This window comes from Lepidochelys kempii, chromosome 2 (assembly GCF_965140265.1).
Source record: "Lepidochelys kempii isolate rLepKem1 chromosome 2, rLepKem1.hap2, whole genome shotgun sequence".
In the NCBI taxonomy this organism is placed as follows: Eukaryota; Metazoa; Chordata; order Testudines; family Cheloniidae; genus Lepidochelys; species Lepidochelys kempii.
This window is the reverse complement of record NC_133257.1, coordinates 244,562,462-244,634,550: the sequence shown is the minus strand read 5'-3', so window position 1 is coordinate 244,634,550 and position 72,089 is coordinate 244,562,462. Positions and strand designations below refer to the sequence as shown.

The 72,089-nt window shown below is 40.6% G+C and overlaps 1 long non-coding RNA gene across 1 annotated transcript; it reads right to left on the bottom strand.

Annotated features, from left to right (window-relative positions):
* Window positions 1-25,544: 25,544 nt before the first annotated feature.
* On the bottom strand, window positions 25,545-54,618 carry LOC140906080 (uncharacterized). The gene is made up of 3 exons (XR_012157037.1): window positions 54,561-54,618; window positions 54,139-54,200; window positions 25,545-25,776 (listed from the first exon to the last, which is right to left on the bottom strand). It is a non-coding gene; the product is annotated as an uncharacterized lncRNA (long non-coding RNA).
* Between the last annotated feature and the right edge of the window lie 17,471 nt (window positions 54,619-72,089).

Genomic DNA, 72,089 nt, shown 5'->3' with positions numbered 1-72,089 from the left:
AGTTCTTCCCCATAATCCTTACATTTATGTATCGACACCAAGATGTTGAGCAGATTCCCCAGATTTCCCCACTGATTACACTCTTGTTGCTTCTATGAATCTATTGTTATTTTCCCATATCCCCCTCAACATGTAGCTCTCTGCTAATGTCATCTTTTTTTGGGTTGCCCCCTTTGAACCTAGTATTACAATCTGGGGTGCAATCCAGGCTTGTAAGGGGTTGTGTCACCCCTGGCCCTGCATCCTTGGGTGCCTCTCAAAGCTTACCTTTGCTGTTGTAGCTCTCAACCTGTGTTCCTCACAAACAGCCGGACAGCATGCAAGTCACAGCCATAGTGTCTGTGTATAGCTGCAGCCTGCCAGCAACACTCCAGTCAACACTCTGGCTTCCACTAGCCTTGCAGGGTGACTCCAGCATACTCTAAATTCAGATTTCTCCCTAAAACATGTGTTTTTTTGGACAGTTCAGATGTTAGAGGTCTGCTGCCCCTGTCAGGGGCAGTTTGATACTTTAATTGGAGTTATCAAACAATTCAGTTTAAACACAACACTGGATTAATTTTGATTAAAATTATTTAACTACAAAGAGATAGATTTTAAGTGAGTACAAGTACAAGGTATTAAATTCAGAAATGGTTGCAAGAGAAATAGATATAAAAAATGCTTCCTAGTAGCTAAGACTCAAAAACTAGACTTGGTTCAAGGTTACATCCTTACATTTTCCCAGCAAAAAGGCAGAGGAAATTCTCAGATCAGGATCTGCCCCCAAAGGCTGATTCCTTTGTCTTCTTAGGTGAAAGAGCAAGAGAGAGAGAGAGACTGAGGTGTTTTTGCCCCTCACTTTTATAGTCCAGTCCCCGTTTGAAGTGGATTCCTCTGGGGATTACCTCTCAAAGCAAAGTTTATTCAAACAGTAAAGAAGGTGATGCATAGTTTGGGGGTGAAGGAATCCCTGTGCTCTTTCTTCTCCCCTGTGCATGCTGAAATGCAGATTTGCCTTGTCTCCCTCTTGCTGTCTCAAAGACTCTCTTTACTTCTTTTATGTATACTGAGGTAAGCACACATTCCTTTATTAGGATAGACCTGCTTAACCACTCCTGTCTAATTGGGGCTCTGTGGGTTTGAATATGAAGCTACCAACATCAAACAGGGAGAATTCATAACTTTACATATAATGTTGCTACATACATTTCACCATGATATTATTGACCAGCAAGTTATTAGTTTTCAGATGATACCTCACAAGGCATTTTTTCCACAAAGGTTATTACAGTAATGTGTAGGATATGAATATGGGGTTACATTCAGTCACATTTAGTTTAAAGCTCTCCTGACTATGTTGGAGTTAGTACACAAAGATGCTCTTCCTCTTCTTAATGAGGTGGACCCCATCTCTTCCCAGAAGATCTTGTTCCCAGAATAATATCCCAGGGTCAAGGAAGCCAAAGTCCTCCCATCGAGACCATCTGAGCAGCATGCCTTCCTCTCCATGATGTATTGTAATGCCTATAACCATCATGGATCTTTCACTTGCCTCCTAGGCATTTGCCAATTTGCCAATCTGGCAGAATCTCTAATTACACAGCACTTCCTACCCACTTCTCATGGAAGTCAGCTGATAACTATGGAGTCTGTTATTGAGTTGCAAATAACTTGGCAACCCAAGAGCCTATCAATGTGGTTGGAAATAATATATTTACTTCATGCAGACTGGGGCAGATCAAGTTAATTCAAATTTGGTACTCTTCACAGGCAACAATGAACAGAAATAGTTACCAGTTGCAAATATTTTTAAATATCTCACAAGGTGGGTGAGGCGTTATCTTTTACAGAACCAACCTCTGTTGGTGGAAGAGACAAGTTTTCACCAAACACACATGCACTCTTCACCACAGTCAAATTCATTTCAAAGGCTTTAATGATATTTGTTTTTTTCACCGGGGGAGTTGTAGCGTAGATCATCAGAGAAAGAGGAGCTCTTTTGTAGTATTATCTCTTAGTTTTCAGTCGAATACTTATATTTTGGATTATTATGTTTCATACACATTTAAAAAGGGACTGTCTGTGTGATCCTACTACATTTGAGAGCGTTCAGAATGAACACAGAGGAAACATCCTTGAGTAATCAAAAGTATTTTTCATGAATAATCTCATATTCTGAGTTATGGTTACAAGTGGACAACTGATGATGAATAGAGCAAAGAGGAATCTAACTGCAATATCAGATACCACTAAATGAAACACAGATCTAAAAATATGGATGTATTTATCAAATTACCTATGTAGAGAGGTATACTTATTATACAGCATACCTCCATATTTATGCTTACATATATAAGCATATAAATGCTTTTGTAGGAATAAATATTTTTATGTTCCATTCTATGCATCCAGTGAAGTGGGCTGTAGCCCATGAAAGCTTATGCTCTAATAAATGTGTTAGTCTCTAAGATGCTACAAGTCCTCCTTTTCTTTTTCCCTCCAATTTGTGAGCTCACTAAAATCACTCCTAAGATACACAGGGAGGAGCTAGCCTGAAATTGTACCAGCGAGAAGCTGAATCACCAAACATTTTCAAAGTGCTCCAAGCACAGGAGCCAACAGAGCTGACAGAAGCAGATGTTACCAAAAAAGATCGCTGCATTGACTCATTCTAAATCTCAGATGTATGTGATTCCTTTTGGCGTGGGACCAGAGAGACCGCAAAGTATAATAGATGAAAATGGGTGGTGGTGGTGATGTGGGGAGATGTTTGGGCTGAGCCTAAATGACCTTAGGCTTTTTTGTTTGTTTTGGTCCTGAAGTGAATACAATGCTTAAGAAAGGTGCTGATTATAGCATAGAAAACTGAACTGCTCTGTTCACAAAACAGATAAATGGTGAGCAGTGTCAGAGCAAGCTTCCATTCGATGCTGCCTGCTCTGGAAAAAACAAGTTTAGCAATTAGAAGGTGATAGAGTTGGTTGAACCGTGTGTGTGGAGCGGGGGCCTGTAAACATCTAGTAAAAAAAAAATTACAAAAGGGTTGGTCAAAATATTGATACATATTTTCCTGAAATTTTAAATTAGAATATCTGGTCCAGTTGTAAAATCCTCAGCTTTTCTATCAATACGGTAACAAGTATTTCAACAGCAATTTCCCAGGGTCTGGGGCGATTTAAAAGGGCCCGGGGAAAAGTTCCTGGTAAGCTGAGCGGCTGTGCAGCAGCCTATTTAGCGCTGCACAGGCACTTAGGGAACCCACCTGGGGCCCAGCCCCCAACCTGCTGCTGCCGGGGTGGTCCGGATCTGCCACTGCTGGGGCGACCGTCCCCCATCCCCAACTCTGCTGTGGCCTGGATCTGCTGTGGCCAGGGAGCCCGAACCCAGCCATGCCTGGAGCCGCCCAGCCTGGCCCCCGGCCCAGCCCAGCCCCAAGTGAACCAGAGTGCCCGGAACCAGGTGCGGATGGGGCAGCCCAGCCCACACCGGACCCAGGTGCGGCCTGGCCTGGACCAAGGTGTGGCCAGGGTGCTCCTCCCCCAGCCTGAACCCAGCCCCAGCCCGGACCTCCTGGGGCTTGGGGCAGGGACGCCTATCCTGCAGCCCCAGTCCCAGAGCAGCTGCAATGGGGAGAGGCGTCTCTCCCCCTCCCGGCCCAGATGCTGCTGTGGGGAGAGAGAGCTGGGGGGAGTCCTTTCTCCTCACCATAGCCCCAGAGCACTCGCCTGCACCCCAAACCTCTCAACCCCAGCCCCATCCCAGAGCTGCAGCCCCAGCCAGAGCCCTCAAACCCCTGCACCCCAACACTTTGCCCTAGCCCTGAGCCCCCTCCGACACGCTGAACTCCTCAGCCCCACCCCCACCACATGAATTTTGTTATGTACACCAATATGAAGGTGATGTGTCATACATCATCTCCATATTGGTGCACATAAAATTAATTCCTCACTGGGTGAGAAAAATTAGAGGGAACATGGCAGCGGCCGGGAGCCCCAGGTCTTTAAATTGCTCAGGTGGGCTGCAGGGCTCCTAGACGTGTGCAGGGTGGTACCAGCAGTGGTGGCAGCAGCAGCCGGGCGGTCATGTGGAAGCCCTGGCTGTGTTGGAAGAGCGTGCACACCAGTGCAGCCGGCAGCTCGCTGGGCACCAGCCAGTGCAGACGCAGCACCGCCCAAATGTCAGGCGGACCTTTCCAGGAGGCCCATTGACTGTTCTGCCCTGGGGCCCGGAATTGCTGCTGGCAGGCCTGAATCTCCCCAGCTATTATGAACAGAATTCTACTCGAGCCTCTACACAATTGAGTGATGATATTCCACACCTCCTAAAAGAGAGGGTTCCAAGTAACTAACATCTCACCTCCAAACACCATAACCCTTGGTACTGTTTGGACCCAGAACTGAATCTAAACTTTCTTGCCTGTCTGTCTACACTTTTCATGCCTATAAATTTCCACTGACGTCAACGAGAGATCTGTGCATGGGGGATGAGAGGGAGTGCGGAGATGGAACTCCCAGGATGGTCATGAAAAAAGGGTTGTTGTTGTTTTTCCTGCCTCTATGGAGTGCAGTGGAGTTGTGACAGGCTAATGGCATCTTTAACTCTTTCTGGCTTCAAGGATTATGTAAAAAGATGAGTCTTTTCATTTATAAACTCTTTTTTCGCCATTTCCTTTCTGGAATCCTTTTTTCCCTTGTCCATAGTGCTACAGGTTCTATAGATTTTGCTTGTTTGTCATGGTCTTTCTATTGTGCTCACTGGCCTTACTGCCTTACTTACATTAAACAGTGTTGCTGAGCATGGGGCGGGGGTGCAGGGGCCAGTTGCCTTAATGGTAGTGACTCACAGGGGGAAGTTAATATTTGCATTATCACAGAAACTTTATAGAGGACCACATGCAGAATCCAGCTGATACCATACTTCCTGATGGAGGGCACTGCACTTAAATAGCCCGAATGCTTAAAATGCATGAAGTGAATACATAAAGTATTTGAAGGGAGATTATATTTTATCATGGGTCATATGGTGAAGGTCACTTCAGAGAACACGGTTTAAAAAAAGAATAGGCTTAAAGAACAATATATTTTATCTTTTTTAATAAGCTGTTTTTGACAAAACCTATGCAGCATGTGAAGGGAGAACCTGTTATCATTGCTAAGAAATGAGCCACAAACCTTGATATTCACTAATAAGACAAACTTGTCAGGCTGTCACAGAAGAAGCACGAGACTTTGCATACAGCCAGTTAGCCTCCTGTAAGCTCCTTAACTACCTTCTCTACAGTGCTGCACACTCAAGATTAATAATAGGCACAGGAAATGTAAATGGAAAATTTACCAATTGATTACAGTGCTGAGTGAATTATGCCATAAACAAAATGAAATTCTCTAAAGCTCCAAATTCCTGGAAGGCCTAAACTAAACCAGGGGAAAAAGAATGAAAACAAGTAGCCAAGAAAATAATTGCCTTCTGTCAAAAGCATTTTCTCAATCAACAGCACATTTAACGTTTTTTTCATGCTAACTGGAAATGTTAAAGGTGTTTCAAATGTGGGAGGGGATAAGAAAGGCAATATTGTTATTCCCTAAAACTGAAATTTAGAGCCTGCATCACTGTGTTATTCCAGATTTCAATGGATTTACTCAGTGATTAATCTGGTCCAAAGGTTCTTAAAAAACCTGGGGAAATGGTTGTAACTGGGATTGTTAATCATCTGTATATTTCATGGCCAGCTGAGACTCTATCATCTTTAGAGTATCCATCAACAGAACAAAAAAATATGACAGCACATTTGTGCCATGCAGTGAAAAGATATTTATAAATTCTAGAATATATGTGTGACACTTTCTTTCCAGCAAGAAAGAAGCTGATTTGCTTTTATGACACCTTCTTTTTGGACAGTCAGACTTTGTGTAAGGTGAAATTTACCTCTCACATAGGGGCAGTACAAACATCCAACTTACATCTAACTTAATTGGTTTGTAGGCCTTGTGCTGGCCCTCTCTTTGGGGGAATTCCACCCTTAGGACTGGGTGAAGTCAATGGGATTACTGATCTGCTTAAACCTAGGGTTAAGGTCTTTGCTGAATTGGGTACTAGTGAATAAAGTTGAAAACTCTCCATAAATTAGAAGCATTTTTTTCCTTTTTACATTTTCCAAAGTAGTGGAATTACTGATAGGGTTCCATGAGAATGTCTCAAGATGGCAAGGAATTTTTGAAATTCAGGGGGATGAAATCTCATACATTTTTGGCAAGGTTTCATGAGGCAAACCCCAGAATAATTGCACAGTTCCTCGTATAATGAGAACAGCACATACAAATGGCACAAAGATTTTCATGTTGATGGGAATCATTTGGCAGATAAAAGGCTATGAGTAAGACAGCCTGAAGGAATCGTCTCATTACTTACAAACAGAAACATTGCTAAGAATCCTATGCAAAGTGGTGTTACCAGTTGCATCACAAACATTTACTATATTTGCTTGTCCCTGCTGCCCTAGAGTATACTGTAAATAATATCAAGAGATGATATGTCTTTTTATTCACTAATTTCATGAGCCATTTTTACACGCAATGTTAAATGTAATTTAAAACATGGAAACAAGTATTCATGGGAAAAAAAATCACAAAGGAAAAATGATAAAAGATGATGTGTGCATTTTGGGTTGGTAATTGTCCAGGATATACCATCTTCCTCCTTTACGATCCCTAAACATTGTGGGCCAACATTATAGGCCAGTGAAAGTGGGATCTGTCCAAACAGACAGATACCCTGGTTGGACTTGTAATGAAGTCCATGGAGCTCCAACCAGACTAGTCTCATGGGTTGATCCTTTTGCAAAATGGAAGGGCCACCTGTAAGAGTTCACCACCTCAGTGGCACTACTTAGGTAGGACTGAGCTTGACCATGTCTTTGTGATGCAAGATTTCAACATGATGATAATTTGCTGACTCTGAAAGTTATTTTAGGACCTGCAATATCTTTAGCCCCACTGAAATCAGGATGATTGTGGAAATGGTTAGAGAAGCCATCAAAGTGTCAGCATGGTGCAAACTTACTTTATGAGTCCATCCAGAGGTAAGGATGGATAGATACCATGTGGGCAACCATGGACAAGCTATTGAAGTAACAAAATATGTTCCTGCTGCAGTCTTTTCATTGTTCAAACTGGTACCTATATAGGTGGCAATGCAAAGGTCTTACACCTTATTAATCCTACAGCCTAGCTGAAGAACCAGGAAAGAAACTCAGGATCAAATTTTTTTATTCAGAGATCCGTCTCCCATATGGACGTTTGTTATCTTCCTATATACCTATATTCTATGTACCTCCATTGGCATCTGTGAAATTAGCCTTCATTTATCCTGCTGTAAGTGAGAAGAGATTCAAGCCTTCTATCTCTAAATAAGTGCATAGTCTGAGATGGTCACCCCACTGTCACATTTTATTAGTGTGTCAATGGCAAACCTGTATGTCTCACATTTTGTAGACTTTGTTTTTTTTAACCTAGATCAATACTTAACTCCAGATGTCTCATATCATTAGAGATATAAATAGAAAGACTCCTTTGTTGATTTAGTTGAAACTGGAAATCTAATTTTCAACTGCTTTGCATATTTTTTTAAAACCACTTTTCTATCCTAACCCATGATTAGTTCCTCTTCCACCTGGGTGATATATACTTTAATGAAATAAAATGAATATGAAAATCAATGTTCTATTTACTGCCTTTTTCCAAGGTAATCTACATTCCTTTAAATGGATACTCAATAAAACATTGAAACATCACTTTGTGTATACAAGTAGGCTTACAGTACTTACAAGTAAGCTTACTTACAAGTAAGCTTACAGCCTAGATACTGAAAATAGACTAGTACAGTGTGCTTATAACTAACATGTAATAGATGTACAGAAAGTAGAGTTTTCGTTTTCACTGGAGCTTTTCAGCATCTACTGTTTGTTATTATCTCTGAGTTCTCAAAGGTATACAATAGCACAGCTGCAGAGTTCTCAGATATGGAAAAAAAAATCCTCCAGTTCCACATCCCAAGATCCAAGTCAATAAATATTTTAAATGGGCTATTATTAGTTTCCTAAATCTTGCCTATCATGTGCTGCCTCACTATGGGACCTCAGAATAAATGTCAGGAATAATTAACCGACATTTGGTGAAAATCCCCAAAGAAAGAAATTTTTGTTCTTTAAATCTCCCAGCAGGAATTTCAGAAATCTTTCATTATATTTCCCTTTTATTGCTCAGTAACAAGAATCTGATATGAGTCTGCCTAGAGCTGAGCCCCGTCTTTCTTTACAAAACATCAGGGGTGTAGAAATATAATTTTTTTATCATTTTCATTTATTTTGCTCTGATAATGGTCCAATTCCTGTTCCCATTGAATTCAGTGGAAAAAGGGAGCAGGGGCTCCAAGGGAAGAAACATCAAGCTTTAGGATTATTAGGAAATGATCGTGTGTGTGTGTGTGTATGTGTGTCAAATATATATATATACATATATCTACGTTATCTATACACGTCTAAAAAGTGCATTGCACATTTTCCTTTCTCCAAGTATTTAAGTGTGCTATTCCTACATCTGACTTGTCCAGTGCAATTTTTTTTGTCTGAAACCTTTTTCAGTGAAAAATGCAGATTATACAGCTGCAAAATATTTCACAAATATGTGTCATTGTTGCCAAATTGTTCATGTTGAAAAAATAGCAAAAAATTCTAAAGAAGTCTAAATATTTCAATTTGATTTTTTTAATTAATTTAATTTAATTAATTAAAGTTTCAACTTTCTGGTTTGCCTAAAATTTTGATAAATTTTCATTTCAAGTCAACTTAAAACATTTTTTTCAGTTTTTTGGAACTGCCAGTAAATGACACAAAGACAAGGTGGATGAGGTAGTATCTTTTATTGGACCAGCTTCTGTTGGTGGGAGAGACAAGCTTTCAAGTTCTCTCTCACCAACAGAAGTTTGTCCACTAAAACATATTAGGTCATCCACCTTGTCTCTGTACTATCCTGAGACTGACACGGCTAGAACAACGCTGCACACAGTGAAATAATCAGTTACTCAGACATCTCTAGTCCATTGCATTTTGCTAATTTAAATTTGACAGTTTACCGCCATACTTGATAAATAAGGAAAAAAACTAAAGTCATGAAAATGAATTCAAATGAAGGAACGTTTCCCATAATTATATACATATTAGGCTTTCATTTGGGGAACCAACCAAAATTAGAACTACAATTGTTTAATAAATGTGAAATTTCCCTCCCTGCAAATGACGAGAACGAGATCTGGACATCACTTCAGCTCTGAGATTTAAGTGATGCCTATATTTTGTGTTGGCTCCTGCAGAGGGGTGAATTTAATCCACAGTGAATATAAAAACTTGAATCTCACAGAGAATGGTTCATAATCAGTAACTAGAGGTTAAAAACCATGTACATACATTCAGGAAAATTATTTTGAATAGTGAGTCCGTTCTAGGAGATGGTGATTTGGTTACAGAAAAAGATGCTAAATTTGTGTGATAAATTATCAGTCGCAAATTATTCACTTAGCTCTAATATTCATATTTTTACAATCAAAATTTAAAAAATTGAAACCCTGAGGGGCATATATATATATATAAACTACATAGTTGGGTCTTTAGCATATTTAGCAACTCTGAAATCTGCCTTGCTCATGACATTCAGTATATGTTACATTCATCTGTAAAATAATGACACCCCTTGGAAACATGCATGCCTTTATAATGAGCTATGAATTCTTACTGCAAGGATATGAAAACACCCATCATGCATAAGGCAGCCAAAAACCTCATTCCCATTTCCATTCTGGGCATTAATGACTATCCCAAAACTAACTCTGTAAGGTGACCGGTTAGGCCTGCAAGCCAGGGTACTATTTATGAATAATTTTCTGCCGACAATGTTTTTCCCTCTGTGCATTTCATGGCTTCTGAAACTGTGACTCTGGAGAAATTCCTTATTGGATAGTTATTTATTCACTTGTACAGCAGATAATGACCATCCTATGAAATAATTAAAAGGCGGCTAGGAAGAGAAACAATGCTGGCCATGCAGGGTCTACAAACACACAAGAGAAACTATTCCATAGAAGCACTACGCACAACCTAGAATGGGCAATTTTTGCAGTCTGTGTTTCTTGAGAAGAGATTAAAACATTAGTCTTGCATTTATTTTAATCTGCCTCAGAAAGCTGCAGTGACCACATTTAGGATGACTAAACAGGTTTGTAGTAAATCTCTGTTAGCTACAGGATATGCATAGCTTGTACCTGGGGTATATATAACAAACTGTGCATTTCTTTTTTACACCCAGCACGTGCAAAACAGTGAAAATTAATCTCAAATATTTTCTCTCACCCTTTAAAAAAAATCAAAGCATTGAGGATATTGATATTTAAGGTGTGATCTATTCAGCATTATCATACTGTTCAAGCTCCCCACATAATTGTAAAGGAAACAGTGTGTGAAAACACAGTTCTCTTTAAAGTTGCTGTTTTTGCTTCATGTTCTCTTTTTTCTCAAGGGAACTGTGTCCTTTGCCCTACATTTTTTACCACCAACCTAGAGTAGTCATCAAAATTCAAAATTCAGGCAAGACAAATATACCCAAACATAAGAAAGAGTGGGACAGGTTTAAAAAAAAAAAAGGAAATGGCTCTTTCTTTTCTTGGCTCCAAGCTGATATTTCAGGATATAGGACAACTGTGAGAAAATAAGGGTGGTAGCTCTCTGTCTGGGATCAAATTTCACGCCGGGTCACAAGGTCATCCTAATGTGGAAATTGTATTTCGGTGCTGGGAGGATGTGCTGTTGCGAATGTGTCAAGGACATGACTTACCTTTACTCCATGCTCCTTATGATCTTCTCTGCCTTGTGGATGATGCTGGTCACGATTGACCACTTAAGCTTCTCTGCTGCATTTTCTCTATCTTTCCTCATCTGCAGACTGGTGAGATGAACCAGAAAGTGACTCCTCTTCCCACTCCAAAACTTTAGGGAAGTTTGCATCTGCATACAGAACTGTATCTGACTGTCGTAGTTCAAGATTAGATGTATTACGATCCAACCCAAAGTCCCAAATCTAAGATCTTCTAAACCTCAGCTTTGGGAGCACTCAGATACAGTTGTGGCTGTGAACTTAACCCCTCAGGTCCATTTCTGTTTATTGTCACCCTTTCCTCTCTCAACTTTAATGCTTGGCCTCTCAGGGTCATATATGGCCCTCACACTCCTATTGTACAAGTTTCTTGTCTTTACTGACAGAAATATATTACACATCACAATCACAAATCCAAGAACAGGCAAGGTCTGCTGATGTGAAAATCATTCTCTGTTTTGATCCCCCTTGGGGAGGTGTGTGTGTGTGTGTGTGTGTGGAAATTTCCCTTCCAACTGGTGAGGCAACAGACCTGATTTTCAATCCATCCTGAACACAAACACTCATAAATGATTTGTCAGTAAATCATGCACATTTTATGCTCATCCTTTGATATTTTTATTAGCCTATGAATATGATTATTAGATAATATTCATCGTAAGCCACAGATAGTATTATGGCATCTCATTTCCCCTTTTATCATAACCATTGACCTACTGTAAAAGATTTATAGCACAAATTTTAAAATGCACTCTATTTTCTGTTCTCCTAAAATCTTTCTCTGCATAATTAACCCATAAACAATTTCAAAATCAAAGTCAAACATACATTGCAGTTATTTTTTAATTAAACACGTGAAATAAAATGAGTTAAACATTAATAGGTTTTGGATACTTTTTGCATTTAGTCATGTATGCTGAAAGTGCTTTGATTTCAAAGAGAAATTTTGCCAGGTAGTGATTCCATTTTAGGCCCTTTTAAGGAGGGACAGTAAAGGGGGGAGAGGGAGAAAAAACATAATGCTGAATCCTAAGAACCTATTTATCTTTAAGAGCAAATAGATTGGAGAGTGATAACTTGCGTATGGTACAACCTATCAGAGAAAGAGTCCATCATTCTTTCCCATGATGTTTAAAACAAGGGAAATACTCCTACTCTTGATTTTTATTCAGTGAAGGTCTATGTGTTCAGTAAATCAGTCTGGCAACTGCCTTCTCCACTCCACCTGAATTGCCCTGACCCAGATCACTAATTAGCAGAGCTACAAAAAGAGTATATGCAATGATTTGTTGGGAAAAAAAATAACAACAATTTGCTTTGAAAGCATTCACCTCCCTTTTTATCAGCATATGGTGATGCAGGTGATATTTTCTTCACAGAAAAGTACACAGAAACCCCAAATTCTGGCAAATGTAAAATGGCCATGTGTCAAACCTAAAATCCCTTTGATTTCTCTCCTTTTTATAAAAGTTTCAGTCAACTGATCAGGCAGCAGAAACAATACTATGTGACTTAGGTGATCTATCACAAGACTAATGGCAGCAAGTAGTCGAAGTCAGAGCTGAAATGGATGGTTTGTGAACAACCCATAGGCTGAAGCCCATTGGCATAAAGTGTTCAGATAATGAAAACGTTTTTAGTGAAGGAATATAGAAACCGCAGTGAACATAGCCATTTACAAAATGCATGTTTATGTGAAGAAGGACAAAGCTCAGCTGTGTCTCTTAGCCATTGTTTTACTGTGTGCAGCTTCACCACCTCAGAGGGGGTTCTAGGTGGGGATTGTGACAGGTTGGACCCCTTGGGAAGTCACCTGACGTGCTGAGACACCACTGAGTATACCTGTTCTGCCAGCATGGGCCCCCTTTAACCTGTCTTGCTGAGCCAGACTTTTAAAACCTCCTCTAACACACACAGGCAGGGCCACACCAAGCTACAGATCATCTCTGGGAAGTCTCAGTTTAAGGGACTTGCTCCAGCACTCAGTTTACCGGACTTGCTCCAGTGCTCCCTTGGAGTACATACCCAAAGATATGTTATATTGGCCTCTTCACTCAATGTGGAAGAGGGTATGCACAATTTTTCCCCCACCTCCACCACTCCTCAGTTAGAAATCACATAAACTGGGTTGTATTATAAAACAGAAATAAATTTATTAACTATAACAGGTGTATTTTAAGTAGTTAAGGAGGTAGCAGACAGAACAAGGCTGATTACTAAGAAAATAAAACAGAGCACGCAAACTAAGCTTAATACACTAAAGAATCTGGTTACATGCTGCATCCGGTGAAGTGAGCTGAAGCTCACAAAAGCTTATGCTCAAATAAATTTGTTAGTCTCTAAGGTGCCACAAGTACTCCTGTTCTTTTTGTGGTTACTTGTGAGTTCTTACCCTAAATGTGGTTCTAATAATCTTCTACACAAGCCAGACACCCTTCCAGCCTGGGTCCAGTTCTTTCCCCCTGTTCAGTCTAAGTTGTTTCCAGCAATCATCTTGGGTTGGGTAGCAGAGGAGAACTGATGACCTGGGTTAGCTCACTCCCCCTCCGTTGAAAAGTATTTGCATAAAGCGGGAGTCCTTTGTTTCCTAGTTTGACCCCCCGCTTCCCTTACAGTGGAAAGTTCCAGGTAATGTTTTAGTATCAGATGACAAGACTACCTGACTCTGTAGGGCTCCTGTAGCCATTCTTCACAGGCTGACCCCAGGTTCACAGGAAGATTAAGCTCTTTTATAAAAAGAAAAGGAGTACTTGTGGCACCTTAGAGACTAACCAATTTATTTGAGCATAAGCTTTCGTGAGCTACAGCTCACTTCATCGGATGCTGTAGCTCACGAAAGCTTATGCTCAAATAAATTGGTTAGTCTCTAAGGTGCCACAAGTACTCCTTTTCTTTTTGCAAATACAGACTAACACGGCTGTTACTCTGAAACCTGTAAGCTCTTTTACAGTCAATTGTCTCTTGCTGATGGGCCATCAGCACCGTTGGACTTTTTCATTGTTGTACCTGAAGTGTTAGCGGGCGGGGGGGGGGCGTCACTCAAAGTATCATAGTTGAAATACAGATACATAGTCAATATTCCTAGCTTCAGATACAGAAGTGGTACAGGCATACAAACTGGATAATCATATTCAGTAAATTATAACTTTTCCAATGATACTTTACAAGAGTTATCTTGCATAAAGCATATCTTAGTTATGTCATATTCCTACCACAAGCATATTTTCATAAAGAATATGGAGTATAATGTCACAGGGTTGTTCTTCAGGGAAATACATTCCTTCCTAGAGCTCCTAGAATAACAAGGAGAGCACAGCACCTATGGTGGTGAAGCATCCTCCTACTGCTCTATTCTACATAGGTTCTTATACTGATCACCATACCACAGTATCTCTTCCCACTACCCAATAGTTATGCTGCCTGGCATGTAGGTCCCAGGAAGACATTGTGTAGACTGGATTTGTGGAGGTTTCCCCCTCCTTTGCACACTCACCCAGTAGCCAGTCACATTCTGGACCAGCTCTCAGTTTGGAAAGACAAAAAAATCTGTGATGTTCCAGCTAAGATCTGAATTGAGGAGCAAGATGTGGGTTGTGTATGTGTGTGGGTTAGAAAGAGAGAGTGAAAGGGAGAGTACGTGTCTCTGTGTGTGTGTGCATGGAGGAAGGAATGATACCTTTAAAAAGGGGGGCAGTATTTGCTCCGATCAGGCAATTAATTCTACAGTTCTCTGTAACATATACAGCCATATTATGACCCTTTTATTCCCTACTTCAGTGGAACTCCTTGGGTGTGAGTAACTGCTGACTAGTGTGAATATTAGTGTCACAATCTGGCACTCAGGCTGGGATTGAGCCTAAGCAAATTAGGAGTCCTTTGAACCAAACTGACTCCCTCAGGCTCCCGTGGAAATCCCAGCCTTAATCTTTTGTTTTACTTACTATTTCATTCTTTAATCATCTCTATGCTATTTTAAACTTGGCTCATGAGTAACAGGGAGACTTGTGTCCCTTTTTGTATTCAGGAGAAGTGTCAATACCCAATTCCTGCTGGAATAAAAATTGTTCTGAAGCTCACCTTCTGGGAGCCCTGATCATTCTGAGCACTGTGTACACCAAAGTGACAGCTGTCACTGAGTGTCATTTGCATTGGAGAAATACTGATATTACATGTAAACACTTAACAGTCAAAGCTTAACAGGTACTTAGCTGTGGATCCTTTTTTGCTCTGGCAGAGCTGATGTGGTTAGTTTATGACTAACAACTACATTATTATGGTTATTGAACAAAACGGCTGCAAAAATTAATGTTCTCCTGCTTCCCATTGGCTTGCTGTAGATCAGATGGCATCAAATTACAAGTTCTATTGCTTCTATCTGAGGCTAAGAATGTTCTGAATTTTTAATCCCATAATTATTTTTAAGCCTTCCCCTTGTTCCATTATACAGTAGATGAAAGATGGGATCTGGGATACAGCAGATTGTTCACAGATATGCAAATTAAATCTCTACAGTATGTTGGTGCATTTTTTTGTATTTTGTACTACAAGCCTAAAAATGTGAGACTGGGTTTTGGCTTTTGGTTTTACAGAGGTGTACTGCAGAGACTGGTGGAACGGGAGAAGGCAAAGCTATAGTGTGAGAGCAGATGTTCTCTGACTCTGAGACGTACTGACTGCATGACCAGAAAGAATGGTTCAAAATTACCTGAAGCAGGGCATGGAGCAATTTTATTTATGGCTGGTCCAAAAGAGATCAGCATGCATTGTCTCCTGCTGCCCGCTTCTGAGCACCAGCGGGAGTGTAAGACTGATGAGATCCTAGCCATGCCCCTAAATCAGGGATCAACAACCTTTGGCACATGGCCCATCAGGGAAATACGTTGGCAGGCCCGAATAGTTTGTTTACCTCCAGTGTCTGCTGGTTTGGCTGATCGCAGCTCCCACTGGTCGCGGTTCGCCATTCCAGGCCAATGGGAGCTGCGGGAAGCAGCGGCCAGCACATCCCTCGGCCCGCGCCACTTCCCGCAGCCCCAATTGGCCTGGAACAGTGAACTGCAGTCAGTGGGAGCTGCGATCGGATGAACCTGTGGATGCTACAGGTACACAAACTGTCCTAGCTCCCCAGAAGATTTCCCTGGTGGGCCACATGCCAAAGGTTGCTGATACCTGCTCTAAATCATCTGACCACACTGACTTGTGGCCACACAATACAATTTGGTGTGTTAGCCAGGTTCCATCCACCAGCAGTCACTGGGGTGTAAGTCACCTCTCTGCCTTGATTCTGCATCAAATGTAAGTCCTATGGGGAAAGAACCATATTTTTGTTACATGAGGCCTCTGGGTCAAGTGCCAATAATTAATAAAAAATAATAATAAGGGTTTTATGGGTGGTGAAAGGATATTCCCTCTATGACCTCTCCCTGCATCTTTCATTCCCTCCCATATATCTTATGGACCCATACAAGTCAAGTTAGTGTTTAGCCCATGTTTTTCATTCAAGGATTTAGAGCTTGGTCATTTCATCCACTCACATTTTCTGCAAAGTTGTGCTAATGAGTTTGGCCATTCTTCGCATAGAGGGGTGTCAGAAAGATGTAGTTGTGATGGGTTTTCCCAGGATGTAATCTGAAAGGTGAGATCATTGAGCCCTCTGTCCCACCAACCTGGGGTATCCCTCTCACACTGATGCTGTTGGCAAGCTAGAAACCTCTGGCAGGTACTGCATTTACACAGACATCCAAAGGCACACCCAACTGAGTTATATGAATGCTTCTCCCAGCCACTCATGAACCAACAATACAGAGGTTCTAGCTAATTTCCTCCAGCTCCTGAGCCTTGTATCCCCAGAATATACTGTCTTGCCCTGGTCAGAAGCCTGACCAGTGTACGTTCATTACCCAGTCCACCCCTCTCTGGATGTGGAGAGGACATACGCTAGCCTTTGTAAACTGAGCTAAGATTTCCCAAGCACTTCAACCAAAACACACCGTCTGAGGTAATATATAAAACAGATTTATTAAGTATAGAAAGATAGATTTTAAGTGATTATAAGTAGAAAGTATAGAGATCATAGTTGGTTACCTAAGAAATAAAATAAATCCACAGTCTAAGGTGAATAAACTAAACTGGATTTGAATCAAGCAGTGTCTCACCCTGACAGAGGACATAGTTCAATACACAGCCGGGATCACCCTCTCCTGGTTCAAAGTCTTTGTCTTCCAGATATACTTCCAGATGTTGAGTTGTGGGGGGAGTGAGGCCAAGTCATGATGTCACTTCCCTGCTTTATAGTTTCTTCCAGCTTGCTGGAAAGATCTATGCTTGTGACTGCCCACATTGGTCAAGTATTCTCCATAGTCCATATGTGCTCTCTCTGAGAAGTCTCCACTGTATACAGTTCCTGGGATGGTGGATTCTCTTTAATGGGCCATCAGCTACTCCATGGTTGTACCTGAAAGGTTGGTTGTGCATGTTCCCAACCTCACAACATATTTCAGTAACACACACATAGCAAAACTTCATAACTTTGCACACAATGATAGCACATACAATTAATGTTCAACAGATCAAGACTTTTAAAATGGTATCTCACAAGGCATAAGTTGTACAAAACATTTAATAATTATGACAGTGGTGAATATGTGGGTTCTAGGGTGTTGCTTTGGGGTACAGAGTGCCAGAGTGGTTTGGAAGATTTACTGGCTTTTATGAGCCCCGCATGTTACAAACATCATATCACAGCTAAAATATTGAAGATAGTTAGCCATTTCTGTGCTATGGTGCCTTTTAAAATGTTGCTTTATGGAAATTTGACAATGATTGAAAACTTAACAAGCCCTACATAAATGATGGACAATTTTTTGGTTATCGTGTAGTCACGGGTAAAATCCCAATCCTGGGCCTCGGGCATGCTCCAGTGGAGCTAATTGCAGGCTTAGGCCCTAAAAAGTTATGGTGAAACCATCCTGGAAACACTGGGGAAAATCCTGACCCTATTGAAGTCAATAACAAAACTCTCATTATGGAGTTCTAAAGGCTCAGCATTTCCGCCCCAGTTTCTAAGATTCAGCGGAATAGGGATTCCATAGTTTAAATCATTTTGCTGCTAGCATCGTTGCACTCTTGTATTATGGAAAGGTCCTTATGGAAGGTTTCAAAACATCTTAATTTATTTTCATGAATAAAATCAGCTCTGTGGCTGCAATCTTGTCATTACCAGCTGTTGATTTCTTGTCTGTATCACAGTAGAAGTGGGGCTTCTTGGATTCATTCAGGGAAAGTGTTCACTGCATAAACTTTCACTTTTTCCTTTGGAAGTGTAGCATTTTATTCTGTTACTTTGGGATCCATTGGAGACTTGGAAAAAATGCTTACTATATTTAAACAGGCTAAGAGTAAATGACTAGCATGCTCCAGTGGTTTAGAGACCTTTATCATAACTCTGCCTGCTGCTGTGACCTTTAAGTCCTGAATAGTTCCTTTTCAATCACACACCCAATCTGAAACATTTTTATACTACTGCCATGCACACATACCCAGTGGATAATTATTATAATCACCTCACATTTGCAAATGCTCTTTTGGGACTTGAACCCAAGTCTCAATCTCCCACCGTAGTGAAGAGCAAATAGATGGAGCAACTCCCTTAGGTCACAGGGGCATCAGCAATGACTCAGGAGTCATTAACCTGAACCTTCAATTATGTGTAGAAAATCTGCAAATCCCCCCATTAAGATTTTTTCCCCTTGAGACTTTTTCTACATTTTTAATAGTTTTATTGAAATTCTAAAAACAGTAAGAGGGAAGATTATTTGTGTTAATAATTAGAAAGCTGAATGCTAGCATCTCCCCCCATGGGAGCTACCTCAAAGTAATTTCTCTCACAGTTAATAGGGGTTTAAGTCTGTGCATAAAGAACTATAAAAAACCCAGCCTACATGCACTTTGATCAGAATTTTGTTAGAAGTAATTGAAAAGTTATTAAGTTAAAAGTGAAGAGCTGAATTGTGTCTGCCTTTGTGCTTTTCACTATAGAAGGAAAGAATGTAGAGGCAATATAAAACTTCTATTCCCTTAAGTTCTAGAGTTTTTGAATAAATGCACCCAATTGCTCTCTTTAGGCCAGTGTTTCCCAAACTTGGGATGCCACTTGTTCAGGGAAAGCCCCTGGTGGCCCCGGATGGTTTGTTTACCTGCCGCGTCTGCAGGTTTGGCCAACTGCAGCTCTCACTGGCCGTGATTCACTGTGCCCGGCCAATGGGGGCTGCAGGAATTGGCGCGGGCCAAGGGACGTACTGGCCGCCACTACCTGCAGCCTCCATTGGTCAGGCACAGCGAACAGTGGCCAATGGGAGCCACAATCGGCCAAACCTGCAGATGTGGCAAAAAACAAACTGGCCGGGCTTGCCAGGGGTTTTCCCTGAACAAGCGGCGTCCCAAGTTTGGGAAACACTGCTTTAGGCCATAAAGAGCATAGCCCATTGTATTAGGATGACGGCCATGGCTATGACCCTTTCTTCCCCTGTGTGCCTAATGGCAACTGCAGGCAGAAGATGATCTGGTGATCCCTTCTGGCCATAAACTCCAGGGTATGTCTACACAGCAAAGAAAAACACACAGCTAGACCATGCCAGCCAACTTGGGCTTGCAGGATTGAGGCTGTAGGGTTGTTTCATTGCTGTGTAAGCTTCCAGGCTTGGGCCAGAGCCCGGGGTCTAGGACCCCATGGAGTGAGAGGGTCTACACAGCAATGAAACAGCCCTGCAGCCTGAGGCCTGCGAGCCTGAATCAGATGGCATGGGCCAGCCGCGGGATTTTCATTGCTGTGTAGATATATGCTATGACCCTATGTGACCCTACTGCTCAGCATGTGCCTCCCTTCCAGCAATCTCTGAGTTATTCTGCCTATGTCTGCCTATCACAGAGAAAATAATTCAGAGCACCTCAGATTGGATGATAATACAGACGAGGCCAGAGATCATCCTGATTTCTTCTGGTAAGGAGTTTCTCATCCAGCTTCCATTCACTAAGACCTTTGTCACTTCTCCTGTCAGCTTTAGCCTAAATGCTTTCAGCTTCACTGTCCCTGGTGACTCTCATGTTCTTATCAATCTAGAAGAAACCATGGCCAGGTCTGCATGTGAGAGGTCTGGGTGCGACCTTCTTACCATTTGGAGGTGAAAAAAGTTGCTTCTCACCACTACTGCAATGTGAGCCTGGTCATCTAGCCAATATGGGCAGAGAGCTTGGTGAGGTACGTCTCCACAATTGCACCTCCCTGACCACCGAGGAACAGACTCCTTCAATAGAGGAAACAGTCATGCTTTCCGCAGGTTTTTTTAAATTCACCCCCCCACCTCCCCCGACCCCACCCCCCCCCACACACACACACTCACACACTTACCAGCATCGTTTCCCTTGGTACTTGGGATTAAGCTTGAGATAGATGTTCAAATACAGATTCTTATTTCTTTCGGATATTGGAGTAGGTATGTGGTGGAGCTATCTTCTCTGGGGAGGAGATACTTACAACTCCATGTCATCCACATTTTGTTGACTCATGAGGCCATCTAACAAGCATGTTGAAAAGCAAAGCAGAAAGGATTAAGCCAACAGAAGTCCATAGTTGAGAGTTCACAGTGAGGAGAAACACCAGTCCATCAAAACTCTGTAAAAGCTGCCCAAGAGGAATGAACAGAGTCACCATTGTCTCCTGGTAAGTCGCACAGCTAGTCACACAGTACTTCACTGTAGACTGAAACTGATAAAGCAGCTGGAAAGAGGATGGAAGTCCTACAACAAGAATAAGGAGATCATCATCCAGTGTGACCTGTGGTGTCTCTGTACCACTGCCACGATGAATGTGGAAGGGGTTCAGTTGAAAAAATAGTGTCTTATCATGTAATTAAAGAATGTACCATTGTACATGTGTACAAAGGGGCAGAATTAAGTCTGCACAAGCAAGCTCAAGTCTGGCATGCTGTGACTTTTCAGTGCTTGACTTCACAAGCTAGATAACACTTTTTTACAGTAGGGTTGTTGTGTTCATTTGCTTGGCTTTTATTGTGTGCATGCATAATTCCAAGGAGCTTTTTAAAAGGGGAAAACAAATTCAGTTATGTGCAACCCCACCCAGACCCACAACATGCAACACCAATGGCATCTGAACCCTGGAACATGAGCATTGCACCAAAGACTTTTACTATTTAAGCTACAGTAGGACATAAGCTATAGCAAGAGAAGATTTGTATCCCAGAGGATGGATCCAGGTGGGATGACCAGGGTGCAGCCCAATCCAGCTCAATACTTAACTCTCTTCTGTCTCTTTCTGCTCTCCCAACCCACTGGAGTTGGGAAAGCTCCTTTCCCGTGTGGTATCTTAGGGACTGTGTGTTTAGGGATGGAACCAGATGCTGGGACTGGAAGGAGAGTTTAACTGGGAAGGAAGCTCAGTCCACCCAAACTCTGTCTCTCTTCCTGCCCCAAGTGGTTCCTCCAGAGTGGGGTATGGATCACTAGGACTGTCTACTAGGTTCAGGAGCAAGAGTTGCCCACATCGCCAGCTGTAGGTGCTCCAGAAGCTCCCACTTGCTCCCAGGACAGTGGGTGCTGCTGTGCTGCTTTGACGGTGACAGGAGTTGGGCCAAGGCCATCCTTAGACATATGCAGCATACGCAGCTGCATAGGGCACCTGAAAATTTGGGGCCCCCCTGTGTCTTAGTGTCCACACTCCCGCCTCTTCCTATCCCTGTTCTGACCCTTCCTGCAGGCTCCCATTGCTAGCTGCAGCCTGGTGAGTCTTCCTCTGGAGGGGAATCTAGTAACTTAAAAGTGAAAAAGCCTTCCAGACCTTTTAGCACAAGTCTGAAACTGATAAAGAGCCATTCAAGTGATAATGAAGCCATTTAACAGGTATTTGCCAACCCCCCGGGTATATACTGTCAGTTTCTGAATTTATTGACAAAAACAGTTGTGCATTACTGTAATATTTACTCAGAACATGTTCATCTACAGGACCTTAGTTTAAATTGCTTTAAAAATATTTCATTAGTGTGTTGCTGAAGATTATAAAATCACATCTCTAAAAAATCCTTGCATAGAATTTTAGATGCACAATCTGAGTATTCATCTTTAGTCTTAAATGCTTGGATCTTCAGACATATAGTTTTTTAAAATAAATCCTTCAAAAGACCACCCTTCTCTAAAATACACATTTTAGTTTTAATTACTCTAGTACAAAAAACTTGCTTTCAAAGTATTCCTGTCCTTTTTGTCCATCCTTTTCTCCCTTTGCCCTCCCCCTTCCCCCTTGAAGAGAGCCCTTCAAGAGGCAACACCCCTTTCCTTCTAGATAGCTGGACAAACCTTTAGTTCTATTTGATGAACTAATTTTAAGAGAGCCCTCCAGCAAAATCAGTACCTTAGTAAGATATAAAATCCTTTGTTATGTCTAAAATCTTTGGAAACATTTTTTTTTAAAGTTGGTGAAATTTCATAAACAAGTCTATTGTTATGACAGGTTTCAGAGTAACAGCCGTGTTAGTCTGTATTCACAAAAAGAAAAGGAGTACTTGTGGCACCTTAGAGACTAACCAATTTATTTGAGCATAAGCTTTCGTGAGCTACAGCTCACTTCATTGGATGCATCCGATGAAGTGAGCTGTAGCTCACGAAAGCTCATGCTCAAATAAATTGGTTAGTCTCTAAGGTGCCACAAGTACTCCTTTTCTATTGTTATGGAGCTCACACAAAGTACATTAGTGTTCCCTTTTTCTAAAAGCAATGCACATTGTTATGAACACACTAAACCTCTGTGACTGATTAATTTAAAATAATGTCTTTGTTTCAGTGAATTAAATATGTAGTAATCTGGAATGACTACTTCATGAAGGCTTAAGAGTACATTTAAAATATAAAATCAGCTTAGAAATACTAAGAAAATGTAAAACAGAGAAGTGCTGCATCATGTATTCCATAATATTTAACCTTGTGTTCAGCAGGACAGCTGACTTGCCCTGACTACAAAGTTTTTGCAAATAAATCTCTGATAAACTTCAGGGTATATAAAAAAACCCACGACTGACATTTTTTATTCCCAAATTTAGTGCTTTTAATTAGCTACCTTCTACATGTCCAATCTTCACCTTCTGGCATGCAGTGGAAAACATGCTCCGTTTTCTTTAGAAAGAAATTGCAGAAGAGTGTTTTTTCAAATGTTATTTGCTTCAGTTGGGTTCAGGGATTTGGCCGGAAGAGGGTGAGCAGGGGGAGCAGGAGGGGAGAGGGCAGAGCAGGGGTGGCCTGTGGCAGAGCAGGGGTGGAATATGGGCTGGGCCACAGGCAGAAGAGGTGGGCGGGCGAGCTAGCCTCACCAAGCGGCAGGTTCACCCACCATCCGTGACAGCAGGTAAGAGCGGGTCAACTCCCGCACAGCCAGTGAACGCTGCAGTCTCCTTAGGTAGTGGCCATATTCACAGAGTTGAACGCATCGGCGCCGCAAATTCTGCGTGAGGGAGAGGGTACGGAGGTCTCTGCAGGGAACTGTGACTCTCTGCTGCTGTGAGGTGGGCCAGGCAGCTCAGTATCCTTTGCTGCCTTGTCCCTCCTGCCTGGGCTGCAAGCCCACGCTGCCATCAGGCATAGGGGCACCAGTTTAATTATACTGTGTAGGGCCCCGTGAATGCTAAGGATGGCCCTGAGTTGGGCCTTACAATGTTCATACATTTAGTAAGGCTGAGTAAAGTGAAATGGTGATTTTATCAATTTTATAGCTCAGCAAAAGCTGAACAGAATTTATCTGGACAAAGAAAAGGCACTTCTGTAGCCTGAGGACATTTCCCTCTGCTGAATAGCAAAGTCCAGCTGCAAACAACGGTGGTGTGAATACTTCTCAAAAAGAAGTTCATCAGAATCTTTTATAAAGAAAAGATGTTAGACAACCTAAATATAGTGGCAGCTATGAGATACCCCTGCAAAACAAGAGGTGCTGTTATCAGGAAGATAATTAAAGTGGAGTTTAATATAATAGGCCAGTAAGTTATGGCAGACTTATATCAGAGCTCACATGTATACAGAATGCATGAATATTTAGCAGCCACCATACTATTTAAAATGTAGCCAAACTGATCATTATGATTTAGCCTCATCAAATATAATTGTACATGATCATCTCTGTCAATTCATTGCAAGTTAATATCTCATATTAGCAGTTAATCACATACTTTAAACAGGTCAGGATGCATTTTTGTGAACCCTTTAATGTGCATTGGTAAAGAATGTAAAGAACAAGAAAGGCGGAATGTAAACAAAAGCTTGTAAGCAGTTCATTTCAGAGTAAAAACCTGAAAAGCTGAAAGTAGATAGAAAAGGAGGACTTGTGGCACCTTAGAGACTAACCAATTTATTTGAGCATGAGCTTTCATGGCTAAAGCTCACTTCATCGGATGCTCAAATAAATTGGTTAGTCTCTAAGGTGCCATAAGTCCTCCTTTTCTTTTTGAGAATACAGACTAACATGGCTGCTACTCTGAAACCTGAAAGTAGATAGGGATTTTAAACAGTGCTTCCCACCGCAACACACTTTTGTTCTTAGGCAGGTCTGAAGCACAATGCAAAGCAATGGTGCTCCGAAAGCTGCCAACATAGCTGGGAAGCCCAAAGTTATCTGGAAATCGCTTACAGCTAGCAATCCTTTAGGTTCCTCATAAAGAACACTGAATTATTTCTTACACCATGGTCAGTAATGTCTCTAGGTGGTTATTACACTATGATTGGTTTTTCAGTCCACTGTAGTTAAAGTTCCAACTGCAATTTTGCCATTGACTTCAATGGGAGCAGAATGGGGATCACTGTGTCAGGAAATAGAAATAACAGTGACACAGATGTATGGACAATTATTGTTTCCTCATTGTGCAAATGGCTAAAATTATGGCCAGGTTGCTACAGTCTGTAGTACTGATTCAGGAACTGAAAGTTACTTTGGTCTCTATTACGTAAAACAGAAGTATGAATTGTGGGTAAAGTAAAAAAATCAAACCATTTACATGTAGATGGGTGCACTTTCTAGTGATAGGTTTCAGAGTAGCAGCCGTGTTAGTCTGTATTCGCAAAAAGAAAAGGAGCACTTGTGGCACCTTAGAGACTAACACATTTATCTGAGCATAAGCTTTCGTGATGCATCCGATGAAGTGAGCTGTAGCTCACGAAAGCTTATGCTCAGATAAATGTGTTAGTCTCTAAGGTGCCACAAGTCCTCCCTTTCTACTGATGTGATCATTCAAGGTGTCCATACCTAGGAGCAAATCTTGCTCATTTTAGTTAAACCAGCAGCCTCATTATAATCAATGAGACTACGCATATGAACAAGTTGATCAGAATGGGACCCTTATGGAGAAGGAGGAAGAGATTATAACTGGGCCATAGGGATTCTTAAACTTTTTCATAGAGTGAACTACATTTTAATTCAGAAGTTGTCTCATGGACCATCTCCACTTCTAATCAGTCATTTTCATCACCTTTCCTCTGAACCATGAATGTGCGTATCTCCACCACTCTGATTTGCAAGCGCATCACATCCCTGTGGCAACTACAGCAATCAGCAACTACAGCAACGACAGCAATTTTGTGGAAAAGTAATATAGAGAAAGTATATCATATATTTTTAGTTGTCTTTCAATAGCACTTAGCAGCTGAAAACTAGGAGGAGAACCACAGCATATCACCATCCAGGTCTCCGTCATCAGCGAAGGCTCTTTAGACCACAAGGTGGTCCTTGGGCCAGTTTGGGAATCCCTGTCTTAAGGAAAATCTTCAGCATTCACATCTCTGTCATTCTGTTCATTTCTCTGCCATATTTTTTTCCATATCCGTAGTAGAGCTGGTGGGAAAACATTGAACATGTTCATTAGAAATATTCAAAAAGAAAAAAGAACAATTTCATATTTTTTCATCACATTGTTTTTCAACAAAAAAAAATTGTTCAGGTTCATTTTTTTATTGAAAAACTGAAATATGACCATTTTAGTTTAGAAAAAAAAGTGTGGACATTTTTTTCCCTACTAGCTCTGCTTCATGATATAGCAGATTAACAATTGAGATCTACATAAAATCCATATTATCCCAGTAGCTGGAATTGGAGAATGTTGAATAAACTTCTCCACATCAGTGTTCAGGCTTAGGGCCACAAATAATCCAACCCCAATTAGGGAAGATTGGCTGTGTGCATTAGAAAATCTAAGCAGCAGTCTTACGTGGTGCACAGCATATAATGACAAGTGTAAAGGATTTCCTTGCATTAAAGAAGGCTTCAATAATGGATATTATCATGAGCCGCGTTTAGAGAATCAGATGATTGGAGCGACTTAGACTTCTGTTCAGCATTTCAGTCATGCCTGATTTATGAACAGTAAATAGTGGGTCCAAAGCCATTTTAGCAGCCAGGGGTTCTTGTGAGGCTGCAAATATCATGAATTTCAAACTGTTCAAAGATCTTTGAAATCTGCATGCAACTACTTTAGTAGTTACTTGAACCTTTAAAACACATATTTCCTGAAAGAGAAGTGAGCAGGAGTAATTACTATTCATTTTTCCCTCCAACTTAGAGAGTTAAATTGCACTCAACAGTTATTTCTCCCCAGTGCATGATAGAGCGCAAATCCTTCCAGAGCGAATGCACTGCACTCACACAGTTGGCTTCAGCAGCAGCGGCACTAAAAAAAAGTAATGCAGCTTAATGAATGGATGATGTAGATACACTTTGTCAGCACTGTTCACTACAGGGATCTCTTTAAACTCTGGAATTGGGAACTTACCCTGGAAGGCCTGTTTACTTATCCTGTGGTAGGTAAAAAGGATCCGTACGTTTTAAGTGTTTTTATTTCTATAGTTTCAGAAAGATTGTTGTTTTCTTTTTAAACATTCAAAGGATGGATCTATTGAATAATAAAACCTAAGTGTCAAAAGACTTAGTCAGCAAGAAGCCTGTGATGTTTTTCTCCAGCACCATCCCACACATTCATCTGTCTTTAATAAAAGACCATATTAACTGATTTGCTATGCTTGCCTCTCAGTATGTATCATTTATTATTTTTTTCTGTGGGAGGGGTTTCAAGATTTATGGGTGTGCTGAGAAAACATGGGAGGAATCTGCCAGAGGGCAGTTTCTCTGTGGAGTGAAAAATGTACTCAATGAAGTGCACTTATACAAACTGTCCTTGGCTCACAACGTTACTTTCCAAGGGTATGCCTCACCCGGCCTCCTGAGAAACAACTTAGTTAGTAGTTTTCCTCTCCATGTGGTTTGCTAACATATGGGAACAGAAATGTTGAGGCTTGTAGAAACACGAGTCATCTTGTTAATGAAAGTTCTTCTGAAACTGTGAGATTGTGGGAAAAGATAGAGGTCCTGAAGTTGCGAAACCAGTACCACATCTTGGTAGGTCGCAGAATGAAACTGGTGGATTATAAAAGAGTTCCATGGTTTTATACGGTAAATTATGGGAGATTACAAAATTGCACTCGGAAAAAGCTCTGAATAAATAGGCATAAAGAATGTGTTCCTTATTTACAGTGCTCCTGATCTGATTTATTCTGAGATTGTTGCTGTTTGTTGGCTTTTTTAGGAACACAGACGACACCATCCCATTCATCTGTCTAATGCTGATATCCTTTCTTCAGTAGTAACCAATGGCTGATATCACAGCAGAAGGCAAAAATTCCATATGAGATGTGGGTCAAATGATGGAAAAAATTAGTGAAACAATATATATTTAAACAAAGGAAATCATTACAAATGTTCATCAAATATTATTCAGTCGCTTTACTTCCCACTTTGTAATGCACTTTCCCTAACGTACAACGTTGCACCTGAGTCAAAATTCCATCCTTATACCCCTCTTCCCCAATTGGTAATCTTCTGTCTTGAAGTAAAAGATTTGATCCACATCATTGTTTTTAGGCTCCAGTTCTCCAAATATGTACATGTACTTGTCTGATTAACCCTATTGTTTTCAGAGGGTCATGAATAAAGTTAAGCACATGCATAAGTGTTAGGACCTCAGACTGTAAAAGTATAAATGTTACTAATGGGCATAGAAATTTGAGACATATTAAAAGGACTGGATAGTTTTATTTTTAACTTTCCAAAGTAGAAATCTTCTCTCTTGCCAATGTTTTCTAATAGAGACATATATTTCACATGTCCTCATATATATATATAATTTGATGAGACATGCAGTATACATAAAACAGGCATGGCAGCAAGTTAAATAGATACAGGATATTATAAAAAATAGTCTGACTTTGTGCTAAAGAAAGTAGATGGTATAAGACAATAACTTTGAAATTAATTAGCCATTTAACTGGAAATAATACATAATGGGACAAGTTCATTTCAGGGTACAGACTTGCCCCTGGGAGGGGACAGGGGATCAAATCCTCTAGGAGTGAGGTGGAGAAATTCAAATGTCTCAAATTCAAATTCAAAGCAGAAATTAAAATAACTTTTCTCCAGCATAACCCACTGGGCAGGGCTGGTAGTGATGGAAACATGACCTGTGTTCCCCCTGGGTTGAATCCCCACAGGGTGTATTGGTCTTTACTGTAGGCCTGATCCAAAACTCATTGGAGTAATTAGACTCCCAATGACTTCAATGGATTTTGGATCAGGCCCAGTAGGCTTTTGATTAAGCCACAAGCTAAAGCTAAAGCCTTGCTGAACTGGGGCCTAATTTATGTATTAGTGCACCTGAATGGGGTGAATCTAGCCCAGTGTATGCTACTGTACCAGATCACACAATTTTTGATGATTTAAAATATTTAATAGAAAGTATCTCAGATTTTGTGTACCCTGTATATATGTTAATGAACACCTTTCCTTTTATATGAGTCAGCAAAGAAAAACAAATTGGACTGTTACAGCAACTGCAACAACTCCCTTCGCTACCCGAATGAGCCATTTTTCTTCCTTCATTTCTTCCTTCTTTTCCACATATATATGATACACATAGTTGTCCTCTAACCCTGCTTACCTACTTTTTAGTGGGCCGCTCATGACTAACACGCCAATCTAGAGCGTTAATGTATTGGATTGCTGCCTGTGTTGTAATTAGACAGCACATGGGAAAAAACTCATCAGCGATAAAGTATGCAGCAGTGAGGGTGCTGCACCTGTTTTGATTAAACTCAGCCTTTTCAAATAGATGAGTTATTGACCATAATGGCTTAAGCACCTCTTCCACTACAATTACTACTAAATAAAGAAGCTTTGAGAAGCATGTAAAAGCTAGATCTTTATGGAGAAAGGTGCAACTAAGAGTTTTTATGCTCTGAAATTAATTTTCAGTGTTGATCAAAGGGGAGTCCATTAATTTAAGCTGTGTTTAGGACAACTGAAGAAGAAATGACCTGCTAGTTCAATTTCTGTAAAACATAAAAGAGTCAGAATTAGAGCTGGGTGAACTACTAGGATGAAAACTGAAGCTTGCCCACAGCAGCTGCATCAGCATCCACTGACTGAACCCAAAATAGTGAATGAGGTTCTGCTATGCTTATTCTTGTTGAGTAGTAATTTACTCTTTAAGCAATGCCAGTTAAGTGAATAGGCCTATGAACAGAGTGAGGTAATACTCATGTGAATGCAGGACAGCAAACTTGGCCCAATGCGTGTACAAGTTGCAGCAGACAGAGGTCCTTCAAGAAAAGAATCTTTACGAAAAAATGCAAACATCATCCTATCATGAGGGCTCTACCACATTCACAGCTGTGAAGAATGCATCACGGACCGTGAAATCTGGTCTCCTCCCGTGGAATCTGGTCTTTTGTGTACTTTTACCCTATACTATACAGATTTCACGGGGGGGGGGGGGAGACCAGCATTTCTCAGATTGGGGGTCCTGACCCATAAGGGAGTTGCAGGGCTGTCACAAGGCTATTTGTCACAAGGGGGTCACGGTATTGCCAGCCTTACTTCTGTGCTGACTTCAGAATGGGGTGACCTACCATACCATGCTACCATTACTTCTGCACTGTTGCTGGCAGCAGCTCTGCCTTCAGAGCTGGGCTCCCAGCCAGCAGCAACCACACTCCAGCTGCCCAGCTCTGAAGGCAGCACTGCCGCCAGCAGCAGCACAGAAATAAGGATAGCAGTACCACAACCTCCCTACAATAAGCTTGCGACCCCCCCGCCCCAACTCCTTTTTATGTCAGGACCCCTACAATTACAACACCATAAAATTTCAGATTTAAAGAGCTGAAATCATGAGATTTACCATTTTAAAAATCCCATGACTGTGAAATTGACCAAAATGGACCGTGAATTTGGTAGGGCCCTACCTATTATGCAACAGCATTAAGTGTCTGACCAAGAAGAATCATGGGCATGGACTCCCAAGGGGCAGATGGCATTAAAAAACCAGCAGCTTTCAGGAAGGGTCCACGATCTCGGACTCCATCTACAAAGTCTGAGCTGGCTTCATGGGGAAGCTGATAGCCAAGTAGAATCCTGCAGAAGCCAGATACCAGAATGCAGGAAGGCAGCTTAATATTCTCCTCAGATTGGCTCCGAAAAGCCCAATAATTGCTTCTACTCACTATCCTTCTAGTTCTCTGTTTCTGTAAGTACTAATAGTGATTACCGGTCTACGGTGCTAGCACTGTTCTAGCCACATTTTTATTCTGAAGATCCTTGGCTGAGCTACATTTTCCTGAGTTTGATTTTTACAGTGAGGTTTTTCCATAAGAGTATATGACTGATACTAAAAGATCCGTAGGTCACACTGAGAAATAAGTTCAGAGGGTAGGTTGCACCAAGGTTAACTGGCACACCCAACCTGTTCTGCCACATGTCAAACAAGTGTAGGTTGAGTTTTGCCTCCATGAATATCAAAAAGGATCACACCCCATACTGACAGGCTAAGAAGTGACTAAGAGGAAATATAGATGCCAGGTACACAACCGTAGGCCGAAGTTCAAGACTTTGGTCAGCAGTCACAGGTCCATGGCAAAGTAGAGGAAGTCAGCAAGCTTTAGTACTCAGGATGATAGAACAGACAGTGACTACATCCTCAGCTGGCTTAGCATTAGCATTCCCTTAAGCCAATGGCTACACAGAGTGGCGTCAGCTGGAAACACAGACTTTCACATTTTACTTTAGCCAGAGGGAGGTTGGTGAAAGATGGGTGCCTGAGCTGAGGTGAAAAAGGGAAAGGAGAAAGATAAAAATAAACACCATCTACCAATTATTCTGCTTTACAGGCGAAAATTTTGATGGCCAGGTTTATATTGGCTCAAAATCACAAGGAACAATTAAAGCCACAATAATCCAAATCCATAGCTGGTAAGGGTGTGTTTTTAAATAGGGCTTGGTATGCACATTTTGAGTATTTTATTTGAGTCTGTTTTGAAAAACTGAAAATCCCTAGGAGTGACTGGTGCACTTAATATGTCTAGTTACAAACTGGAGGGCTAATCTCTTTGGATGCCTGATACAGGATAAATTCAGTTCTGAGACCATTCACACCAAGAAAACGAAGAATGCTCCTATATTATTATTTTAATTATTTGTATTACAATAGCACCAAAAGTCCCTGATGTAATCCTGGCCCCATTGTGCTGTACAGGAACTTACTAAGAGACAGTCCTTGCTCCAAAGAGCTTACAATCTAAACAGACTAAAGTAGGAGCAAAGAATTATTATCATAATCACAAATACTGTATTCATAGTTTCAAAGATTCCAAGACCAGAAGGGACCATTAGATCATCTTGTCCAACCTCCTGTATAACAGAATTTCACTCAGTTACCCCAACATCTTAGATGTTTAATTAAAGCTTATCTTCCAGAAAGACTTCCAGTCTTGCTTTGAAGACTTCCAGTCTTGCTTTGAAGACCTGGAGATGGATAATTATCACTTCCCTTGTTCAATTATTCTTATAGATTCCAAAGCCAGAAGTGAACAATTGTGATCATCTCATCTGGCATCCTGCATAACACAGGACATAACATTTCCTCCAAATAATTCCTAGAGCAGATCTTTTAGAAGAAATATCGTATCTGGACTTAAAAATGGTGAGTAATGGAGATTCCACCAGGACCCTTGGTAATATGTTCCAATGATGAATTATTCTTTCAGGTAAAAAAATTATGCCTTATTTCAAGTCTGAATTTGTCTAGCTTCAACTTCCAGCCATTGGATCATATTTTATTCTTCTGTGCTAGTTTGAAGAGTCCATTATTAAATATTTGTTCCCCATGTAGGTACTTATAGACTAATCAAGTCACGCTTTAACCTTCTCATTTAAAGGACTTTTCAGAGTACAAGCGAATACAGACGGAGAATAAAAATTTCATCTTACTGAAGGATTAAAATAATAAAACAGCTTTAATTTATGATTAATTCCCTAATGCAGGGGTCAGTAACATTTTTCACGGTGAGGGCTAATGCAGGCAGGTTTCTTGACTAATCACTTTTTAAAGTACAAGGGAGTTGCTAATTTGTTTCACCAAGCAGGATACACACATTGCCACAGATGTACCTGATCTGAAGACCATTGTAGTTAAAGGATTCTCCTTGACTTCTTTGGGGTTTGGTTCAGGCCCTGTCTTCAGAAGTAGCTGCTAAGCATGCATGCATAACCACAGTAGCAGACTTTTTAAAGACATACAGAGAACATAGAGGGCAGGATCAATCTTTCAGTGTGCACTCTCTGTTCTCAAGCATCTTTGCAATTAAATATGCCAGGTCAAATTCTGTAGAAGGTGGGTTCATTAGTAGACGGTATTGTTGCACACTTAACGTGTGTTTACAATTAAACTCCAGGGGCTGGCCCAGGTCAGCTGACTCTGGCTAATGGGGCTCAGGCTGTGGCGCTGTAAAATTGCTGTGTGGATGTTGGTCTGGGGCTGGAGCCTGAGCTCTGGGACCACATGAGGGGAAGGGTTCCAGAACCCAGGGTCCAGGCCAAGCCTGAATGTTTATACTGCAGTAATTAGCCTTGCAGCCAAAGGCCCATAAGCCAGCATCAGCTGAGCCAGGCCAACCATAACCATGCCACAGCTCTTTTATTTCAGTATAGATGTACCTTTAGTTGATATTGTTCACGTAAGATTATTTCACTTTGAAATTTCAGGGGGTAAAGAAAAATATGGATGATTACCATGGATGATTATTTTTCTGATGGGAGATCTCCTTACTGAACATCATACCCATTTCATATTTGCAGCATATGCATTTTTTTTCCTTAGAGAAAGTACGCACCATCTTCATGGTGAATACTTGGGGAAGGAGTAAGATCCCACCGTGTTGACATTTACATCCAAATGTCTCAAGGTAAAGCATGAGAACAGCTGTCACTAAGAATTAGTTCCACATTTCATGCTGACGATGTTACCTTTGCAGAGTTTAGGTCTGCCTTTTTTTTTTTAAGCAGTGTCCAGTCTCACTCTCCCTTTTAATGTTACGGAGTGGCTACAATATTTTATACATGACAAGCTTGAGGGAAGAACCCTTATTATCATTCTCCCTGGTAACATGATGAAACGTGAATTAATCTGAGGGAAATATTCATCCATTGCATGAGGATGCCTGAAACATTGCTGCCAAATTCCACGGCTGTCATTTATTACTGGCATTAAGAACTTTTTTTTTTTTACACACTTTTGAAAGAGCTTTCCCAAACCACTGAAGTTTATGAATTGCTTTCAAATTTACAGCTGATAAAAGTGGAATTTTCTCTACCTTTTCAGATTCTTGTTGCTAAACTCAGTGTTTTTGGAGCTAACTTTCCTTACATTTCAATTGCCTTACATGGCAATTTAGTCTTACCCACAATGTTTTACACATTCAGTGCTGTTTTACCAGTTCTATTTTTACAGTGGGGAGTTTGGTCAGTATAAAAATACACTTCAGAAACACTTCAGCATCAGGGGAAAATACTATCTGCAGTTCAGCAATGTTTCTAAATTCCTATCGCAAGAGGAACACATAAATGCACTGTGTAATGTTAACACACTTGACAACATAATATAGGAGAAAGCTTGTTGGGTTGTAATATTATATGTTAAGGGCCAGATTGTAAATGCCTTTTTCACAGCACGGTTTCATCTTCCAACATACTGAGGAATCTCTAAGGGGGCCGAGCACTTTCTCAATGGAGTAAATGGGAATTAATGGTCTTCTGTATCTCTAGGTTGTTGCTCTGCACTCTATAGGATCAAGTCCGCTAAGGGATAGTTGCTTGAGGAAGGGAACCATAGCTTAGCCCTACAATATCTGCAGAGCAAAGAATGTCTCATATGTTTGTCCATATTGTGTCTGGGTTAAAATGAGTAAATATGCATATTAAGAAAATAATAATTAAGCAAATATGCATATTAAGAAAATAGATATGCTTAATCCTAATTTTAATGCAGATTAATTCCCAAAGAGGTTGGATGTGCTTTGTTCTTTGGGCACATATAGCTGCTGAGCTGTTGCTCTCTTTAGGGACAGATTCTGAACTCAATTACAGCAGCATAAACCCATAGTACTTCTACTATATGATGAATGAGTTTCACTGGATGTACAACAGAGTAGTCCAGAACACAGTCATTCCCTTCAGTTGTAAATTTTGCAGAACAGACATCTGTCCTTGTACAGTTTTTAAAGTGCCTAGTCAAATTTTGAGTAATGTGGGTAAAATTTTCAAAAGCACCTAAATGATTTAGGAGCACAGTGTCATGAGGATCCCATTTTGTAAATAGAATTTAGGCTCCTAAATCACGTAGTCATTTTATAATTATCCATCATCATCATCAATAAAGTGGTTAGTTTAATATAGGGGAACCAATTATCATTGCATTGACATGTTTCTCTCTATCAGTTTCTCTCTTTTTACTTTAGAAATCGTGAGAATCCTTACTGACCTTCTCAGTTAATTTATGGACCAACTATCAAACCTTATTCCTTACTGCTCTTATTTCTGGTTTGCATTTTTGAATCACAAAATGGTTTTGATTGATAGTCCAAGAACATGAAGACCTATTTCAATCCACAAAAGACACCAGAAGCATTGCAAGTTTCCCACATTGCTCAATGAAGGGGAAAAACAATACCAGAAAATGTGGAAATGGCAGATGTGCTAAATGTCTCTTTTGTTTTTGTTTTACCGAAAAGGTTAGCCATGATCAGATGTCTAACATAGCAAAAATGAGGAAGGATCTGAGGCTAAAATAGGGAAAGAACAAGTTAAAAATGACTTAGACAAGTTAGATGATTTCAAGTCGGCAGGGCCTGATGAAATACATCCCAGAATACTCAAGGACCTGACTGAGGAAATATCTGAGCCATTAGTGATTATCTTTGAAAAGTCATGGAAGATGGGAGAGGTTCCAAAGGACTGGAAAAGGGAAAATATAAAATCTATAAAAAGGGAAATAAGGACAATCTGGGGAATTACAGACCAGTCAGCTTAACTTCTGTATCCGGAAAGATAATGGAGCAAATAATTAAGCAATCAATTTGCAGACATCTAGAAGGCAATAAGGTGATAAGTAACAGTCAGCGTGGATTTCTCAAGAACAAATCATGTCAAACCAACCTGATAGCTTTCTTTGACAAGGTAACAAGCCTTGTGAATAGGGGGAAAGTGGTAGATGTGGTATATCTAGCCTTTAGTAAAGCTTTTGATACTGTCTCGCATGACCTTCTCATAAACAAACTAGGTAAATGCAACCTAGATGGAGCTACTAAAAAGTGGGCTCAAAACTGGTTGGAAAACCATTCCCAGAGAATAGTTATCAGTGGTTCACACTCATGCTGAAGGGCATAATGAGTGGGGTTCCACAGGGATCAGTTCTGGGTCTGGTCTGTTCAATATCTTCATCAATGGTTTAAATAATGGCATAGAAAGTACACTTATGAAGTCTGCGGATAATACCAAGCTGGGAGTGGTTGCATGTGCTTTGGAGGATAGGATTAAAATTCAAAATGATCTGGACAAACTGGAGAAATGGTCTGAAGTAAATAGGATGAAATTCAATAAGGACAAATGCAAAATACTCCACTTAGGAAGGAACAATCAGTTGTACACATACAAAATGGGAAATGACTGCCTTGGAAGGAGTACTGCAGAAAGGGATCTGGGGGTCATAGTGGAGCACAAGCTAAATATGAGTCAGCAGTGTAACACTGTTGCAAAAAAAAAACCCAAACTTCATTCTGGGATGTATTAGCAGGAGTGTTGTAAGCAAGACATGAGAAGTAATTCTTCCGTCTACTCCAGGCAAATTAGGCTTCAACTGTAATACTGTGTCCAGTTCTGGGCACCACATTTCAGGAAAGATGTGGACAAATTGGAGAAAATCCAGAGAAGAGCAATAAAAATGATTAAAGGTCTAGAAAACATGACCTATGAGAGAAGATTGAAACAATTGGGTTTGTTTAGTCTGGAAAAGAGAAGATTGAAAGGGGACGTGATAACAGTCAAGTACATAAAAGGTTGTTACAAGGAGGAGGAGGGAGAATAATTGTTCTTCTGAACCTCTGATGACAGGACAAGAAGCAATGGGCTTCAATTGCAGCAAGGGAGGTTTAGGTTGGACATTAGGAAAAAATTCTTAACTGTCAGGGTGGTTAAGCACTGGAATAAATTGCCTAGGGAGGTTGTGGAGTCTCCATCATTGGAGATTTTTAAGAGCAAGTTAGACAAACACCTGTCAGGAATGGTCTAGATAATACTTAGTCCTGCATTGATTGCAGGGGAATGGAATAGATGACTTAATGAGATCCCTTCCAGTCCTACACTTCTATGGTTCTATGATTGCCCTACCAGTGATCTTGAACAAAAGGCACTTTATATACAGGGGTGAAAACGTAGTTAATTTTCAATGACTCTTTCAGTCCCGGACCTCTCTCTTCTGAGCCTGATTTTAATAAAAAACATCACTTACTGCCAGCTGCAATGATGGTTAGTAATATGAACATTTCTTCATAAGAAACTGGAATAAGAACTGATTTCACATAGGATAGGCTACTGAACATCCATCAGACTTACAACTTCCAGTTGTTACAAGCATGGGATGTTTTGATCCAGGTGACCTAGAGCTAAAAGCCTTCATGGTCTGTTCCTAGTATCCTCAGTCAGACACACAGAAAGACACATATCAACTCCAGAGGTAGTTTTGCACAGATATCTGAGGGCAGAATTTGGCCCTATGAGCTCTCCTGATAAGTTTTGTGTACACCAATACCTACCAGTCATGACACTGGTTCTGCAGACCTCTAATCCTGGGCTTTATTAACTTTCTTAAACTCAGCTGAATTTAAGTCAGTCCTTTAGGCTTATCCCTTTGCTAGCTACATAGATTGCTGATTAACAACACCATTATAGATAAATAAATCCATTTAGTTAACATGCTTAACAACTTTTTCTGGCATCAGAGTCACAAATGTTAACCTGCTCTGTTAAAACACATCTCCCTATATCCTATCAATAGACAGAAGACATGTTCTAGGCCCTGCAAGTTCTGGAGTGTTTCTAAGTTTTCATCTTCAAAGAGAAAAATAGGGTTGTTGTTTTTTCCCTCATGGGATAACTAACATGTGTTACTATCCTGCTGTAAAAACACAGTGGAGGCAAGGAACTGAGGTAAACTAGGTGAGGTCAAGAACAGGTGGGAGGTACAGTACTGACCACACTTAGCTACCTACGAGATAAAAACTACAGATGCTTTGTCTCCATTTAGGATTTTACACTGAGATAGCTATCAAGCATTTGTTATCTCAAACTAAAAAATACCACCTTTGTGTCAGTGAAGACAAAGCCTAAGAGAGAAACTACTGTGTGGGCAAGTGTACTTTAAAAAAAAAAAAAAAAAAAAAGGAAAGTGGTTTCAGTCTTTCTGGATTAAGAGGCCCAGGCAGGTAACTCTACTGCATCAATCATTCAAATAACCTGTGCAGATAGGTCTAACAGATAGGTACTACAATCCTCTTTGTTTCACTGGGTCTCCTGCTGCCTTTGTATCACACAGGATTACTTCCACTCAGTGAGGAATTTCAGTATGATCAGATTAAAAAAAAACAAACACAACACAAATGCTGTTCCTGGGTTATCCACTTGGTTTCAGTAAAACAAAATATGGTGTCAGGTAATCAGGCAAATGAGAGAAAAATACAGAGAGAGGAATTTGAAAAAAAAAAAACCAAAAACCAAACAATAGGGGAAATGTTCAACCTGCAATCTTTCCTTTTTTCCCTTTCCCTAAGCACTGAATTAAGAAATGTGACGAGGGGCTTTCCTGTCTGTTTTGTGGATACATATATCCTAGACAGTTACTATAAAACCAGAACTGTATGGATTTTTGTACAATGTGATTAAGTGGCTTTTCTTTTCTTTTCTTTTCTTTTCTTTTCTTTTCTTTTCTTTCCTTTTTTTTTTTTTTTCTTTCTGGATTTTCTGAGGCTGTGAAACTGTGCACCATCTGTGACCTTTTCACACATCTCTCTCTCTCTCTCTCTCTTTCTCTTTCACTCACACACACACACACTGCGGTGTTTCTCAGTAAACCCCCTGGAATTATTTTATTGTCTCTACAATATATCTGCCACATTTGGCAACTCCTCCATCTCAGTTGTTTCAACTTGCTCTCCAATTTCCTCATTTCTCTATAATTGATGCCATATGAAAAAATGTCTTTGAAATTGATTTCCCCTTTCCCTCCCACCCCTCACATTTTCTCATCTCTCCTTATACCCCTTCCCTATTTTCAGCTCAAAGCTTTTTCCTTACTAACAGCTGCTTGCTGGCACACTTGTATTCCTATTATGTATTGCAATTTTTTTTCTGACAGTGCTTGAATTGGAAGGGGGTGGACAAGGTACATGGGGAGTGGGGAGTGCTGATTTTGCTTTAACTTTTTCTCAGCTTTTGTTTGCTCTTTAGTCATAAAATCCCTCTTTTGATCAGCAACAGTGATATGGATCTGTGGCTGTAACCCCCCAAACCATCCAACTCAAGAACTGAGGCCTCAATTCAGCAAAACACTTAGGCACATACACAGTCACGTTGCTTAACATACTTAAAATGTTTTGTTGAATTGAAGTCTGGATTCCGATGCTGAACATGAGAAAGCTTGTTAGGATTTATCGGTCCATGAGAATTCTGCTATTTTGCAGATTTTTACATATTTATTTTTAATTTTACCTGATTCAGCAAAGCATTTAAAAACATGCTTAATGTCAGGCACATGCGTAAATGCTGAATGGGGGATGGACTTCAGTGTGTGCTTAAAGTTAAGCATGTGCTTAAATGCTTTGCTGAATTGGGACATATGTGACTCATTTTGAAATTTGATTATTTTGTATATCATACTTGGATCTGCTGCAGAGAAGCAAAATGTAAAACATTCACTTCGAGGGTATTGTACAGTTTCCATTAGGAACTGTGAAGCTTGCTTGGTTCAGGTTTTGTTATGTACCAAGGGCCTGATCCAAAGCCCATTGAACCAAAGGAGTTTTTTTATGGACTTCAGTGGACTTTGGATGAAGTCCAAAGTGCCTGGTCTTTCAAGGCTAGGAGCTTTATGGGAGGTGAGGATGCTTAGCTGTTTGTAGATTCAGGCTCTAAAAAAAAACAGCCAAGGTTTGCTGCAAGGTTTACTAACAATTCAGAACACTTTTAAGAAAACTTGAACATAGTTTCCAGCAAACCTAGGCCAGTTCCTGGACCTGGACGGAACCACATTTTGGTTGAACCCAAAACTCTGAGCAAAACACACATGAATTAAAATGGAAGAAATATTCACAGGATCTCCTATAATTTACTGTACTTCACCCAACTGTATTTTTCTTGTTAAAGGCAATATCCTTCCGATTAATATTTAAACACATAGGAAATATTATTTTAAACACACTTTTTAAACACCCCCCCATTTTTCCCATTGTGAGCTATTGGTTTTTTAAGCAAAAGTGATGTTTATAAACTGCAATTGGAAAATGAAATGAACTGTAAACATATCTTTACTGAGTGCAGCATAGGCAAAATTTGTACAGTGACTCCTGATAAAGATACATATCAACACATAGTTTAAAATCACTGTGGCTTCAAATATTTAAGTAACCCTCTGGGAAAGGTCATGATACTTAGAAATCCTAATCCAGAACTCACTGTCACACACAAAGTAAGAGTGAAGATTCTCTAATATTTTTTTCCATGTTAACAATTTGCAAGAAATTGGATAACCCCATGGATACTGTGGTATCCTTCATGTTTTTCCAGTTTGCCATAATCATATGACTTAAAAATGTGAAATCCAGTTCTTAGTGCTTTTTGTATCCAGCATGTTTAGTGCCAGGTAATATTGGAGTCGAAAGATACACACAGCTCTGATCCTGAGAACTGTTGGCTTGGGTCGGGGGTTTGTGGGGCTTTTCAAAGGACTAGGATGCAGTAAGGATATAATACATCATGTTGATATAGATCCCAGTGTGCTGCCAAAGGTACATAGACTATGTAAAACTCCATTTCTACTGAGAAATAAAGTAAAAGTTGAACTAGACTGAATGGTAAAATTGGATGTTATTGAGCGAATACACCAACTGGGATCAGGAAATAGACTTCAGTCTCTCTTAACAGCACTACTGGGTGGAACACTCTTTACTCTGAAACCTATCTTACTAGATGGGCTGTTTCCCCTCCCTGCTCCCTTTGGTTTGATTACTACTGTTGCTGGCACTAGTTTCACTCAGCCCTTGCACTTCCCAGTCTGTGCCTGGCCCCTACAAAGGGGTGCAGGGGAAGGAGTCTTCATGCATCCTGAACCTCCCCCACACACCATCTTCACAGGGCTAGACTTTTTATTTAACATTTAGGACCATCTTTTTCAGTGTGTTTGCTAAAAGCTGGTGTGAGAAGAGGATGGTTAGCTACACTAGCAGCCTACAGATTCTCCTCAGTAGTCTAAAGAAGGTGGACATTAGTCTCAATGTTCTTTAGGCCTCTGAAGAGTAATAATGATCAAGAGCAAGTATTGATCCAAAGGGGAAGTTTTACTTATAATCATGAGTCTCAGAGAGGATTATTACAGCCCCTCTAGTGTGTATATCACCTCAGGAACTAAGAGGAGTTCAGAGGATAGAGATACTAGGCCAGATTTTCACACATTAGCCTTTATTCTTGCACCCAAGATTTCCACTTTAATCATTTCATCTTATTTGAACCTGTAAATTTGCAAGGATAAAAACCAGTGTGAAATTATTTGGCCAGGTCTAGTTATAAATTTTAAAAGAGTATTTTCACCTGGGTAAAATATATTGAAACAATCCATTGTCTTCAGGTTCTTTTCCCATGATGATTAGCTTATAATATGGAAGATAACCCATGTCTCAGGTGGGTTAGGGGTAATAAACAAAATCATGCAGTATCTAAGAAGCTAAATAGCAATAGTTTGAAATACTGTGAATTTGGTGTCATGTTGGTTGTGAGTGGAGGACCTTTTTTACATGAAATCAGCGATCCATTTTCCATTGGCTATCCTTTTGCCCATTCAATGAGACTCCAGTGTAAAGTTCCAAAATAGTTGCATCTGTGTAATGGGGGGTGATTTACAGTTGATTAGCTCATCTTGGCGCACTCACTTCGTAATGAGATTTCATAGAGAATCATTCAGATAATAACCTCCCTTAAAGCCAAAAGACTTGGCATCTAAGGTTCTTGTTGACCACCAGATTGGATTTCTTGCTAGTTTTCTTCCTGGCTTTCAGAAGGGACTTCCAGAAGAACTGAAATCTGGAACTGCTTCACCTCTTAGTATCTGAGTCCTCAAAATAAAAAGGCATCTGTTTATGGCATATCTCTTTACACATTTTTGGCTATCATAACATTTAAATTTCAAGTCCAATGATCATCAGCTCTAGTTTACAGATATTTGACAGGCCAAACTCACCTTTCTCTCTCTCTTTTTTTTTTTTTTTGAGCTTGAATTTTATTGCTTTAACAACATTTTGCTTTGGGGTTTCTTCTTTCATGGAGGTACCATAACACTGACTGAGTCTTAAAAGCTGCACAAATAAACTTTGAAGGCCTTTTTTTTTTGTACAGGCTCCATGAAGTTCCTTACACATTTTCCACTATGAGCTCCTGTCTACTCAAGTATCTTTTTGTTGTGGTGATGCAGCACGTGACTAAAGGATGAGACTGAAAGTTTGGCAAATGCAGTATTTTCTCTTTCGGGGATTATGATTTCAGGTAATCACACAGCCTTCAGCAGATGCTATGTATTTTCCTTTCTAGAGCCATTACAATGCAACCAACATGAGGGGAAAAAAAGCACACACAGGAAAGTGTGAGTGACTGCAAGTTTTTTTGTTTTTTTTTTATGGCTATTTATAAATAAAGCAGGAGAAGGCCCATTTCATATTAATATTGTGTGCCAGTTACTGGACTAGAAAGAATGATTAGGCAAACTTGAATTCCAGGTTGAGGACAAGATTGCAATATTTACTTTGGTCCCATACTACTGTATATGAGCTCTCAATCTCTCTCTCTCTCTCTTTGTGTGAGTGTATATATATATATATAAACATGGAATAAATACATGTTATTGATTTTCATTACATCCCATCCCCCACACTCTCATTATATGGATGCTTTTTAGAGCCAAATTTCATCTGTATCTTTTTCAAAGGACCAGTCTCAGGAGTAAGAACCCACAAGTTGCCTGCTTACCTGCTATGTTAACCCTCAGGCAGCCTAATGAGTGCAGCTGGGCCCCAACTGGTTTTTCTCACAGTTTAAAAAGTTGTACTTCAAACCAAAGAGAACTTTAAGAGCATTTCAACAAGCAGGATTGGAGCATGCAAATGAACAAAGTCAGCTGCAAAAATATTGACCTTTTTCCCTATCCACCATTTGAAGGTTTCACAATTATTTTCTTTTTCTCCATTGTGCACAAATTACTTCTTGCTTTACTTGTTGTTTTGCAAATGAATTACATCTTGGGAAAGTGGCTTTGTAGGTAATGGACCAGATCCTCAGATAGTGTAAAACACTGTTGTTCCATTGACTTTGGTTTATACCACCTGAGAATTGGGTCAAAATCTGCCTATCAATGTAAATGAAGGTGTAACTAAGGACAGAATACACCCCAATGGTATTTAGCAAAATAAAATAAAAAATACCTTACATGACAGTGTTCCTGTGCTTTGTTTTGTCTCATGTCCTTTCTTTTTTGATCCTGCAATGGGCCTTGGTAAGCTGAAAGTTATGGCTGTGGGATTGCTTCCTGTTCCACTTGTCTCCTGCCACATCACCACATTTATACGTACTCCCTGGATGGTACATTGTAGCTTGCAGAGTTTGATATATATATATAATTGTGTTATGGTATTATCTTAACTATCACAAACCCAAACTGTCTTCTTTGAAGGGCTAGTGACTTTTTTTCTGAAAAAAAAAAGTTTTTTTCTGATGAAAAATGGCCTTTTTTCAAATGGAACTTTTTGTGAACAATTGTTGATGTCATCTACATTTCTTGTATTTCATGAATGTTTACACAATGTTTTTGATCAGTTTTTATTTAAAACATTATCAATTGCATTTTTTAGTATATGGAATTGTTCAGCATAGTTTAAAATACATTTGATAAGAATTTCTATTTAAAAATTGATAGACATTGTGAAAACTTTTGATAAAGAAACAGAACTTGCTCAGTTTTGAGCCTTGCACTATAGAAACAATCTTGAAATTTCTCACAACAGATTTCTTTCTGTATTCAACCAGCTCTACTACTTTGCTACTTGTCTGCACAGAGTCCAGCAGAATGGGACCCTGATATTTGATTGGGGTTGCTGGGTACTATTTTACTCCAATAACAATATGTTCATAACTATATTAAAATAAACATGACGATTTTCATCTATTTTTCTTCCTCAAAAATATTCCTCTTGAAATAAGCATTCCTGAATGCAGTGGGTCATTCTATATTTTGATTATTTTAATCAAATTTGATTTTGCCTTTCAATTATGTACATCCAAAATATAAAACATATATAAAATATAAATCATGAAAATCCTGATTGAGATTAAAGCTCTTGGTATAGGTTTAGAACGGTGTTTTCCCTGTATAATACTCTCTCTGATATAAACTCAAATATCACATACATTTATGTTGTTTCATACCAGATCCATTACATAATTCCATTCTCAGAAGCATTTACTGCAACTCATCCCATAATTTAGTATCTCTGTCTGTATCTATTTAGTATCTCTGTCTGTATCTGTATTTAGTATCTATTGTATTTTAAGCTGCAGACTTATATCATGATCTCTCCTACTTACATAAGCTGATAAACTGCAACTTCCAGGGGACAAACTCATTTTCATATATATGCATCCCACGACCAAAGCCTCCCCTCCTCTCAGGTATTCAAAACTCTCTTTGAAGTCAATTGAGGCCTGATCCTACACCCTTAAAATCAGTGGGAGTTTTGCCTTTGACTTCAATGTAGGATAGAGACCTGGGAGAATAGGGGACTGCAGGAACAGGTCCTCCTTGACTGCAATAGAAACTGTGTGGAGAAGCTGAGGCATAGATGTGTACTCTATGACAGACTCGTTCCCCTTGTAACTGTTATAACTTAGCTGATATTCGCAAAAAGAAAAGGAGTACTTGTGGCACCTTAGAGACTAACCAATTTATTTGAGCATAAGCTTTCGTGAGCTACAGCTCACTTCATCAGATGCATATGATGTATGTATGTGTATAATATGTATATGATATATGTATGTGTATGTATATGTATAAATGTCTAAAATGATTCCCCTTAAGCAATAAGTAAACATTTCTGAGTGATAAATAGCAGGCCTTGGATGATTTTATAATGTATTAGCTCTAAGACATGATGATGATCAAACAATATGGTAATTATGCTTTGAAATAGGAGCTCTGGGGTGCCTGACTGACTTTGAGGTCGATGAGTGAAGATAGGGTGATCAGATGTCCCGATTTTATAGGGACAGTCCTGATATTTGGGGCTTTTTCTTACATAGGCTCCTATTACCTCCCACCCCCGTCCTGATTTTTCACACTTGCTCTCTGGTCACCCTAGGTGAAGATCTCAATGTGAAGTCAATAGAAGTTTTGGTATTGACTTCAGTGGAGCCAGGATTTCACCCCAGATCTCCACTGCTTTATAGACACCAAGCCAAATCATACTAGATGAAGATTTGACCCACTATTTTTTAAAATAACTTCTCAATACAAAACTTGGTTCCTTAAATTCAGTGGGAAAGTGCCATTCATGCTGTTCTTCACAAAATTATGAATGACTTTCTGAGATACAACCCCCCCCCCCACACACAAAGGCATATCAGAGAAATCATTAGACGCCTACAACTTGAGCACCTTTGGCCGTATTTCATCAACTGTCACCAGTTAAGAAAGGTTGGGCATAACCAGTTCTTGGTAGGCCTCCAAAGAAAACATGGGTGATGCAGGAAACAGCTTTACTATCTACTAAATTGCACTTCTCCCCATAAGCCTGAATTGAACAAATGCTGCAGCATAGTGTTCGGGAGTTCTCTGTTACAAGAGCTGTTGCTCTTGGATAAGGAATAAAATCAAGGTCCTGGCTAAAGCTGTGTTCATTAAGGTTCCCCTGGGCCACTTCACAAAAATGTGGATGTTAACCTGGATGTCTTGGCTGAATTCCAATGTGAAAACCTATATAAAAAATTCTCCTGCAATTTCAATTTGATAAAGCATCATTCAGTTCCTGTCCTAAAATGTCCTAGGATGTTGTTGTGCTCTGTTGCATTGTTGTTTATAATGCTTTGGTGCGCCTTCTGGATAAAAGGCACTATATAAATGTAAGCCATTATCACTGAATGCAGAGCTGAGGCTCAGCTCTGCTTTTATTTAACAAATTACTGTGTCTCTAACTTTGCAGCTCTTTTGTGTTCAAGTTTCACTCTTCTCACCTCTCCTAGTTTTTAACTCATGGATGAACCCTTTCTGGCAGCCACTTTATCTTCCTTCCAGCTGGCAGATCAAATAAACACCTTCTTTGGGAACTGATGCTAACACACAAGTAGATCAGAAGAAGTGAATGTTATTTAGCAATGCAACCAGCCTCACTTCCCTTGCTCCCCACCCTCATAGATGCTGATTATAACTACATTCCTAAAGAAGGCTGGACTGGTAACTCAACCTTGAATCTCTTGTGTGGCAACAGACTGTAATGTTCTGTGCCAGACAATGTTGTGATGTTTACAACGAACACTTAGGTACCCAGGGTGTTGATACCTCTGATCAAACATCTGAGTCCCACAACGCCTGCGTCAAATGACTTGCCCTCCCAGTGGCTGGAAGGTCATTTTATAAGACTTTTGTTTTCAGTTAAATTGCAAACTCTACTCTTTGCAATTCAAAGACTCAGTGGTGTCTATGAGACACAGCCCTTCCTTGGGAGGTGGAGTGAAATTGAATTCTTCCTGGAGGTGCCCCGGGAGGCTGCCCTAGAGCTCCTAGGTGTGCAAAGGCAATGGGCCCATTGCTAACCCTTCATGGGGTGCACATTACTCTCCCTTCTTGACTGTCCATCTCTGATGTCATATGTGTAAAATGGACAGAGCTATGGTTTCCCATCAATCCATGTCCCTTTGGGGGCACTGTGTGCTCCTTGGGGGAGTAGGGAGAGAGTACTATCCAGGCTCCCCAGAGCTCAGGGACTACAGTTGTTGTTGGCCTTTATGCAGGCTGGGTTAGGGGGAAAAGCAGACTCTTAGCACACTCTGCCCTTGCACACCATCATGCTCAGCATTGCAGTACCTAACTTTTAGGCGCACTGAAAACCACTTAGATCCACAAAGCCTGCATTAGGCACCTAGTCTCCCTGTACAACAAATGGGGAGAGATAGGCCTCTGAGAGAGGCATCCACAGAAGCTAGCACACAAGACAGGAGCCACCTATGCTAGCCAACAGGATATGTTGATGAGATGGGTGTCAGGTGGCTTAGGAGCCTAATCCATTTCTTGTGCGAATGACTTAGGCAGGTGCCTAACTCCTCACCAAATGGCTGGTGAGGCAGAGGAGGAGGAAGAGGATTCCTTATAACTTTTAACCCCGGGGGGCAAGGGACCTGGGATGTGGGAGACCCTGCTTCAATTTCCCTTTCTGCCTGATGAGGGAAAGGAATTTTAATAGAGGTCTTCCACCTTTCAGGTGAGTGCCTTAACTACTGGACTATAGAGTGATTCTTGCTCTGGCCCAATTAATATTTAATTAAAGCAGAATGGCTATCAGGAGGTCCTTGCCACTCCGCCCACTGGCCAGCCATTTGGTGTGGAGTTAGGCACGCTCATAACATGACTATTGTGTCAGGCCCTGCAGCTGATATGGGTGGAGGAAAGCCTATCTTCCCCTGGTTTGAAGAATGCATTGGGGCTTAGGTGGGAGATAGGCATCTGGACACCTGGAGTGAGGCAGCAGCATACATGCCCAGAAGCAGAAACATACGAAATTTACAGTGGAAATCTAGTCACTAAGTGAATTTAGGTGTTTACAGGGTTAAGCAGCTATCAGGCAGGGATTTTGTGGATCAAACTGGTCTCTAAAACTGAGATTTAGGCACTTAAATCTGTGCTTTACATACTTAAGAGCTTTACATGCTTTACATACTTATGCTTTACATACATACTTTGCGGATGTGGCCCTTAAATATGTGTAAAAAGATATTTCTTAGCAAGATTTTTTGTATGTTTGATAAAGAGTGGTTTATGTCAATATAATGCAGGTATTTTCAGCATTGCCAGGAAGGTGGGAAATTGCTTTTACTAGAAGCAACACAAAGAAATTCTAGCAAGACCCACATAAATCATACGTAATGATTCTTAACATTCTGATGGTAATACTGTGTTATTGTAGTACATTGAATCCAAAGTGCAGAACTGCAGTGTGCTTTGCTTTAGAATCTGATCTACTCAAAATACAGTACAAATATATATATTTTTAAAAACCATGAAGAATAGGTGGTAAATATGCCAGCACAGAAATGTCCTTAGCTAAATTGTAATTGTAGCTAAATGCAACCCTGTGTTTAGGTTGCCTAACACTTTTTGACTATAAAAGATTCTCTTCTTGCAACCTCTTTTTGAGAAGCTCTAGCATATCCATTGTTTGCAAGCCTTTGAAATGCATTAGGAGGAAATCTGTTGCCTTTTCTTTATCCCATGAACTTCTATTCAGATTTTACTGAGGTTTGCTCATGTTTGTCAGGAAAATGTTGGCAACCTGACAAAATAATAACTAAACATGAGTACACTTAAGTGCTGGGCTCATGTCTCTGCCAAAGTAGCTGCAGCAGTGTCAACAGTACACATTGTCCTGGGAAGCCTGAGAGCTGCTGTAGGGTGGGGGTTGGAACAGATAGCCAGTCCGGGTTCCTTGCACCCCAAGCACTTCCTGACTGGTGAGTCCCCTTCTGGGATAACAGCCTGTTGCCAGCTAATGTAGCTAGTCCTGTAGCTCAAATGATAACAGTCTATGCTGATGTTTCTGTAAGTAAACCCTGATGCTGCATGATGGGGATGTAGAATTTGTTTTTACCTCTTTTTCCTTTAAAAAAATCCTTGGATACTACATATCCATGGAGGGTGAAAAAGCACCCTAAATTAAAAGAACATTATTCAGGTTTGTCAAACACTCAAATGTTAGAAAATATCAGATTTATAGTTGCCTCTGCAACCTTAACTCAAATCACCCATGTATATGAATTATGGTACCGTTTTTAATGACATGATCACATGGTATTCTCTCAGCAGGACCCCTGACTCTTTCTGTGCGCAGGACGGGTACACAAAGGGGCAGAATAAAGTTTACATAGGTAACTGGAAATGTCATATTTACAATCTTTCAGGAGCTTGACTTAATAGCATAAATAACATTAGTTTAATGTGGCTTTTCATGTAATCCTATTAACACCCATCTTGCTGAGTCAGTGTGCTCAAGAAAAATAAGTTTTGGAAAACATCCAATAATGTTTACAAATCTAACAATGCACATTGTTTTTATTTAAATTTAAGTACTAATGATTTAAACAGCTTACTACATTTGCACCAAACAGAAAGATAGGGCTCGTATTTCTTACAAGCAAGGAAAGGTCCTCGTGGACACTGAAGGTAAATGCACATCTTTCAGAGAGGGCTGATTATTTTTTTAATCTGTCTTCTGAGGAATACCCTTAGGCCAACAATTTGACCTACTGTACATTGTTTCTTCTAAAGCACTTTGCCAATTTCTTGCATTTTAATTTGGAAGCTAATGTCTGTCAATGCTCTTTATAATTAAACTAGCTCAGCACTAATGAACCAACATTCAGGCCAAGAGACAATGAAAGAGCTCTATTACAGGCCAAACAAATGATTTACTAATGCCTTGACAGTGTCAGTTTTAATGGGAAAGGTTATTTTTTTAAATGGTAAAATATTGACCACTGTGCAATGATAGACATGCCTTTAAAGGACTGTTTTCAGACTTGATTGACAATGCACATTTTAAAAGGTTTCAGAGTAGCAGCCGTGTTAGTCTGTATTCGCAAAAAGAAAAGGAGGACTTGTGGCACCTTAGAGACTAACCAATTTATTTGAGCATAAGCTTTCGTGAGCTACAGCTCACTTCATCGGATGCATACTGTGGAAAGCGTAGAAGATCTTTTTATACACACAAAGCATGAAAAAATGGGTGTTTACCACTACAAAAGGTTTTCTCTCCCCCCACCCCACTCTCCTGCTGGTAATAGCTTATCTAAAGTGATCACTCTCCTTACAATGTGTCTGATAATCAAGGTGGGCCATTTCCAGCACAAATCCAGGGTTTAACAAGAACGTCTGAGGGGGTGGGGGGAAGTTTAGGAAAAAACAAGGGGAAATAAGTTACCTTGCATAATGACTTAGCCACTCCCAGTCTCTATTAAAGCCTAAGTTAATTGTATCCAATTTGCAAATGAATTCCAATTCAACAATCTCTCGCTGGAAGTTTTTTTGTTGTAATATCACAACTTTCATGTCTGTAATCGCGTGACCAGAGAGATTGAAGTGTTCTTCGATCTTTTGTAGTGGTAAACACCCATTTTTTCATCCTTTGTGTGTATGAAAAGATCTTCTACACTTTCCACAGTATGCATCCGATGAAGTGAGCTGTAGCCCACGAAAGCTTATGCTCAAATAAATTGGTTAGTCTCTAAGGTGCCACTTTTCTTTTCACATTTTAAAAGATATCCTTAATATTTACATTTTAGAAGAAAAAACTGATTTAGCTTAATTCCCTGTGAGACCTGAAGGGTTAACTCACCTGTTCCTTTCAGACATAAGGAAACAGTGGTATAGTCTATCCATTCAGATATGATTTGTTTGACCACAGCTGATTGGCCATGAGTGCCCTTGGCCTTTCCTGTTTCTTTGTTTATTGAGGGCCTGGTTCAGCCACCTGTCTCATTATGTATGTTACTCACAAGTAGCCCCATTTGGCTCAATTGTGCTGTCTACTCTAGGCATCACCCTGCATTGCTTGCTGTGCGGTCTTGAGCAGCCCTAGAGAAGCATTGTGACTCACTCTCTTAGAATTCTGAGGTGTGGCGGGCGTAACCCACCAGAACAAAAGACTTTCCCCCTTCGGATGAGGGAGGGGATCACAAATCACATAATTATTTGGAACAGCAAGTGGATAAAACAGGAACAGGGGTGAAGGTTAAATATACAACAGAGGGGAACTAGAAAGGGATACTGTGCGGAGAAACCCAGCCAATGCCCACTGCCGCATGATGGACTCTGAGTCAACTGTCCCAGAGAAAATGAGAAAACCTGTGTTCTTCCAGAAGTTGGCTGATAGAGTGGAGGAGAGGAAGGACTGGCTATTAGTATCCTTTAGCACAGCATTCTGAAAATGGGAGCAGCCTGAGGCCAGATGAAATGCAGGTTCTTCTAACTTGGGCAGGAACAGGGGAAATGCTGCTGCTAAGGGAAACAGCAATGGAGAGGGACATGCGTAAAGGCTGTGTGTGCAGGTCAAAGTTTGTTGGCAGAGTGAAGAGAGGCAGCACCTTGGAAGAAGATACTGGGTTGGGGACTATGGGCACAGAGACTGTGGCTGGCTGCCTTAAAAAAACTATGGACTCCTCAGAAGGGAAAAGTCTTCGGGCACACTGAGCTCTGAAAACTTATGGGAAAATGAGAATGAATGCCAAGTACTTTTTGGGGAACTGTTCCAATCTCTGCCTTCCTTTTTCCTACCACGTCTGTGATGAGCACATCAGGAAGTACCTGCTGACAGCCTCCCACAGGTCTTGTATAGCCAGATGTTGTGTGCCTGCTACTATACTTCTTTATTAATATAGACAGCTCCATTAGCCAGTGCAGATGGTGATCTAGAGACTTCTTCTCCTGGCCCATCCTCACCCCTGTTTAAGTGTAATGCTACGGTAGGATAGTAACTCTGGGGAAACCTCCTCTGAATGCAGATACTAGAGCTGGGTGAACTTTTTCACGCAAATGAAGATTCAGGTTGACGGAAAGGTTTTGTGATTTCAGGTTGAAATTGCCAAATTAGGGTTTTTTTGTTTTTATATATATAAATCTTTAGTTTTGCCATTTTAAAAACAATGTTCAAAATGTTTCACTTTTTTATTTGAAATGCCTTTTTTTCTGAATTTTACTGCAATTTTGTTTTTAAAAAGGTTTAAAAACTTGAACATGAAACACAATGTTTTGTTTGATCCAAATGAAATGAAATCTCTTTGATTCTTTTGGTTTGCTTAAAATGTGAACACATTTCCTTTTGGGTGGACCCATAATGAAGCTATATTTTTGGTTAGGCCAATGGACTGGAAAAAAACCAGTTATTTGCAAAACAGCAGCCATCATCTGCACTCTCTCCCTTCACCTCAGCAACTAGGATAAGGACCAGGAAGAATTTAGCCAACTGATTTCAATAGGACTATTTTCAGATTTACTCAACATATAGAAAGAGGGAAGGGGAAGAAACTGGAGATGATGCCTCAGTTCTTTCCACCTACATTTGAAAATGTTGCTGGTAGCCTAACACACACAGAGGTAACATCAAGCTATTAAACCTCACTATAACTTTATTCTTTTTATGGGATAACTGAGTGGTGCATTGCCATGGTGGGGAATGGGGGGCGGGGAGGTACTGCTGTCATTTCTTTTTATACTCCATTATCTGTCTGATTAATCTGACTTTCATTCCGCTATAGTTTAACAGCTCATTTGTCTGGTGTGTTATTAGTAAATACATTTTATTATCTGGCATATTAACTGCCAAAGCTCCAGAGACCATGACACAAACCTATGAACTGAAGCATGATGTCTCCCCAGACCATTGCTAAGCAGCTCCATAAGAGAAGGACATAATTGACAGGCTGAATATACTCTCTTCTTTTCCAATCAAAGTCAAAGCATGTGTATTTGGAAGTGGGTAGATTTAAATCATTTACAATACACTGTAGTCTTCATATTCCCTGTTTGTTCATATGACCCTCTATGTTCACCTTCAGACCTCACGCTATCTGAGTAATAAAAACTGATCCCCTTTCTGGTTAACATCCATTTATTCTCTCATTTATGTCTAACCATAACATTGTCATGTTTTCTAACAATGAGATTTCTCAGTATAGTGTAAGTGGCCCAGAAAATAAGACAGAAGATTGTATTTTCTCATGGGAAGTGAGCTTAGATTTCATTTAACCCCTTTAGGCTTGCTCCTGTGCCCTCTGGAGCCTAGCAAAACACCCATTGCGTCAGTGATGCAGAAGCAAGATTCTTGTGGTTAAAGGCCTGTTCTTGCACCGCTGAACTCAATGGACATTTTACCATTGTCTTCAGTGGGACCAGGATTGGACTTTTAGTAGGCAGGGAGGAAGTATGGTGCCATGGGTAGAGCTTGGGAGGGGAAGCAAGGAGAGGACTAAGTAGTTAGTGTTTTTATAGCATTTTGATTAAGAAGCAATGAGCAATAAGAAAATACTATACTAAATAGTAGTATTTAAACTGGGAAATGATGCCTTTGCCAACTCTCATTCACCTGGATTAGTGGTGGGCAACCTGCAGCCTGCGGGCCACATGTGGCTCACCAGGGTAAGCTGATTGCAGGTTGCGAGACATTTTGCGGACGTTGAGTGTCTGCAGGCATGACCCCCCACAGGTCCCAGTGGCCTCGGTTCGCTGTTCCCGGCCAATGGGAGATACAGGAAGTGGCGGGCCGCAGGGATGTGCTGGCCGCCACTTCCTGCAGTTCCCATTGGCCGGGAACTGTGAACTGTGGCCACTGGGCATTGCGGGGGGCCGTGCCTGCAGATGGTCAATGTCAGCAAAATGTCTCGTGGCCTGCAAACAACTTACTTTGATGGGCTGCAGGTGGCCCGCGGGCCACAGGCTGCGAACCACTGATCTGGATAGCTAAATGATTACATTTTAGCTTCCTTTGTGTTTGCTTTCTTATGCACATTACTGATATCAAGTTTCAGTAACAAAAAGTGAATTTCAAACTCATTTGCAAGTACTTATGGGACCTGAATTTTAAATTCCAAGACGTAAGTATTTGTGCTGGAAATATTTATCTACTCAGAGAACAGAAAAAATACCATGTGACTTAAGAGATCAATTTAAGCAACGCTACTCAAATTCTGACTAAACGGTTGATTAATTTAAAATTTGAAAATATTTGAGTGAAATTAAACAATGAATAAACTCCAGAAATATAGTCAGCACATGTTCTGCAAACAGTCCACATTCGTCATCTGAAATATTGCTTCTGAATTATTCACTTGACTCTGACCATTAAGAAGTTAAATGTATTGCAATTTGCTCAGTTACATGAATTGTTCTCTTGTAGTTGCATGTATATACCTATTACTGACATTAATAGGAAAATAAGACAGACGATTGTATTTTCTCATGGGAAGTGAGCGTAGATTTCATTTAACCCCTTTAGGCTTGCTCCTGTGCCCTCTGGAGCCTTAATAGGACATTAATAGGACATTAATAGGAGTTACACACAGGATTGGATTGAGAGTGAGTAGAGTGAAAAACCAAATGCAGAGAAACTGCGAGGAAAAAGGATGAAAGAAATTTGAATGAAAAAATACACACAATGAGTCAGATCCTCAGCTGATGTAAATCAGTGTACATCCATCAATTTCAGTCCAGCGGAGGCTCTGGTCCAATATTAGCTACACATTATATGGAACACCTACCTGTTCCAGTTCAGCTTTTGGGAGATGTAGGTCTTCAATGCATAGCACAGACTTCCCTTAAGCTAGAAAAAAGCAATTAAAAAATTTAAGCACTGTAGAAGTAAAATAGATTTAAAAAAACAGGGTAAAAAATGAATACATTTTAACTCATTTTGACCCCCCCCCCAATAATAAGAGTTTTACAAAACCACATCCTTCATCAGCTTCACTCCTCTCTATTTCAATTCTTACATGTCATTCCAATTAAAAAGATTGGCTGTGTTCTACCAGCATGTTAGAGATTGTCTTAGAAGATCATATGAATTTTCTGCTGGGAGTGACAGAGTTAAGTCATTTTTGTCAAATACGTATATGCTACAGAGAAATGGGAACATGAAAGGGAATTAGAGGAGAAGGAAACAGATAAAATGCTAAACATTTACTCAGAATCTGTCTTTATAAATGAAGATTGAATTTTATCCAAACCAGGAATCAGATTTCTAGGGGAAGCAGATGAAAAATTAGAGTGCGCAGAATGCAGCAGAAAAATGGTTGTTAAAAGGTTACAGCCTTTTAAATTTGACAAGGTTCCTTGGCCAGATTACATATACCCAGGAGTGCTGGAGGAAGTGGGAGTGGAAACTGGAGAAGCTTTAGCAGCATTTTCACAAGTTCACTCAAATTTTATTCACTTCAAGACTCAGAGAGAGATCTGAAGATTGAGAAAATGGGTCACGTAATTTTGTCACTTCAACAACAAAACAAAGGAGGGAAGGGGTCTGTGGAAGTAAGAAACCTGGTTCAATCTGTTTGTTAGTGTTGTGGGAAGAGACTGCAGAAGTGTAAAAAAAGGGGAAGAGACTCATAGTACGATGAAGGATGAAATGTCAAACAGTGCACCACCAGTTAAGGACATCCAGCCTTTCTCTGTGTGAGAGGGATTCTGTATAATGTGTTCAGGTTCATTGAGGATGTTACTATTGTGCTAGACAGGGAAGATCAAACAATAAGAATCCACACATGCCCCGCTAATTTCTTCACATGAAATTTAAGTGTACCACAGATGCTTCTTTTAGACCATTCCATGTTGGTCTTCTAGAGACAAACAAGACACTAGAAAAAAATGTCTAGTATGGATTTCTTCATCAAATTCAAACAGGCCACACACTGAAATAAAACACTATTCCAAGATGTATATATACTTTTACTTTTGAAATTTATCCTGGCTCAGAACTATATTACCAATGTCATATCCAGTTAACTACAGTTACGCTAACTCACAAGTAGCAATGTAGAACTGCTTCAAATGTTCTGGCTAGAAATTCTTACTTGACAGCTACATTTGCCACATGTTTTAAGGAAGGTTTGTATTCTACTTGGAGGTCATGATACTGTCCAAGAGCTGGTTAAATTCTAATTCCACAAGGTTACAGTATTTATTGTCCAAGCGTTGTCATTCAGTGATGCACAGTAGTAATGTTTCTGAATTGCTTAAAATTCAAAAGTGGGTAGTCTGGTGCTGCCCGAATATATAAGAGTGGGGTGGAGGGAAGGGTGTGTGTAAAATTGGTGGAGCAGTTCAAGCAAAGAAGATTATATGTATCCTATATGCAGCCAGAATTTGGGTAGAATCAGATTGGCACAGTTGGATGCAGCCATCACAGCATGGACTCTGTAGCTGCCTGTTAGAAGAGCTCAAACAGAACCATCTGTGTTTCCCTACAATAAGCTGCTGCAGAAATGTTGCCTCTGTCTAATGTGCAGACCTCATGGTTCATTCTCAGCATGCTCTGTTTACTGTGACATCATCTTTGCTAGCTACCTTCTGCAACAGGCAATCTGGGGCAGTGTGACTGTATGCTGACTGGTTTCAGAGTAACAGCCGTGTTAGTCTGTATTCGCAAAAAGAAAAGGAGTACTTGTGGCACCTTAGAGACTAACCAATTTATTTGAGCATGAGCTTTCGTGAGCTACAGCTCACTTCATCGGATGCATGTCGTGGAAACTGTAGCAGACTTTATATATACACAGAGAATATGAAAAAATACCTCCTCCCACCCCACTGTCCAGCTGGTAATAGCTTATCTAAAGTGATCATCAGGTGGGCCATTTCCAGCACAAATCCAGGTTTTCTCACCCTCCACCCCCCCACACAAATTCACTCTCCTGCTGGTGATAGCCCATCCAAAGTGACAACTCTTTACACAATGTGCATGATAATAAAGTTGGGCCATTTCCTGCACAAATCCAGGTTCTCTCACCCCCTCACCCCCCTCCCAAAAACCACACACACAAACTCACTATCCTGCTGGTAATAGCTCATCCAAAGTGACCATTCTCCCTACAATGTGCATAATTAAGGTGGGCCATTTCCAGCACAAATCCAGGTTTTCTCACATCCCCCCCACCCCCATACACACACAAACTCACTCTCCTGCTGGTAATAGCTCATCCAAACTGACCACTCTCCAAGTTTAAATCCAAGTTAAACTAGAATATCTGGGGGGGGGGGGGTAGGAAAAAACAAGAGGAAATAGGCTACCTTGCATAATGACTTAGCCACTCGCAGTCTCTATTTAAGCCTAAATTAATAGTATCCAATTTGCAAATGAATTCCAATTCAGCAGTTTCTCGCTGGAGTCTGGATTTGAAGTTTTTTTGTTTTAAGATAGCGACCTTCATGTCTGTGATTGCGTGACCAGAGAGATTGAAGTGTTCTCCGACTGGTTTATGAATGTTATAATTCTTGACATCTGATTTGTGTCCATTTATTCTTTTACGTAGAGACTGTCCAGTTTGACCAATGTACATGGCAGAGGGGCATTGCTGGCACATGATGGCATATATCACATTGGTGGATGTGCAGGTATACGAGCCTCTGATAGTGTGGCTGATGTTATTAGGCCCTGTGATGGTGTCCCCTGAATAGATATGTGGGCACAATTGGCAACGGGCTTTGTTGCAAGGATAAGTTCCTGGGTTAGTGGTTCTGTTGTGTGGTATGTGGTTGTTGGTGAGTATTTGCTTCAGGTTGCGGGGCTGTCTGTAGGCAAGGACTGGCCTGTCTCCCAAGATTTGTGAGAGTGTTGGGTCATCCTTCAGGATAGGTTGTAGATCCTTAATAATGCATTGGAGGGGTTTTAGTTGGGGGCTGAAGGTGACGGCTAGTGGCGTTCTGTTATTTTCTTTGTTAGGCCTGTCCTGTAGTAGGTAACTTCTGGGAACTCTTCTGGCTCTATCAATCTGTTTCTTTACTTCTGCAGGTGGGTATTGTAGTTGTAAGAAAGCTTGACAGAGATCTTGTAGGTGTTTGTTTCTGTCTGAGGGGTTGGAGCAAATGCGGTTGTATCGCAGAGCTTGGCTGTAGACGATGGATCGTGTGGTGTGGTCAGGGTGAAAGCTGGAGGCATGCAGGTAGGAATAGCGGTCAGTAGGTTTCCGGTATAGGGTGGTGTTTATGTGACCATTGTTTATTAGCACTGTAGTGTCCAGGAAGTGGATTTCTTGTGTGGACTGGACCAGGCTGAGGTTGGTGGTGGGATGGAAATTGTTGAAATCATGGTGGAATTCCTCAAGGGCTTCTTTTCCATGGGTCCAGATGATGAAGATGTCAATCAATATAGCGCAAGTAGAGTAGGGGCTTTAGGGGACGAGAGCTGAGGAAGCTTTGTTCTAAATCAGCCATAAAAATGTTGCCATACTGTGGGGCCATGCGGGTACCCATAGCAGTGCCACTGATCTGAAGGTATACATTGTCCCCAAATGTGAAATAGTTATGGGTAAGGACAAAGTCACAAAGTTCAGCCACCAGGTTAGCCGTGACATTATCGGGGATAGTGTTCCTGACGGCTTGTAGTCCATCTTTGTGTGGAATGTTGGTGTAGAGGGCTTCTACATCCATAGTGGCCAGGATGGTGTTATCAGGAAGATCACCAATGGATTGAAGTTTCCTTAGGAAGTCAGAATAAATGGACACAAATCAGATGTCAAGAATTATAACATTCATAAACCAGTCGGAGAACACTTCAATCTCTCTGGTCACGCAATCACAGACATGAAGGTCGCTATCTTAAAACAAAAAAACTTCAAATCCAGACTCCAGCGAGAAACTGCTGAATTGGAATTCATTTGCAAATTAGATACTATTAATTTAGGCTTAAATAGAGACTGCGAGTGGCTAAGTCATTATGCAAGGTAGCCTATTTCCTCTTGTTTTTTTCCTACCTCTCCCTCCCCCCCCCCCCCCCAGATGTTCTGGTTTAACTTGGATTTAAACTTGGAGAGTGGTCAGTTTGGATGAGCTATTACCAGCAGGAGAGTGAGTTTGTGTGTGTATGGGGGTGGGGGGGATGTGAGAAAACCTGGATTTGTGCTGGAAATGGCCCACCTTAATTATGCACATTGTAGGGAGAATGGTCACTTTGGATGAGCTATTACCAGCAGGATAGTGAGTTTGTGTGTGTGGTTTTTGGGAGGGGGGTGAGGGGGTGAGAGAACCTGGATTTGTGCAGGAAATGGCCCAACTTTATTATCATGCACATTGTGTAAAGAGTTGTCACTTTGGATGGGCTATCACCAGCAGGAGAGTGAATTTGTGTGGGGGGGTGGAGGGTGAGAAAACCTGGATTTGTGCTGGAAATGGCCCACCTGATGATCACTTTAGATAAGCTATTACCAGCTGGACAGTGGGGTGGGAGGAGGTATTTTTTCATATTCTCTGTGTATATATAAAGTCTGCTACAGTTTCCACGACATGCATCCGATGAAGTGAGCTGTAGCTCACGAAAGCTCATGCTCAAATGAATTGGTTAGTCTCTAAGGTGCCACAAGTACTTCTTTTCTGTATGCTGACTGATAGCCATGGGGTGTAGCCAGAGGCCACATTGGAAGTTTTATGGAGCAGGGTACAAATATATCAGGTTCTTGAATCAGTGCTTGTCTTCAGAACTGTGGGAATGACAAAGAAGTATTGTGGACCAAACTCTGAAATTTTTGAATGCACAGAGCCCATCATTAGTTCTTCAAATACATTTGAGAATGTTATGTAACTGATGAAGAACCGTGGCCAGGAAGATAGTTAATAAAAAAGATTAGATGAGAGGCTACAGTGATACAGATTAGAATGTAACTAACCAATGTTCCAGTGTAGGGCAAGGCTTCAATGTACTTGTTAAGTGTCTCTTCTTCAATACGTTCTTCATGGAACAAATACTTGAAATAGGTGAAAAAATACTGCTTCTGTGTAGATGTGAAAACTAGACAGAATAGGGAGAAAAGGAGATGGGGACAGAGAGACAACAAAAATGTGCTAGGTTGTTCTATTCCCTTCACCAAATGGTTTTGATCCTGTTGTGTGCTGAAGAGTCACAGGAAACCTTTTGGATATCCTTAATAAATTGCTGCACTTCTGGTAAATAACAAAAGCCAGATCTTAAGAATGGCCATACTAGGTCAGGCCATATGTTCATCTAGCCCAGGATCCTGTCTTCCAACAGTGGCCAATGCCAGGTGCCCCAGCAGGAATGAACAGAACAGGTAATCATCAAGTGATCCATCCCATTGCACGTTCCCAGTTTCTGGCAAACAGAGGCCAGGGACACCATCCCTGCCCATCCTGGCTAATAGCCATTGATGGACCTATCCTCCATGAATTTATCTAGTTCTTTTTTGAGCCCTGTTATAGTCTTGGCCTTCACAACATCCTCTGTCAAAGAGTTCCACAAGTTTACTGTGCATTGTGTAGATCAGTGTAGCACCGTTGAAGTCAATCATGTTACACAAATTTACACCAGCTGATGATCTGGCCCAGAAAAGTGCTTCCAAAGTAACAAAAGTATCATCAATCTTACCTGCTTAGAAGCCACTACTATTCCTTGGAGCTCATCCAAATTTAATATATATTTACATATAGAGTTGAATATATAGCAGGTGCCAGACATTGGTTGCAACTTTTAGACTCTTCCCACGCTCTTCTAAACAAAAACAACTCACATGGACTCCAATTTAATAGGGTTATGGGCTTGATGAATACTGTGGAAATTCCATGACCTGTGTTATGCAGGCAATCAGATTAGATAGTCATAATGGTCCCTTCTGGGCTTAGTTCTATCAGAACTAAAGAATCCTTTAATTACTAAATTAATATATAACCCTGTGCACAGCAATATATCTACTCTAAAAATTGTACTTCTTGCTACCAAGCCTGATTTGATGCCAAAGACTGCATGGTGTGAATGTCTTACATTTATATAGCAACTTTCATGCAGAGCTATCCCAGCATGCTTCACAGGTAGTCCCACGGATGGGGCTACTCATATAATAAGGTGCTATGGGCTTTAAAAATTTTCATGAATAATATCTGTTTATTTTCAAGCATTTCTTTTTCTTTTTATAGATTTACATTTTTACAGTTGCGTGAAATCGGGAGGGGGGGCAAAATGGGGGGGGGGGAATTAGGCAATAGATGCTGAAATTCAAAAAGTTAAAGCTTTATAACCATTAAAAATAAATTGTCCATACCCCTTATCAAAATATACAAAGTAAATATCTTTACATCAAACTCTAATAAGTTCTCAAACTGCATTTTTCTTACTTTGCCTATCTGTAAATGTTAATCATTGATGAAAATATTTTTTTCTTTGGCTTGTGTGTTTAATGGTGAAATTGATGTTTACCAACATGTATCCAATAAAGTCTAATCCTTCCAAACCTAATATGAGCAAGGCTGTTAGAAACTGTCCCTTAAAAACCTTAAGAGTCACTTTAGCTACCTTTGAGGCAAAACATGGCAACTATTTAACAGAGCACAGCAACTTTAGATGATAGTCCAGGAGAGGAAGTGATTATGCCTTACCTGCCTGAATCTGGGTTTCAAATATTTTAGGCAGTCAGAATTGATACTGTAGTGAGTCTAAAACTCCAAGTGTTTTAGGAAATTGCACTTGGGAGTAGGAATTATAGCTAATTATTATTTAGACTGAAGTAACACCCACCATGTGACAGCTGCTTTCTACACACAGAGGAAGACACAAAGATGGATGAAAAGGATGAAAAAAGGAACACAACATACCAAACAAGTGATCATTCAAGAAGGGAGCAAAGCCACACTAAGGAAAACTGGAAAAGAGTTTGCGCAAATCCCTACACACGGAAACTGTTGAGGATAGCACACCTTAGGCTAAAGAGCCCATTTCCAGGATGAGAAGACAGGTCTGGATCTACATGTGTACATTTTCTGCCAGAAAGAGCCAGCTGTGCATTTTATAGCATGATCTTCTATCCAATGGTTATACAAGGAGTCAATTAACTTAATTCATGTACCTCCTGTGCTTCCTATGATGATGATAGTTTAGTCGCTACTGCCTAGAGCTGTGCAAATAACTGATTTTTTTGATTTACTGGCAGTTCAGAAAAAAAAAAATTGATGACCCAAAATGATTTTCTTTTTCAGCACGTCGAAAGTAAAAAAAAAAATGCATTTCAGGTTGAATGAAATGTTTTAGTTGACCTCCAAATGAAACATTTTGTTTTGATTTTTTAACTTTTTAAACTTTTAAAAATTAAAGGACATTTCTAAACAAAGAGTCATTTTGAATCAAAGAATCAAAATGTTTTATTTCAAAAATGCCAAAATTAAACATTTTTGAGAGATTTTTATTGCAGCAACAACAATTTGATGAAATCAACACAAATCATAAAACGTTGGGGTTGACCCTATCTGCATATTTTTTTTTCCGAAAAAGAGTTTCATCAGAAAAATGGCACCCAGTTCTGCTACTGACCTGCCCAAAATTTAACAGTGGTCTAAAGGAAACCATTTCATAACCCATTATAAACCTCTCTGCCCTCCAACCATTACTACTTTGCCAGCATAAGTGCATTCTCATCTGTACTTTGTACTCATCTGTACTTACTGTCGGGAGCACATCTGGCTCCCAGCCTGGTCACTAGGCACCAGCGAGCTCAGCTGGGCCCAGCAAGCCTTTTCCAAATGGTCATGCTTCCTGTTTGGGAAGGGGAGCCCAGCAGCCTGCTACTTGAGCCTTTCAGTGGCAACAGCTCAGCAGCTGCTCAGTGCGTGCCACACATGCAGCTGAGCCTGCCCTCCTCTCACTTCTTCTTCCCGGTCCATCTCTTGCTCAAGTCCTGCTCCCGCCTTGACTCCTGCCTGCTTTAGTCTAGTCCTTGTCTCTCTTCCCTGATTCTGACTCAGATGCTGACCATTGGCTTACCCTTCGGCCTGGTGTTCCCAATCCTAACTCCGCTTCTGACCTTTTGGCTTGGCTCGTCGACCCTGTCTCTGGCTTCACCCTTGAACTGGTAGCTTGTCATTGCTCCAAACTGCCACCACAACTACCACGCAAGGTAGGCTGCCCACATCCTGGCAGCTTACGTTTACAGCTGCTCCTTGCAATTTGCCCATATGCTGTCCTAAACCATTATTTTTAATAACCCCATTACGGGGACAAGTAAAAAGCAATAAATATAATCTTGAGCATTTAACCTAGAACTGTCAATCTCTGTTATTTCCTAAGGGACTAAACTGAAGCAAAGCTAGGAAGCATGAGCTGATTATTATACAACACGGGTTTTGTGCAAGTACAAATCCAGTCTGGAACACTCATAGTCTACCTGTCTTTTCCACTTTGGATTAGAGCTATATCTTTCCATTTCCTTATTCCCAGTGAAATATTTCTTTTTTCATAGCACCTTAAGACCACTCAATGACTCCATTATGGCAACATGAAGACATTTGAAAAATATTTTAGAGGTCTAATGAATCTCTTTCAACACTTTGGCAAGATAAAATAAAGAATGTTGATGGTATAATAACTAGCAACTTTGGAGCTAATTAAAGAAACAGATGCAGGTCACTCTCAACTTCAGATATCAATGAAAGGAAAAGAGATTTCTCTTTTCAAGACTGTCATGATACCCTTGTTTTCACATGTTGCATTTATGAATTTTTAATAGTATATGAAAACAATTAATGGTTAATATATTTGTAAAGTTATGACACATGCACTTGACACAATCCTTTCTGGGAAAAAATGTTTAACTATAGTCTGTTGGTTTGATCCTGAAACCTTTTCTCTTGTGAATAGTCTTCATGAAGTCAACAGTACAACTGATGTCAGTTTGGGTACAACATGAGTAAGTCAATATTTTGGAAAGTTAGACACCTAAATCAACATCTTAGTAACACAATAAAAGTGGAGTCTTTTTTTTTTCAGAGGCACTGAATGGTGTGATATACAGAAACACAGTCTATTTTAAACAGGAAGCATTTATTAAAGTAACCAGCTACAAACTACAGATACAAATAAATATTCTTCCACACAGCTTGAGTTCCAGTTTTGTGTCCTTTCTTTATCAAAGACCCCACCCTCTCTGCAACTCTCAGAGACATCTGCTGATTGAATAATAATTGTATAATTATACTGCCAATAATTGTATAATTCCACTGAATACCCACAGCTCCCACTGACACTTCTCCAGACCCATGGAGGGTCTGTGCAGGATAATAGTCTACTGCTCTTTTGAGAACTGGTATAGAGCCCAGCTAAATCACCAGTGATGGTTTATAGCTTCAAGGAAATATGGTCAGCTGGCATAGGGCCAGAGCCAGACCATGCTCTCGGTTGTGTGATGCCATCCAGTAGCTTGTGCTCGAGGAAAGTATTATAAACTAGCCCAAGTTTACAAGCAACTCAGCCTCTGCATGATGAAAAGGAGGACTTGTGGCACCTTTGAGACTAACCAATTTATTTGAGCATAAGCTTTCGTGAGCTACAGCTCACTTTGGTTAGTCTCTAAGGTGCCACAAGTCCTCCTTTTCTTTTTGCGAATACAGACTAACACGGCTGTTTCTCTGAAACCTGCAAGATGAAAGTTTTACAAACCTTTGGCAAGCCTAGCTCAAGTTTGGGCTTGTCATGAAACCCCAAATCAGGCAATAGCTTTTGTTACAGCAATCTCCCCAGCACTAATTAAAACCCCTAATGCCTTTCTCACATATAATGAACAACACTCTAGGGCTCTTTCCTCCATGGAAATTTCCTTAATGGAAGTTTACATGCACAACACACAGAGAGAAATACCCCTTTACTTATCTAGTTTTACCCTATAATACATATACTGGCAATAAACTGTTCCAACTGTACTTCCCAGCACACACTTGCACTAAGTTAGGGAAAGTCTATTTTTTTTTTCCTTTTAGATTTTGTCTTACTGATAGACAGTATTTCTTTACATTGCATTTTAACCAGCAATTTAATTTTACTAGTGCACATTGCGAGAATTATGCACATATTTAAAAGGGCTACATTGTTTCTGAATCCAAGAGACAATGTGAATCAGAGAGGAAAAAGGTAAATTGTTTCCTTGTAAAGTCCATAGTATTGTGTTGCTCTGATTTTTTTTTTTTTTTTTGCCATATTCAATTAGCATTTCCATCATACATGACTTATTGTAAATTTTAGTCATGGACTTCCCAAAGGCCAATTTCTTTGAGTAGTGTTTCCACTTGGAATTCTGAATTTTAGCTGAAAGTTTTGCAGCCAATCTCGAGATAATCTTGTGGTAAAAAAGGGACACTGTCAACTAAAAGTCTTTTTTTTTTTTTGGCAAACAAACACATGTCTTTATCTATTTTATTACTAATGCCTTAACCTTAAGAATTTTTTAAAAATCAATTTACCTGTCAGTATTTATTCTGTTTATTTTGGCATTTATCTTAGGCTGCCCAATGAAAACTGATGAGAGAGTTACTTATTTGGATGTACATAAAATGCTAAAAAAGACACTTACGCATGTGCTCCAGGCACGCTTGAGAATACTTTAAAATGCTATGAAACTAATGATGGTACATATCTAAAGTACATCAGCACAATGTAATATAACCCTACCAGCAAACCAGGCAATTCAGAAGCTTAAATCCCTCTCCAGCAATTCCTCACCATTACAATTATATTCCCATCAACTCCATAACCATTCCTTTTCCAAGGCCTGTAAAAAAGATAAGCTATTCAGTATCTCATTAGAATTACCTACACTAAGCTTTCAAAAATCACCCCGCCTCCAAATCATGAGATTGTCTTAAATTCATTACATCTTAAAAATAATAAAAGGTGGGTTATATTTATATAGCTTTTGGTTTCTAAGCCTTTAAGGTTCACATTTTCAAGATTTTCTACACAACCACTTGGGTTAGTAAATTTATTTAGTTAGTTATTTTTATTAATGAAAGCTGAGATTCTTGGTAATCATTTGACTCCAGGAGCAGGGATTAAAAAAAATCATGATTTATCGTGAGACATGATAACATCGTGAGAGTTGGCAACGTTCAGTGTGCCCTGAAAGTTCATGCTTCTACCAAGTGGGGAGCAAATTCTAATATTGGAGGGTCCCTCACAGAGAACACCCAACCATTGTGTGCATCAATGGGATTTCAGCATTCTTTTGAGCTCTACTGTGCTACTTTTAGTATGCCAATGTTTGGCTTTTAAAAATTAAGATATATTTATTTAGGAACATATGTTTTTATTTTTCCCCTTCTTTTTTGGAAACACTTTTATTGGCCTTTATATTTTAAAAAATAAAATTTAAAATTTGGGCCAAATTTAAATTGACAGTTTCCTTTCAAGACAACCTCCCCCCTCTCCCCACCCCCAAAACAAACAAACCATAATATTGTGAGGTTAGATAAAATTACAGCAATATGGATATAGTTATTGTTTGGATATCAGTTATACATTCCTCTGTCACCTTCTGTCTGCACTGCAGCAATGCAATATACCTACGAAGCTATGAGCCTCAGGAAACTCCAACTAATGGAGAGCACAGCAGAATGTTGTGGAAAATCATGGAAGAGGGAGAGATTCCAGAGGACTGAAAAGGGCAAATAGAGTGCCCATCTATAAAAAGGGAAATAAGGACAACCCGGGTAATTACAGACCAGACAGCTTAACTTCAGTACTGGGAAAGATAATAGAGCAAATAATTAAGCAAACTATTTGCAAACACCTAGAAGATAATAAGGTGACAAGTAGTACTTGTGGCACCTTAGAGACTAACCAATTTATTTGAGCATGAGCTTTCGTGAGCTACAGCTCATTTCATCGGATGCATACTGTGGAAACTGCAGAAGACATTATATACACAGAGACCATGAAACAACACCTCCTCCCACCCCACTCTCCTGCTGGTAATAGCAGATCATCTAGTCTGAACTGCTGTATGGTCCAGGCCAGAGACTGCCACTGGTACCCCTGCACTGAGCCCGGTCACTTGGGTTTGATTACAGCATCTTTGGGGAAAGATGCTTTCCATCTTTGGGGAAAGATGCTGTAATCAAACCCAAGTGACCGGGCTCAGTGCAGGGGTACCAGTGGCAGTCTCTGGCCTGGACCATACAGCAGTTCAGACTAGATGATCTGCTATTACCAGCAGGAGAGTGGGGTGGGAGGAGGTGTTGTTTCATGGTCTCTGTGTATATAATGTCTTCTGCAGTTTCCACAGTATGCATCCGATGAAGTGAGCTGTAGCTCACGAAAGCTCATGCTCAAATAAATTGGTTAGTCTCTAAGGTGCCACAAGTACTCCTTTTCTTTTTGCGAATACAGACTAACACGGCTGTTACTCTGAAAGGTGACAAGTAACAGTCAGCATGGATTTGTCAAGAACAAATCATATCAAACAAATCTAATAGCTTTCTTTGACAGGATAACAAGCCTTGTGGATAGCAGGGAAGCAGTAGATGTGGTATATCTTGACTTTAGTAAAGTTTTTGATACTGTCTTGCATGACCTTCTCATAAACAAAATGGGGAAATGCAACCTAGATAGAGCTACTGTAAGGCGGGTGTATAACTGGTTGGAAAACAGTTCCCAGAGAGTAGGAAGGGCATATAGAGTAGGGTCCTGCAGGGATAAGTTCTGGTTCTGGTTCTGTTCAATATCTTCATCAATAATTTAGGTAATAGCATAGAGAGACTACCCTTATGCAGTTTGCGGATGTACCAAGCTGGGAGGGGTTGCAAATGTTTTGAAGGATAGGACTGAAAGTCAAAATGATTTGGACAAACTGGAGAAATGGTCTGAAATAAATAGGATGAAATTCAATGAGGAGAAATGCAAAGTACTCCACTTAGGAAGGAACAATCAGTTGCACATACACAAAATGGGAAATGACTGACTAGGAAGGAGTACTGCAGAAAGGGATCTGGGGGTTATAGTGGACCACAAGCTAAATATGAGTCAACAGTGTAACGCTGTTGCAAAAAAAGCAAAGGTCGGACAGATAGTTATGTGCTAACTACTTATGCTAAGATATCTGTTCGACCTTGTGTTTCGCTATGACACTCTGAGTGCCTTTCTCAGTCCTGAGGAGGAGCTCTGTGTAGCTTGAGAGCTTGTCTCTCTCACCAACAAAAGTTGGTCCAATAAAAGATATTACCACACCCACCTTCATGGGGGGCACATGAACTGCCTATTTGGGGAGCTAGCCCCTGTCCCTGCTGCCTGGGGCCCCACCCCTCCTCTGCCCATTCTGCCCCCCACCTCCAGCACCCCCAACCCTGGAGTGCTGGGCAGCCCCAAAGGCTCCAGCCACCCCAGAGTCCTGGGCTGCCTGCAGGCCCATCCCAGCCCCAGCCCCTGCCCCTGCCTGCTTCAGGGAAGAGGAGCAGCCTGGGCTGGGGCCATGGGGGAATAGTGGGGGCCTAGGGGTGGAGTGTGGGCAGGGCCATGCCTGGCTGTTTGGGGAGGCTTACCCTCCTCTGGCCTGTGATACTCACCACCCATGCCCATGTTGTCGCTCTAATTGCTTTATTCTGATACTCAACCAGCACAAAATTCAACCATGGTGTGGTAACTTGGCACTCCATTGCACTTAAGCTGAGCACAGGGGCTGCGTGTGGGACCAGCGTCTGAGCAGCCATACGTACGTTGAAACTTGTCCCTGTTATGCCAGTGGTGCTCTGGAGCTGTAGTTGTGGGAGGCAGAAGAGGGCTGCACAGTAGCGCAGCAGGTGAATTTACCTCCTCGTGACCACCCATATAGACCCTGAATACTCAGGCTTTATGCAGTTGGACTGAATGTAAAACAGGATGAAATCTCCCTGGGCCTTGGAAGATCCAAAATTCAGGACTGTGGTTCTGTTTCACATGAGGGCAAGATGTCACCTGGCTACCTAGGCACTCTATGCCCTACCCACAGGTTGGTAGGAGGATTGCTCCCCCTTGCCCCGGATAATCTCGTGTGACAGCCTGGTTCCAAAGCTTTGTTCCTGGGCTAGGTTTTCGCAATTAGATGATGAGAATGGCTGACTTCACTCAAAAAGAAAAGAAGTACTTGTGGCACCTTAGAGACTTAGGGTTAGTCTCTAAGGTGCCACAAGTACTCCTTTTCTTTTTGCAAATACAGACTAACACGGCTGTTACTCTGAAACCTGACTTCACTCATTGACTCCCCAACTGCAAAACCTGTAGGCATAAATGAGGCAGCTACTTTTTTAAGTAATTTTCAGGGCACTTGTTTTGGAAATGGGAGACCTGAGTTTTAAACCTCCCCTTATTCATGTGGTTAATTGTGTCCTATGAGCCTGACTATTGAACTGTGGATGTGTATTTTATTATTGTGCTTTGGAGACTAAAATGCAGAGACTACCAGAGGGCAGTAAAAGACACCTGGGAACGTAAAATATATCTGAGAGCTTTTCAATTCCTTATAACAAAAAAGGGAACATGTGCAATAATTTATCACTTTCCAGAAGGCTTTTTTACACTCTAACTAAGGATCAGACCCACATACTATAAACAAGTTCTTGGCCCACTCAAAATCTGCAAATCCAAAAGCAGAAATCCAAACGGTGGACTTCTGCCAGTCGTCTCACAATGGGGCAAATTGCTTTGTCAGTATCAGGCTGGCGGCAATGGGGAACTTCTGCCAGAGTTTAATACAAAAGGTTTCCTGAGCCAGGAAGATAGGCCAGTCTATGAAAGCTTGAATCAACATTGTGGTAGCCTCATGTTACTGGGATGCTTTTGTGATACTATGCATCTGCTTTAGTCATTTCCCAATTCCCAACTTCGTTTTTCTAAATCCTTTCTGATCAGATTACATGCAATTAAATTACTTCACTGAACAAATCATGTTCATAAATTTGCCTTATTGATTGTCCAGAACAGTGCTTCATGAGTCCAGCATTCTGCATGGCTCCTGCAAAACTCTGCAATACAATAAGATGATTTATTTTAATGGACGATCTATTTATGATGGAAAAATAAATCTAATTTCAATTACAGGTCTAATGAGAGTGACTCATGAAAACTGGACCTTACATTTGTGTAGATCAAAGAAACAATGAAGAATGATTATTATTTGTAATGCATTCCCATTCTATTTATTATTTCCTAATAATACAATTAATTTTATTCAGCATTTGCTGCAGATATATTTGCAAAGAAGAAAGGATAAATAAGCTACTCTTGCTGGTATTATATGAGACATCTACATAAAAGAAATCACTATCATGGCTGATAGATGATGTGGGCAGTGACCCTAATCAATGATATGAGGAAGAAAAAGATATCCTGGTAAATTAGATCTACATTTACTCAGAGGACTTTTCACAGCTCTATTTCTGTTAGGAATTTATATTTTAGTAAAGACCAAATGGGAGGCAGAAATGAATTCTGAAAGATGTATGCTTGCTGAAATGGACAAGTGTGGACCCCTGTGCCCAGGAGAGGCCCCACTGATCTAAATGTTGAGGACCTCATGAAAACAGTGTTGGTCATGGGATGTGGGGACTCCTACTGTAATGAGGAATGGGGTATCTGTTGACTTGTTAATATTCCAATCACTGTATCTTACCAGTGAGGATACTGCTAGAAAACATACAAAACTGATCACGATGTCTCACTCCCTAACAAAAAGAGGTTTCAGAGTGGTAGCCATGTTAGTCTGTATCAGCAAAAAGAACGAGAAGTCCTTGTGGCACCTTAGAGACTAACAAATGTATGTGAGCATAAGCTTTCGTGGGCCACGAAAGCTTATGCTCAAATAAATTTGTTAGTCTCTAAGGTGCCACAAGGACTCCTCGTTCTTTTAACAAAAAGAGGAAATAGTCAAAGGTGCAACAATTGATATCTTTGTTATTTCAGCTATCTGGAAAAATTAAGGACCATATTGTGGCCTGCTCCTATACAGGTATGCCAGGTTTGGAGGAGCAAGGAGCCCTGACCTTGATGTTTGGCTGCACCAGCCTCAGCACTCTCCCCACATCAGGGACATCTTCTGCTATAGTAGCATACTCTGGGGCAAGCCACGCCAAGAGATGTCAGCCGCAGAGGGGAATTGTATGCTCCACGTCCTGAAGAGCTACAGCAGCAGGGGTACTCCACATGCATTCTGGGGAGCTTCAGGAGACATAGAGCGTCTCTGAGCAAAATGCCTTCAAGTGTTCCCATGACGGTGATCCAAACTGGCCCAGAGCCCAGTGCAGATCTGTGTCTAAAAGCTTTAAATAACGATTTCTTTCCTAGTGGAAGGAGAGAAGTAGGAATCTTAAGCAGTGGAGGCAGCAGCAGTGAAAACACATTACAGTCAGCTGACACATTCAGTACAAAAATAGTCTTGAAGAACAAGTTCATCAAATAAGCAGAGCACAAGAAAAAGAAAAGCTGCTTTATTTTAATCACAAATGCCTTGTGCTAAAACATACAAAATATGCCCATGACATGGATCTCTCCCTAATTTCTGTATGAAATAAGGGAAGGAAAATTAGATTTTTTTTTGATACTACTGAAAACTAAATAGTCATTACATACAAAGGTGCAGATGGGCCCAAGCCACTAAACTCGATAGTAAGAGAAACTTTTCCCTAGACCAGTACATTTCCATTCCAGTAGCACCACTCTATTTTCAGCTTCTTAGTAGACAAGTTTAAATCAAACCTTGCTTTCAGCTGTGGTCTAACCCCCAACTTGGAGTTTGCAAACTGTTGGAACTGGGGACTGAGCCTCTGTGGATTTCTACCCTAGGGACTACAACAGTAATGGCTATGAGACCTGGCTGGCACTATTTCCCAGCATGCCTGGAGTCAGGGGTTGGGGCAGAATGGACTAGAAACCCTTGCTGAGGCCAGTAAGGAAGCTTCTGTATGGGGTAATATAGACAAGCAGTCTGCTGTATCGAGGATTAGCTAGGGCTGCTCAGCCCCTTGGTGGCTACTCATAGTCAGAGACTAGTTTTTGTTTCGGTTATGAGCTGAAAGAGAAGCAGATCAGATCAGGGAGTCTCTGCTTAATCCCCTTTCCTCCACAAACAGAGTCTTTGATCTGATCTGATGTGGGATCTTGTGCATAGGTCAGGCAGTTCCAGCCCTGCAGAGACCAGTGTCCAGAACAGCAGAGAACTGACCTGATGCCAATCACCAAGAGCCAGTCAAGAGCTTCACAGGACTCCAAACCAGGGAGGGAGGAGAGGACCCAGCCTCACCCATAGGCAAGGGCACTGTATGGCAAAGCTTTTTTATTTAAGCTGGCCAGTTTTCACAGCTCTGCAGCACTTTTCTCCAGAGTCATCCTCAGTGTGCCGTCTGGTTGAGACAGTGCCTGGGAAGGAGCTGGGGGTTGGGCAGAGTGTGAGTGTTGGGAGGTGAGAAATTGGTTAATTCTTTGATGTTTCACTACTTATTAGTGAATCCAAACCCTTCTCCTTCCCCAGATCCTATTTCCCTGGGGCTAGTGAAGCCCCAGTTTGTCACATTGTTATTTTTGAGTGTGTCATTTCTTTGCTGGGGTTTATACTTCATTGTTTCTCGTGTACTGGGTTGTATATTGCTTGCCTGTTAGTAGCATTATTCGTTTTCCCTTGTGACCTGGGGATAGTGAGGAGTTAATGTGGGTGGAGCCACCAAACATCAGAACCCACCTCCTCCCCGGATCCAACCCATGTAAGGAGAGGGG